Here is a 72089-nt window from a genome sequence, read left to right as displayed (position 1 = left end):
GTCTCATTGATCGATCTCGGGTGCTTTCTATTCAAACCGAGAAACAAGCATTATTTCTTAAGATACTAGCATACCTGCTTGATTCCCAAAGGTGTTCGTATGTATGTGATTGTAGAGGGGAGTTGCGATTAGTAGTCCCTTTTAATTTCGAGGAAACAAGGGTATGTTCAGAATCGTCATCAAAACAAAGGTAAAAAATTTAATTATCTATTTGTTTAGTTTTTAATATTAGTTCTCGTATGCGTTAGGGTTTTATTATGTTTACTTGCCATTATAAACATTTTGTTATCCACTGTGTTCCAACATATATATTTCTCGCATGATAATTCCCTTCTTTGTTGATAAGATCCCAACAACAACATATCCCAAGTGAATAGGAAAACACTACACCATGGAGTAGAGGCAGACAAGATCCAATTTGCTCACGACACCAATGATGTCATCTCACCCATTCACTAACCTACTCAGAATGGCATGAGTATACCTATGAGATGGGCAGGTGAGCAATATAGCCTTTGAAGAACCTGGCTCATACTGACGGCCTCTGCACAGTGCTCGGCAAACACGACTTGAGGTCACTCCACCTAGAAAATCGAATGGAAGCTAAGCGTACTCCTCAGTGTGAATATAATCCCTATCATACAGTCAAAATTTAATCGAGAATTCCATCAGACTCATGTTGTGGTACTGCTCAAGTGCGCCGAATTGGATCAAGTCTCATTTGCTAAAGTCAACATGAGAGCGATCAAAGAAACAAAATCATCATAGGGTTTACAAGTCCAAGAACCCACTAGGGGTTTAGCTCTCCATGGAGCAAGATACAATCAACAATGAAATCGAGTGTAAAAGCATGCAATCCATAAGAAAAACCCCCTTGTAGTCCGTATCGATGGTCTTATGGAGTTGCCTTGTCTTCTCCAAGGGTTCCCTTGTCAAGCCTAGGGCACACCTCGCCGAATCGATGTCGACGAAAGCTCCCCTAATAACTATCTTCCGAAGGAACGCGGTGTCGAAGGCTATAGAATCACTCCAAAGACCTAGACAAAGCCTCTCCAAATCCTAGCCGCAAGCGCCTCCAAAAATGGGGAAAAATTGTGAAAAAAATTCTAAAGGATTCTCAAATCGTGGCTTTTATAGGGTTGGAATAGGGCATCCACATGGGCTTGTGGAATTTTCACACGCCCGTATGAATCTCCAAAAGTTGATTTCCTGTGAGATGTGAACATTAACTACTATAGTGATTTGCTATAGTACTTAGCCAAAATACTCCCGAATCCACACTTTCCATTGAGGCCACATAAACGGGCACACATCCATCCGGTAGATCGCATTACGTCTTCAACTAAAAGCCACATTGATGAAGATCTTGCTAGTATTGTACAAGTCAGAACACATAAGTGTGACTGCCTTTATGCCCCTCCAATTTGTATGTGAGCTCGAGCACAATGGAGGTTGGCACTCACTCACATGTCTTTGAGCACAACTTGTGTCTTTACATTTGTTCAATCCAAGACTTCAACAAAATTTTGCATTCACGATCTACTTTTGGTTCCTTTCTTCCACACTTGTCTCCACAATCCTAAATGCACAAAAGAATACAAATACACATGCATAAGCTATAAAATCTAAGAAAAGTAATGCTCAGTGTAAGAAAAGAATACTTCATATTAGTAATACACAAGCACTTATCAGGCATTCATGTCTCACTTGATGTTTGGGTATCATGAACTGCAACGACACGGTGGAGACCTCACAGTCATCACCTGTATGTTTGGAAGCCAATTTCTTTATTCGGGGAGGCATTCCTCCAAAATAAAGGCCGCAGCCAGTCCACTTTGGCCCTCCAAAACTTATACAAACATCTCCAAATCATTTCTAAAGCATGGATCTATAATTTCTCGTGAAAATAGCATGCTAAAATGGAAGAAACAACACCAAACATGAAGGGATAGATTCACAACAAAGCAAGAAAGGGAGGAGGTTTACTGGAGAAGATGACACTCAAACATGGGATAAAACACCAGAAGAAACCTCACAAACTCTTTAAATAATAGAGAAAATGGTTGGGAAGAGGATGAGATGCGTTCCTTGGTGTAGAGATGTTTGAAGATGAAAGGGCGCGAAGTAGTGTTAAAAGAACATAACTTCTCATCCATATATTTTCCACACGGGAATGTGGAAATTTCACATGGCCATGTGGATTCTTTGGTTTCACACATGGATTGATTTTTGGCTCAAAAATGTATCAAAAACTGCATAAAAGCTTGAGAATTGAATGAAAAGCTGTAGAAACCGAATTTCACAATTAAATCATCAAAAACTCGACTATACATATGGAAATCATCCTAAACTTTTCCAAAAACATCAATACACATACACATGATAACATCAAAAGATTATGAAAATTTCACAACACCGACAAAAATAAACAAGACGCCTACTCAATGGAAATTATTTCAGCAGAATTAAAAATACAAACTACAATTAAGAAAACACTTGGGTTGCCTCCCAAGAAGCTCTTATTTTATGTCACGAGCTTGATGTACCTGGTACTTACCTCAAGGAGGCTCATGAAGCAAGAAGACTTCCTCATCGTCACTACTCACCTCACCACCAAAGTATGTTTAAGAAGATGCTTGTTCACCTTGAATGTACCTCTATCCGGATGGGAAATTTTAATGGCTCCATGGAGTGATACTTGAGTTACTATGTACAACCCAAACCATCTCGATTTATGCTTTCTAGGGAATAACCTTAGGTGATAATTGAAGAGCAAAACCTGATCCCCCAACTTTGAATTCCTTCGACACCTTGATTTGCTTATCATACCATTTGCGTATCCTTTCTTTGTAAATCCTGACATTCTCATAGGCTCTCAATCTCCATTCATCTAGCTCATTAAGATGGAGCTTCCTTTGTTCCCCATGTTGACCAAGATCGAAATTAATTGCCTTAATTGTCCAATATGCCTTATGCTCAAGTTCCACTGATAGATGATAGGATTTTCTGTAGACCAAGTTGTACGATGTAATCCCTATTGGAGTTTTATGTACTATTCGATGAGTCCACAATGTGTCATCCAACTGTTCCAACCATTCCCTCTTCCTTATTCTATTGATTTTGTCAAAATCCTCTTCAACTCCCTGTTAGTGACTTCTACCTAGCCACTCATCTGAGGATGGCATAGAGTAGTGAGGCGATGATGCACTCCATAATGTTTCGATACCTTTTGCAAAGTGGGTCCCTCTATCACTGATGATGATTCGAGGAGTTCCAAAATGGGTGAAAAGTCTCTTCATGAATTTGATCATAGTTCTAGCATCGTTAGTAGGTAATGATTGGGGTTCTACCCAAATAGATTCATAGTCCATGGTGACCAGAATGTATTTGTTACCATTAGAGCTTGGAAATGGCCCCATGAAATCAATACCCCAAACATCAAACACCTCGCAGAAATGCATTGGATTTTGAGGCATTTTAATTCGTTGGGAGAGGTTTCCTGCTCTTTGACAATTATCACAACAAAGAACAAACTAATGGGCATCATAAATAATGATGGCCAATAAAACCCTGTAGCCAGTGCCTTTTCAGCTATTCTACTTGAAGCATATAAACTCCCAACCGGTCCTGAATGATAGTGTGCAAGGATATTCCATCCTTCTCCTCATGAAACACATCTCCAAGCCACATGATCATCACAAATTCGAAAAAGAAAAGGATCCTCCCAAAAATAATTCTTTAGATCACTGAAGAACTTTTTCTTTCGCTGAAATGTAAGCCTTTTTTTAGGCACTTTTCCTCACAAATAGTTTGCAAAATTTGTGAACCATGGGGTTCCACTTGATGCGACATCCTAGATCTTATACAAATGCTCCTCGGGGAAACGTCATTAATTTCTTGATTTGATGACTCATGTCCTTTAAAACCCTCCAGTCGAGACAAATGATCTATAGCTACATTTTCAACACCTCTCTTGTCTTTAATTTCCATATCAATTCCTTGCAGAAGCAAAACCCATCGAATTAACCTCAGTTTCACATCTAGCTTGATTATAAGATAATGTAATACTAAATGATCTGTAAACACAATAACTCTAGACAAGATAAGATATGGCCTGAATTTGTCAAAAGAAAACACTACTGCTAGTAACTTTTCTATGTGGTAGTATAATTCTCTTAAGCACTTGTGAGAGTTTTGCTAGCATAGTATATAGGTTGAAAATGCTTATCTTTCCTTTTCCCTAGGACTGCCCTAATTGCATAATCACTAGCATTACACATGAGTTCGAATGGTGCATTCAAATCTGGTGTGATCAAAATTAGTTCCTGTATCAATTTCTCCTTCAGCAAATGAAAAGCTTCTAAGCAGTCCTTCCCCAAATTAAAAGATGCATCCTTATCGAGGAGTTTTATCAAAGGCTGAGTTATTTTTTAGAAGTCTCTAATAAAATGCCAGTAAAATTTAGCGTGCCCCCAAAAAACTACGAATTCCCTTCACATTGGTTGGAGGAGGAAGCTTCTCTATGACTTTAATTATTGCTTTATCCATCTCCATTCCCTTCTGAGAGATCTTATGCGCAAGAACTATGCCTTCTTGGACCATGAAGTGGCATTTCTCCCAATTTAAAACCAGATTTGTTTCTTCACACCTCACTAGAACCCGTTCCAAGTTTCTCGAGAAAATATCAAAAGAATCACCAAATACTGATAAGTCATCCATGAATACCTCCATGACATCCTCCAAAAGATCATCAAAAATAGTGGTCATGCATCGATGAAATGTTGCCAGTGCATTACATAATCCGAAAGGCATTCTTTGTTAAGCAAAGGTCCTGTAGGGACAAGTAAATGTTGTCTTCTCTTGGTCTACAGGAGTAATAGGAATTTGAAAATAACTTGACATAGCATCGAGAAAACAATAGAAATCATGCCCGGCTAATCGCTCCAACATTTAATCAATAAATGGTAACGGGAAATGATCCTTTTGAGTTGCATTATTCAACCTCCTGTAATCAATGCACACATGCCACCAGGTAATGGTTGTGGTTAGAATTAGCTCATTGCCCTCATTCTTTACCACAGTCATAGCTCCTTTCTTAGGAACCACTTGAGTCAGACTCTCCCATGTACTGTCTGAGATTGGATAAATGATTTCTACATCCAATAATTTCATAACTTCTGCCTTCACCGCCTCCTTCATTTTTGGATTCAGTCGACGTTGAGGTTGACTTAAAGATTTGTAATTATCCTCCATTAAGATTTTGTGAGTGCAGAATTATTGATTGATACCCTTTATATCGGAGGTTTTCAAAGAAATGGCCGTTTTATGCTTCTTCAACATATTTACCAGCTTACTTTTCTGTGATGCAAAGAGATTTGATGCAACAATCATCATAAGTTTGAACCCTTAGCTAGGAATGCATACTCTAAATGTTCATGTAACATTTTGAACTTAATATCAGGTGGTTCTTTAATAGAGTGTTGCAGCCTACTCTCCTTAAGCCAGTCAATCTCCTCAAACTGGTTCAAATCTTATTCGGAACTTCATCTAAGCTTCATTCTTGATCTTGTAGAATTGATTGAACCTTAATAATTTTTTAATTTTTTACTTCACAAGCTTCAAGGTTATGCTCAAAAACCCCAAAGAAAAGATTTCATACTTCTGTCCTTCACAAAATGCATTAAAATGAGCAAGGGCCTTGGCTAGATTTCCTTCCAACTGATGGCTCGAGTACACCAATGTTGATTCTTCAAACTAATTTACCACTCTAATTAACCCACCATTTTGAACCTGAGTATCTTCAGCACTACCAAAGGATGCTCCCTCTAGGGAATAATTCATCAACCCATGATCCTCTTTTTGATTTTTCAAGAAACAACACAAAGTTAACCGTACCGTGAACAAATACATCTTCTGCTCTATGTCATTCACCATTCCAGCTATTGTGTTGAATAACTCTATTTTATTGATCATTTTCTCTATGAAGATTATTAAGAGATATATAAATTAGAAGGATGGAAGAATAAAAGAAATGGAATAGAATAGATGGTGAATAGCTAGGCTAGCAAAGTGTAAATGTTTCTAAAATGCCTATTCCCCTGCAATGGTGCCAAAAACTTGAGACGCCCTTGTGTGTGTACCGCAAGTGCACGGGTGTTGAAGTAATAAAGTGACAAATCAATTGGTAAATGTACAAGTTGTTATCAAAATATAAAGACAAGTAAATAAGCAAACGGTAAGAAGAGGAGCCAATCAATGAGAGAGTGGGGTACCCAAACAATGCTACCCCTAGGTTTCTTGTTTCAAGTGCAAGACTAAAACGACGCTTCCATAATTGAGATTTAATGAGTTATGAAAATCCAAAAACACAAGGTCCCAAAACTAATGTCAACCATGACTAGTCCCCTACGAGATCCCAGCGAAAAGAAGACTCTTGACGCCTCACACCACGTATGATTGTTTTAAGCTTTAGGATTCCAAGTGTCAAACCCTATTCCCAAATCTAGATCAAACCCTTTTGGTCCAGGCGAAGGATCCCTAATCACAACTAAGCCCCAGCATAGAGGAAACTCTTGATGCTTCACTCTGCTGTGATTACAAAGAACTCTTGGAATGTGGAGGTAGGATAAATCACATTGGAGAGCAAAGGGGATGTTCCGCTACCTTTCAACTCACCCTCTTAATGCTCTTTAACCTTGGTAAATCTAATCCTAATGGTGATGGTCACTCATCAAAAGGATAATAAGAATATATTCTCAACACTAGTGTCACTCAAAGGGAAAACCAAGCACCAAACACACAAGATTGAAACTCAAATAAATTCTGAATTAAAATAAACACAATGAAAGTCAAATAAACAAATTCATCCTAGGGTTTACATGTCCAAGTACCCACTAGAGGTTTAGCTCTCCATGGAGCAATACAAAATCAAAGATGAGTTCAAATGAAAGTGCAAACAATCCATAAAGATAACGCCCTTTTTTTCCATGATGATGGTCTCCAAGAGCTGCTTCTCTTTCTCCAAAGAGTACTCCGTCAAGCTAGGGCACACCTCAGCAAATCAATGTCGTCATAAGCTTCCCCCAATAACTCTCCTTCAAACAAAATTGATGTTGAATGGCTTAGGAACGCTCCAAAACCTTGCAAAAACCTCCTCAAAACCCTAGCCGCGCTCTCCCTCAAAGATAGGAAATAAGTCCATAAATAACTATTTAAAGTAGCCTTTTAAGCCTAGAAATAAAGGCTCTACACGGTCGTGTGAATTCTCTATTTTAGCACCATAAATAGTAACTACTACAGTACCCGTAAACGGTACCACCCCAATTATTTTAAATTCCTTTGATGCCACACAGTTGAGCCCACACCCGTGTGGTAGGTCATGTCGCTTCTTGTCTTTCGACCGTGTTAAGACAGCTCTTGAAATCTCTGCACAAGCTGGAACATGAGTGTGTAACTGCCTTTGTGCCCTTTCAACTTGTAAATTAACTTGAACATTCTTGGAAGTTGGCATGCACCCTCATGCATATGATCACGGCTTGTGTGTTGATCCTTGTTGCACACAAGAGACTTCCCAAAAACTGTGTTCATGACCTATTTTTGCATTCTTTCTTCTCAACAAGCCTTCACAACCCTAAATGCACAAAATGACACAAAAACACAAGAATGAGCCATAAAAGCTGATAAAAGTAATGCTCCATATAAGTAAATCATACTAATTAATTTGTAAACACAAGCACCTATCAGCTTAGAGGAGGAGATCCGTCGTCTTTTAGGAGATGGATCTTGGCACCAGCTTTTTCATATCAACAATACGGATTCCAGGAAGCTAGCCCTGCAAGTCCTAGACACGTTTGAGTTGCAATATAAGGAGCTTCCATAAAATCGACAGCAAGCAACAAATACAGAAATTAAGAAGCTTGAACTATCTGAACTAACATGCAGACAAGGTGTGATTGAAGTTGCAAAAATTATATATGGAGTACATGATGTGGAAAAGGGCAAAGCGTTTGAGTTAGATGCCATTTCTGACATCGACATCGAGAGACCTTTTTGACTCTCAGCTATTGTTTTTAGTTCTTCATTTTGTTAGTCTTGTATTTGGTTCACTTAGTAAGAAGAGTCCCTTGCTAAACTGACATTTTGGTTTGTTTCATTTTAGTCTTTGCTTTTGTATTTTCATTATGTTATTTGGTTATTTTCTTTGAGTTGAGCTTCACTTGTGTGCCTTAATGTTTATCGCAGGAATTATGCGGTTGAATGGAATGTGGTGCACACGTTGAGAGCGGAAACATCACTCTCTGTGTTTAGAGAAGCTCCAATAAACTCCTCCATCTTTTTATTAGTCATCGATTTTATTCTATCATTCATGCTTATTTGTACATTGAGGATGATATACAGTTTAAGTGTGGGGAAGGGTTTTATCTTTGCTTATTATGATGATTGCATGACTTAGAACGATATATGATTGGTTTTAAAAGAAATTCCTAAGTCTAGGAGGACATGTGTGTGTTAGTATCCTTACTTTGAACCTAATTGTATGCTCCCTCTTACTTTGAAAACTTAAATTCACGTTACCCTATCTGTCGAGCCACTTATGCTTGGGAATATAACCTAGTTTAGAGAGCTAGGTTTAAGTTCTTATAAGTTAAAAAAAAATGGAATGGTGGATTCCTTTAGAGATGCCCTATCAGTTCTTTGTAAATATTGTGTAAAAAGACGGTAGAAAGAACTATCACCGTAGAAGAGTAAAAGCCGCTCTTGAGTAGTCAAATTTTGGGCATTACAAGTGTACATTTGATGACCTACTGGGAGAAATGGCTACCTCTAGGGTGTATGAAGCTACTACCCACTTAGTAAGTTAGAAATAAGGTCTCCTTGGACTGGATCAATCTAAAAACACATAAGGCACACAAATTAGTGTTTTATACACACACACACACAAGGATTTTGAAGTAAGAGTGAAGTCTTTTATTTGAGCATTCTTGATTTTTACACTAACCACCAAGAGTCCCTTTTAACATAGTTTTTTTGCTGTCCGATACATCAAAGATTCAAGTATCATTTTGTTGTCCGATAGTCTTGCTTTTTCAAATCCTAACCCCCATTTCTTATCTTTTTCTTCTTGGTTTTCTACCTCTTTCTTGCTTTCTCTCTAACCCTCTCTCAGACATACTATAGTGTGCGACGTCTTTTAACATTTCTCTTTCTTCACATCACATGAGTGAATTTCACATTTTGCCCTTAAAAACTCCTTTGTTGACATAGTTTTTTTTTCCTTTTCATTTAGGTGTTGGGCCAAAGCCCAACTTATTTTCTAGCCCATAAATGAGCTAAAACCCAACAACAATTCACACAATCAATAAATCGGATGTGAAAATATCAAAGAAGGCAGTGCTTGGATTGCAAATCCTTTTAAGTTTTCAATATATAAGATTTCTAATGAGGATTCTCAAGTTTAATCATTTCAAACATCGGATTATGGAGGTTCCTTGTTTTTGCTAACCCTTATCCCTTAATAGCTAGCTCATAATCCAATAAAGGGCATGTATTTCACACATTGCCCTATGATTGCATCATGTTTTGTGTACCACTCTATTATGTCCCTTTAATCCGAAGAGATCTTATCACCCAATTTTTAAGGTATAAGTTTAATATATTTCAATTGGGGTAGATCTTACAACAATTCAGTTTCTCACTAACTAAATACATGATCTAACATGAAATCAGGTTCTCATTAATTAATAAGTTTGGTTGAGGTGGGCTTAGCTCAAGCTCGAAATGTTTATTCCTACACGGCTTTATTTTAATTTAAGCTTTAATCTAGCTTACTTTATCTTAAAATTAAATCAAACTAATTTATTTTTGAAAACTTAAATCTGATTTAAAAAAACTGAAAATAAAAATTCATTTGTAGTTTGATTTTTATTTCATAAAATAAAAACAGTGATTTATATAATACTTTTAATAAATAAATAGAAGAGTTACATTCCATATGATACTATCCTGATATTACATAGTACTAATATAATATATGTATTCAAACTATTGTGCGGAGAGATATCAAGCCTGCCTCAGCGAAATTATTTCTTAATTTGAAAATCAAGCTCAGGCTCAGCTTAAAGGTTCAAAATCTGTGATGGAGAATCAATTGTTTGACTAATTTACATTTCTGATAGGACGTGATCAAGAGAAAAATGTACTTTTAAATAACGTAATGTAATATTTAGGTCAACAAAAGAAAATTAAAAGATGAAGGTTTTTTGTTTGTTTTTTTTAAAATAAAATTTAGCCAACAAACTTCATTGAAATTAGTGTAATACACCTTAAGGTTGTTGCCTCTTCAAGTCAGAGTACACATCAATGATCTTTAACGCCTATTTAAAGTACAACTCATCTGCTTATTTGCGTGCATGCACCTGCCAAAACACTGGTAGATGTCCAACTACTTATTTGCATCAATTGCCCAAGATTAAGCACAGGCTTATACTCAACTTCTCTTGATCACCATGAATCCCTCAAGGCTAACACTTCTCATCTTTGCCTGGATTTCATGTCATTCTGTTGCCTTATCCAAGATTCATATTAACTACACATCTTTCTTTAGCTTTGGTGACTCACTATCCGATACCGGAAACTTCAAACTCTCAACCAATCAAACTCTGGCTATTGATCGCCTCCCTTATGGCATGACTTATTTTCACCGTCCAACTGGTCGATCTTGTGATGGACGTTTGGTTGTTGATTTCGTGTGTATGAGTCATGAGTATATATTTATAACATAAACAGTTTGGTGTTTGAAAAAAAAAAAGATTAATTGAATGCTTATTTCTTTTCAATTTGTTAATAGTGAGGTATTTTACTTGCATTTTTCTTTCTATATTTGTAGCTGAGGCTTTGGAGCTTCCATTACTTGCCAAAGCCTTGCCAAAGCTCTCTAAACCCTAACCAAAGCCACTCCAAAAACCTTGCCAAAGCCTCTCTAAACCCTAGCCGCAAGCCTCTCCAAAGTTGGGAAAGAGATGGAGAAAAGATAGAAAAGAGGATTCTCAAATCGGGCTGAATCGCGGCTTTATATAGGCTGGAATTGGGAATCCACACAGGAGTATAGAATTTCCACAAGCCCGTGTGAATCTGTAGGAAATCTGTTTTCGGCGGTCTGTGGACAGTAATTGCTACAGTGATTTGCTAAAGTAACCTGCTACAATACTCCTGAATCCACACTTTTTATCGAGTCAACAAAACAGACACACGTCTATGCTGTAGATCTCGTTGCATCTTCAAGTAAAATCACATTTGACGGGAATCTTGCTAGGCTTGCACATGTTAGAACACATGAGTGTGACTGCCTTTATACCCCACCAATTAACATATTCCATCAAGCATAATGGAGGTTGGCACACACTCATGTGTCTTCGAGCACAATTTGCGTTTTCCCATGTGTCCATTTCAAGATTTCATCAACATAATGCATTCGCAATCTACTTTGGCTCCTTTCTTCTCTACTTGGCTCCACAACCCTATATGCGCAAAAGAACACAAAAACACACGTATTAGCGATAAAACCTGATAAAACTAATGCTCATCATAAGAAAAGAATACTTCGTATTCTTAGTACACAAGCACTTATCAAACTCCCACATACTTTAAGCTTTTGCTTGTCCTCAAGCAAAAATAAAACATTGAAGCATAGAAGAAGGAAACATTGAAAGTGCTTGGCCTTAAGTTCACCAAAGCATGCAAGGGAAGCATTCTACAAGTAAGGGAAATTTCAACACTAAATACGAAAAATAATTGCTCTAGCTAAAAACTCGAATAAAAAAGGACAACAAACCCAAAATCGTATAAGTGTGTGTAAACTCACTCAAGTCAATCCAACTTATACTCCTCAAAGTTCTAGGTATAAGAGACTTTTATCTACAAAACAACAAAAAATAAAGAGATGGTAGTAGCTTCACACATCCTCTAATGTAGCCCTTTCCAAAGCGGCCGCTAAGGTGGCTTTCACACTTTCGAGGTGGTAGCTCTTTCTACCGGGATAGTAGCTTTCACTCATCCCATGAGATAGCTTTTTCTCTCATTAGGCCATAACTAGTATCCGACTTATGAGAGTAGCTTCATACTTCATAGGTGGCAGCTCTTTCCACCCCAAATGCACAACTAAAACAAGTATTTTTTTTTCTTTTCATTTTTTCATTTTTTTCATTCATTTTTTCATTTTTTTGCAACAAAATTAACACAAGAAAACAAAACTAACTAGTCGTTAAACATCGAACTTGAGTTTCCAAAAGGGTTTAATGAGCAAATAGTGCAACAATTGTCAATCGGGCAAAAATTCCTAGAAATTCAAGTAAAAATAGAGCATGAGAACATTCAATGTTAAAAATTCCCCTAAACTTAAGAATACAATCATTGCAACTAAGGTGAACCGCCATTGGCTACGTGAGCATGTATTTCAATCAAAACTTATGTAATGAACATGTGTAATGTGAACTCCCCCCTACACTTAAGATGTACATTGCCCTGAATGTAAGCAAGCAAGCACAATAGGATATAACTCAATCAAAAGCATATGTGGAAGTGGACAATTGAAACAATACTCCCCTGAACTCCGAATGGTATGTTTGATACAGCTATATTCATTGAGAGTTGAGCCTCAATGGGTTGTGGAGCACACACGGCCATAAGACCGTGTCCATGACTTGTTCTCAAATTTCATACTTAGAAGACCATATGAACGTATACACAAGGGGGTTCAGTGAAGCTCAACAAAAATAAAAATAACTCGAGTATATAAAGATAAGGCAATGAAATACAACTCGGAACAAAAATAAAAGATAAACTCAGAAGGAAGATTCTTTCTGAGTGATACAAGTCCAAAATAAAATACGGAAATGAAATAAAAAAAATATAAAAATAAAGAAAAGTAAAGACGCATCAAGAGTCAGTGTCAGTCTCGGTCACCTCTGCTACTGCTGGTGGTAGTGCTGGTGAAATAGGTGGATCGACTGGCGCTGGAACAAGTAATGGTGGTGTTGTGGATGCCTGAGGGGTCCTAGGTCTCATAATGAACGGTGCGGTGGTGTCTCGCTCGAGGATCTGCTATAGGATATCGAGATGCGACATAACTTCTGTGTGGTTTGCGGCCTGCGTCGCGCGAACCTCGGCAATCTCAGTCCGGAGTACTCCTACAGCACTCGCGAGCCTCTTAAAATGATTATAGGCTCGAGATGGGGAGAACATGTGTATTGCTTGAGGCTCCTATGCTGTAGGAGGTGCCTCGGTCTCCATTTGCTCAGGCTGAGGCTCAGGAACAGGCTGAGACTCCTCTGCTGCATCACCATCTCCTTCGGCTATCTATGGTGCACGTGTAATCATCACATGAACTCCCGGTTGATATCTGTATATCATCCCCATCTGTCTCATCGTCTCTATGCCCAGGGGCGCAGGTATGATCGCCTTCTCAGCCCCTCTAATTGCATCCAGGAGACCCATACCCATGATGAGTCTCGTAATGTAGGACCGGAGAAGATGACGCCGATCCTGGCATACTGTCCTTGGTATCTCAAATACTCGGACATAATGTGTCCCAATGTAACAGCTCATTATGTACAATGGAATATAAGTATAGAAGCTCCTGTCTGCTCAAAACTCCGGTACTGTTGTCATGACCATTCACGGACCTACTTAAGACGGCGTGAATATATCTGTAGCTCGGTCGAGATAAACAAGTAGCCTTCAACACCCCGGGATCGTAATACCCCTGTCCATACAGTGATCTATACGCGCGCTGCGGTGTGAAGCTACCTAGGTAGTCTGTGGGCAAACGATCGTACTCCTCAGTATCTGTGAATGCCTCATCATACAACCCGAGTTTGACTAAAAACTGCATAACGCTCATACTATGATGATGTCCAAATGCGCAGTACTGTATGTTCTCGACGCTATCGAAGCTGGAATAGGAGCGGTCAAACTCAAATGAACCGAGCACCTCTAATGTAAGCATCCGGATAGCCGGCTCTCTAATAAATAGTAAATACCACCAACTACCCACTGAAAGGAGCTCGTCAACCTCATCGGCCATGTTACCAGCCAACCGCACCTCCCTAATCGCACTCAAGTCCAAGAATCGAGTATGACCGAACTTGAGTTTGGATAATCTAGCAAATCGGCCCGGTGCTATGGAATAGCAAACTCTAAATGCTCTTGCTCGGAAGATGCCTCTCGGGATGCTTGTTGGCCGTTTTCTTAGTCCTAGAAGCCATATTTGCAAGTATTGAAAAGAAAATCGATCAATTAAACTCACAAAACAATACTACAGGAATCCACACGGCAGTGTGGAAATTCTACACCCCGGTGTGGATCCACGGGGCGTGAAAGCCGCACGGCCTCTATGAAATATATTCAAAAATACACCATAAATTCATTCTAAATGCTTCTAAAACATGAATCTATTATTTAGACAACAAAACGAAGCACATTCTAAATATTCAATCGAATAAAAGCAAGTATGGCGAAGAAAAGAGAGAAAAAGTGTTTACCGACAAGATGAAGACATAAAACTTAAAATCGGCCCGAAAACTCGAATAAAATCCCTCTAAAACGACGGTGTGAAGTCAGGAGAGTACGAGAGAGCGTTCTTTCGGTGTGGAGAAGTGTAAAAATGAAAAGGCAAAACAAGATTTATAAAGAAAACTCGCGGCCTTTGGCATTCTACACATCCACACGGGCGTGTGGAAATTACCCACGCCCGTGTGACTCCACAAGGGAGCTTCACAGGCACACTCACATGCCCCTGTGAGCTCTGGGATAGCACACTTTGTCTCTGAACGCTTCCACACGAGCGTGTGGAAATTCCCCACGCCCATGTGCCCGACCCACAGGGGCATCTACACGTGCCTGTGGCTTCTCTGTCCAACCGAGAAAAATTCTAAGTGTTCCACACGCCCCTGTGGAAATTCCAAACAGGCGTGTGGATCTTCACAGGGGTACTCACAGGGGCATCCACAAGCCCCTGTGTCTTCTCAGGATGGTGAGGTCTTCTCTGCAGGAAATCACATGGCCGTGTGGAAATTACCCACGCCCGTGTGTAATGCACAAGGTCAGACACAGGAGCAAACACACGCCCCTGTGTCTCTCGGGATAGAGTTCTGAACGTTTGCAGAGAAACACAGGCCCGTGTGGAAATTCCACACAGGTGTGTGACCGTCACAAGGTTGATCACTGGGGCAGACACACACCCATGTGTCCTCTTGGGATGAGCTCTGAACAAAAACACACGCCCATGTGGAGTTTCCACACAGCCGTGTGTTTTCTCTATATGACTAAGAAAAATCTGCTGGCTCGTCAATGCAAAATTCCTGAACATGTATACATACTCAGAGCCTGCCTCTACAATGTAAAATTAACCTGAGAATCATGAAAAACATGCTCAAACGACCAAGAAACTTCACCACACACAATGAAGCACATGATAACATCAATGATCCACAAGAAAAACACAGCAATTTGCATGTAAAAATCAAGACACCAACACTCAATGCCTTATTCATGCAAGTTCTAAACTAAAAACAAGAAAAATAGTTAAGACTTGGGTTGCCTCCCAAGAAGCGCTTGTTTAACATCACTAAGCTGGATGTACCTCTCCTTACCTCACGGGAGCTCATAGATGATGGTTTCACTCTTACCCATAACCTGAAAACATGATGAACATAATCTTTTGAGGGTAGAGAAGGAGTTATCGAACATGTTACCACATGAGGTATGTCAACTTGTTGTCGCCAACCCTCAGTGTCAACTCCCCACCGTCCATGTCAATAAGTGCCTTGGAAGTGCACAAGAATGGCCTCCCAAGTATTAATGGAACATCTACATCCTCGTTGACATCCAACACTAAAAAGTCCACAGGAAATATGTACTTGTCAACCTTGACAAGCACATCTTCAATGATACCCCTCGGATGCCTAACCGTTCGGTCCGCCAATTGAAGTGTCATCCAAGTGGGCCTAGGCTCTCCCAAGCCTAGCTTCTGAAGAACGAGTATGGCATGACGTTGATACTAGCCCCTGAATCCACCAATGCCATCTCTTCACCCATATTATCAATGTTGCACGGGATGATAAAGCTTTCGGGGTCTTTCTTCTTGTTTGGCATATTCTTTTGCAACACCACTGAACAAGCAGCATCTAAAATCACCGATGCACTCTCCTCCAACTTCCTCTTATTGGTCAAAAGATCCTTAAAAAATTTTGTATACCGAGACATTTAAGACAACGCCTCCACAAAAGGAATGTTGATGTGCAATTGCTTGAATAGACCCAAAAACTTCTTGTATTGTTCATCATTTTGGTCGTTCTTCAATCTCGAAGGATAATGGATCCTTGGCTTGTAAGGTGGGGTTGCCACCTCTTTCTCCTTGGTTGCTCAATCCTCAACCTCCATGACCTCGGTTGCTTCAACATTGGTCTTCTCATTTGGAAGCCTACCCTCAACCTCACGACACTTCTCAAAGTGATCGCCTTCACATGTTCTCTTGGATTGGTTTAGGTGTTGCTAGGTAAACTCCCTTGAGGTCTCTCAGATAGAGACTTCACAATTTGCCCCACTTGATTCTCCAAGTTATGCAATGAAGCGGTGTGGTTGCGAAGTGTGGCTTCAACTGACTAAAACCTTGGATCCGATGATTGAACAAATCTAGTCAAAGCATTCTCTAGATCGGTCATCCGAGTCTCCAAGCCTGAAACTCGATTCTCCATGTTCGGGGCTTGTTGTTGTTGTTGGAAACCCAGTGGTGCCATGGCCTTTTGTTGCCCTTGGTTATTCCAAGAAAAGTTGGGATGGCTTCTCCACCCTTGGTTGTAGGTGTTACTATAAGGATTTCCTTGTCCTCCTCCCGAATTGCCCACAAAGTCTACTTGTTCAGTTGGGGTTGAAGTAGCAATTGAAATAGGACAATCGGATGGCATATGCGAACCACCACAACCAGCACAACTTGTGATTGCTACTACCCTTAGTGAAGTCAATGTATCCAATTTCTTGCTTAATACCTCTACTTGGGCTGCCAAGGATGTAACCGCATCAATTTCATGGAGTCCGGCCACTTTTTTCCTTTCTCTTGCATTCCATTGGTAGCTATTCAAACCCATTTCTTCAATCAATTGTCGGGCTTCTTTGGAGGTCTTGTTCCCCATTGTACCTCCTGTGGCGGCATCTAGAAGTTGTTTGTTGCTTGAGCTCAACCCGTTATAAAATGTATTAATGGTCATCCACTCTGGGAACCCATGTTGTGGACACTTCTGCAAAAGGTCCTTGAATCATTCCCAAGTCTCAAACAAGTTTCAAGCTCTATCTGAAGAAATGAAGATATCTCATTATGAAGCTTTACCGATTTTCCAGCAGGGAAATACCTTGCAAGGAAAGCTTCGACCATTTCATTCCATGTTGTAATGGAAGCTCTTGGCAATGAATGGAGCCACTGTTTGGACCTTCCTTTCAAAGAGAATGAGAAAGCCCTCAAGTAAATTGCATCATCAGAAACCCCATCGATCTTCAACATGTCACACACTTCGAGGAAGTTCTCAATATGATTGTTCGGGTCTTCATCGGCTAACCCATTAAATTGTATGGACTGTTGAACCATCTGAATAAAGGCCGGCTTCAAATCAAAATTCTGGACTGCTACTAGTCACCTTACAATGCTTGATTATGTCCCATGAATAGTAGGTCTAACAAAATCTGAAGGAGTTCATAGTTGGCCCCCTTGTTCAGCCATGTTTTCACATCCTTCATCCTCTATTTCAGCTGAATGATTCTGTTCTTGCGCAGGTTCTTTACCCTTCTATGAAGTGTTCGTTCAAGTTCAGGGTCTCCTTCAACCAATGTCGAAGGGTTCTCTTGAGTCATAACCTGGAGCTGCAACCAAAGAAAAAAAAACAAATCAGAACGATGGAAGAATAAGAAAATGTGAAATAGAATGAATGATGGATAGCTAAAATAGTAAAGTGCAAAGTGTTTCTAAAACGCCTATTCCCCGGCAACGACGCCAAAAAATTGACACACCCCTTGCGTGTGATCCACAAGTGCACGGGTTTGTTGAAGTAATAATACCCCAGTGAGTGAGTAGTCGAATCTACATGTAATAGTGATCAGAAACACGAACATTGCTATTTAACTAAGGTGAAAATGAATTAATAGGTGTGGGAACAAAATCAAAATGATAATAACTAAAGAAAATAACAAAGAGATGCACAATAAAATGAGAGGAAAGGCAATCGATAGAAAGTTGGGCACTCGGACATTGCACCCCCTAGGACTATTGTTCTAACTGCAAGACCAATCATTATACCTCCTAACTAATGTCTAATGAGTCGTGGAGACTTTAAACATACGGTCCAAAAACTTAAGATCAACTGTGACTGACCCTACATTATGCCCAGGCGGAGAAATCTCTCAGTCTCGACACCTCACACTGTGCTAGGTTGGTTTAGGCTCTAGGGATTCCAAGTGATAAACCCTATTCCCTAATATAGATCTAACATTTTGGTAAAGGCGAAAGACCCCTAATCACAATTAAGCCCTAGATACTAAGGATTACTTCAACGCTTCACTCTGTTGCTCGCGCAACTAAGACCCAACGGAGTTTGTCTCTTAGCACTTCACTCTATTGTGACCACAAAGAACTCTTGGAACATGGAGGTAGGGTAGATCACACCAAAGGAGAAAGGGGACGCTTCGCTACCTCTCGACTCACCCTCTCAACCCTCTCCAATCTAGCATTGTCTAACCCTCATGGTGTGTCACTCATCCACAAGGAATACCAAGATGGATTCTCAACCCTAGTATCACTCTAAGCGAAAATCAACACAACAAGCATTCAAGATTGGAACTCAATTAAAAACATCAATTAAGGAAAGCATAATAAAAGGTCAAAGAAACAATATCATCATAGGGTTTAAAAGTCCAAGCACCCACTAAGAGTTTAGCTCTCCATGGAGCAATATACAATCAACAATGAAGTCAAAAGTAAAGAGATGCAATCTATGAATAAAAACCCCTTGGTATTCATGTCGATAGTCTTGTAGAGCAGCCGCGGCCTCTTCAAAGATTCCCTCGTCAAGCCTAGGGAACACCTCGCCGAATCGATGCCGACGAAAACTCCCCCAATAACTATCTTCCGACGGAATGCGGTGTCGAAGATCGTAGAACCACTCCAAATACCTTACCAAAGCCTCTCTAAACCCTAGCCGCAAGCCTCTCCAAAGTTGGGGAAGAGATGTTAAAAAGATGAAAAAGAGGATTCTCAAATCGGGCTGAATCGTGGCTTTATATAGGTTGGAATCAAAAATCCACACGGCCATGTGAAATTTCCACACGCCCGTGTGAATCTGCAGGAAATCTGTTTTCAGATGCTTATGAACATTAACTGCTACAGTAAATTGCTATGTTGATTTGCTGCAATAACGTTCTACAGTACTCCACCAAAATACTCCCGGATCCACACTTTTCATGGAGACAACAAAAATAGGCACACGTATATGTTGTAGATCGCGTTGTATTTTCAAGTAAAAGCACATTTGACGGGAATCTTGCTAGCCTTGCACAAATCGGAACACATGAGTGTGACTACTTTTGTGCCCCACTAATTAACATATTCCATCAAGCATAATGGATGTTGGCACACACTCATATGTCTTCGAGCACAACTTGCATTATCTCGTGTGTTCACTTTAAGATTCCATCAACATAATGCATTCGCAATCTAGTTTGGCTTTTTTCTTCTCTATTTGGCTCCATAACACTATATGCACAAAAGAACACAAAAACATAGGTATTAGCGATAAAACCTGATAAAAGTAATGCTCATTGTAAGAAAAGAATACTTCATATTCTTAGTACACAAGCACTTATCATTTGTCAAATTTTCAGAGATTGATCAACCAAGGTATCATTCAATTGGTGGTACCTGGGAACCTACCAATGGGTTGCTTACCGATCTTTCTAACGATGTTTTACACCACAAATAAGGCCGCATACGATCCACAAAATGGATGCCTCAACCAACTCAATAGTTTAGCTGAGTACCATAACTCTTTTCTTCAAAACTCACTAAAGATGCTACAGCTCATATATCCACAAGCAAGGATCATATATGCTGATTACTATAGCCTTGTGATCTCTTTTGTCGATTCTCCACAACAATTCGGTGAGGTTATTTTAAAATAAAGTTCTATTTATACATTCAAACTAGCATTTGTTCAATTAGAGGATACATGCATGTCAAGCTATTAAAACCATTATTTTTAATATAATTTGGTTGGCTGATGTTTCAGGATTTAATAGTGGGACTTTACGGGCTTGTTGTGGTGGTGGTGGATTGTACAACTTCAATTCATCAGTGTTTTGTGGGTTACCAGAAGCAAGTGTTTGCACTGATCCATCTACATATATGAATTGGAATGGTATTCACTTAACTGAAACTGCATATCATCATATTGCTATTGGTATACTCAATGGTCCTTACAGTAGGCCACCTATGTTTACTAATTTCAGAAGTTAAATTTATTGTACTTTGTAAGATGGTTATGTATCCACTATCCACCCATATTTAAGAATTTTAGCACCCAAACTTACTTCTAAAGCCGTGCAAAAAATTTAATGAATGGATGGGTATGTATCCATCCATATATATTAAGAAATTTTAGCAACTAAGCTTACTGTACTCTATAATTCTTGTTTAAATTGTGCTGAAGGGATGCATGCATGGTTACATCACTTTTCTTTATAGTTGGATTTCCTTTTTTTTATTAATTGTTATAGTTTTCTTTTTGTTTTTTGTATTAATCGTTATAAAACATTCATACATTAGATCAACTAAAGAATTTATTCTTGAGGTGAAAGCTTTTTCAATGTGAAGAGAATATATATATACACATATCGATGTACAATAGCTTAAAACAAAGAGATACCACGTGATAAGTGTACATTTATGCATGATTTAATATTATTTTGTACACTTATTCGGTGTATATCAGAGTATTTATGTGGAAGATGATGCTAAACATGGTAGAAATTATATTCTCAGATACCGGGCAGTGCTTAAGGATGAGAGAAAGCCAAAAGAAGTAATTAAGAACCAAAATAAAGAAGATGGAGCTCTCTCAACATCAATAATTGAAGAACAGGCCAGACAGAACCACTTACGGCCATACTTACGGCCGTAAGCCTTAGGCAGAGAATCTTGCAAGCACACTTGTGCCTGTAAAGGGGAGTATAAGGATTAAACTAAGGGATTTACGAGTAGGACTTAAGCCAGTAAGCTGGATAGTAATGGTTGCCTAGAGGAGTTTACAGGGAGCATTTAGTCCCATAAGGGCTGTCACAAGAGCCATCGAAAGAAAATTATGATCCAGCGCTTCTTGCCATAAATTGGGCATGGAGGATGATCCACTACATTCATTGCAACACCACTAACAATGGGGCGTCTGCCTAACCACTAACTTTGTCCTACTTTATTAAGCTTACGTGCACCATGGTTGTGATTGGAAACTATACCAATAGTAGCTAATAGAAAAGAATATCTTGAATTTGAAAATTCCAACCAAGAAAAAGAGAAGACCTTACAAGCAGGAATTACGGCCGTAAGTCAGCCCCTAAGGCACGTGACCCATCATCTCAAGTTCCTTACAGCCTAGTTCTTATAGACATAAGCTGCCCATAAATGGCTAGGTATAAAAGATTCTGATGAGGTTTTAGAACAATCTTTTGACAGCCAAGCTTTGGAAATGAGGGTAGAGATTTCTCCAAGTTTCTAATGATGATTCATCAAGGAGAGGAGACTTACCCACCTTTAAGGAGGAGGATAAAAGCCATCAAGGAGCACCTTGGCGGCATTTATGGATTGAAAGGGGGAAGTTCTTTAGCAATCTCAAGAGGCACAATAGAAAATAGGATTTTAATGCTTTCAATAATTCTTATTGTCTATACTGGATTGTATGATTGTTATCCTATAATGGAGAACTAATTTTAGCGGTGTTTGGGAATAGATGAACTCTAGGCTTAGATTTGATTGACATTGGTTGTAAATCTTTTATGCTTATATTAATTTCTAAATGCAATCATTCACTTTTGAATTCAATCTAGTGTTTTTATTATCTTGAATGCTATTGAGGTAAAAGCCCTATTTTCTTGTTTGATGTGCTTGTTGACAAGTCGAGAGACACACCTAGCATAGGAAAACCGCGATTGCAGGGGATTTGTTAGTAAGATTAGAGATGGGTTAATTTGAAGTCGAGAATTCTCCTCCCACAATCCTTCTGAGTGAATTGTTAGGTAATTCCGTATTCTTTGCAAACCATAAGAGTAGATCTAGAGAGAGATCTCACTTCAACAAAAGGGTTATCTACTTTATGAATTTTTGTTAATTCTTGTTAAGCTTTCATAGAGTGCATTGCGATCCGGGGTGTATGTATCAGCACCAAACCGGATTAGTTACTATTCACCTTAAGAAAGGGGATAGTATACTTTAAGATTTCTCTTGGTTCAATTAGGATTGCTAAACTTACCACCTTTGTCTGGGACTTACAAAACCCTAGAGCGAGTCTATGCCCTAGCACCTCATTTCCCTTACTTGTTTGACCATATTTGATTTAGTGAATTTGAATTCTGTTTTCTCTTCTTTATTTGCCTTTACATCACACAATTTTAAATAGGCTAGTTCTTGGATTAAGGATTAGTACTAGTAGACTTTATTTTCCCTAAGGATTTATACCTTGCTTTTCAGCACACTTTATTATGAGATCGACACGTATACTTACGTCCCAATCATCAAACATGCACAAGATTGCAAATAAAACGACAAGTAATTTCACTATTGATAAAGTCCGAAAGCGTGTGTGCGTGAAAAACTCAACTAATGTCAACACTATGTCTACTACAAAGTTCTTATTGAGAAGGGACTTATTTATAAACAAAAGAATAGGTAGTACTTTCACACAACCTCTAAGGTAGCCCTTTCCCGAGTGGCCCCCGAGTGGCTTTCACACTTTCGAGTGGTAGTTATTTCTACCTATGGTAGTAACTTTCACTCATCCCATGAGATAGCTCTTTCTCTCATTAGGACAAAACAAGTATCCGACTTATGAGAGTAGCTACATACATCATAGGTGGTAGCTCTTTCCACCTATGTACAATCAAAAAAAATTCTGAAATTTTTTTCACATTTTCTGATTTTATGATTTTTTTTTTCGAATAAAACTAGTAACACTAAAGTCCCAAAAATAATGAACTAGAGTTTTCATAGGTCTAATGAGTGAGAAGAGTACATAAGTAGCAATCAGACAAAAATATTAAAGAAAATTTGATGAAAACTAGATCATGATAAAACCTAGTGTTTATAACCTCCAAAACTAAGAATTAAACTCTCAACACTAAGATGAACCTTCATTGGCAACAAGAGCATGCTCATGAAGAAAAAACAAATATGAGACATGTATAAGGTAAACCCTCCCTCACAATTAAGATGTACACTGTCCTCAATGTACGCATGTAAACAGAATAAAAATAGCATCAATAAAAGCATAATGTGTGTGGGAAAGCAATCAAAACAATACTCCATTGAACTCCTCATTAATATTTTGGTGAAGTCTAACTCATGGGTGTGCTGTGTTGTACTGGTTGTGATGCTCACAAGCTCATGCGACAAAGTCACACAGTCATGTCCATGATGAAAACATCATCAATGTCACTCTCAAGGCCATCTACACGAATTACAAGGGGTTCAGTGAACCTCAACAAAATAGAAAAGATGCACGAGTTCATATATATAGAACAATAAAGCATATATTCACAAAACAAAACAAAACATGAAGATAACTCTCAGAATGTGAAGCCTTTCTGAGTACACAAATCCACAAAATACTAACAAAACAAATAAAAGCATAAGGAAATAAAAGAAAGTCTCATGAGTGGGATGCCTCAAGCGTCGGCGTCTGGTGTGAATCAGAGGCAATATCCTCATCTAATGTCTGTTGTATACTCTCAAGGTGCTCCGGAGTCCGTGCCTGATTCTCGAGAATGGTGGCTACTGAAGCCTCAAGTCGAGCCAGTCGCTCGTGTACTGGAGTGGAAGGTGGGCCAGGATCATATCATGCTCCTGGTGCTGCTGCGACTAGTGCTACATCCATGGGTTCTCCTATAGGTGGTACATCAGTAGCCTCAGCAAGCTCATCATCGTCCTCAGAAGATGGCTCCACTAGTGCATACCCACCTAAACATGTGCGATGCACTATGGCCATCAAATCAGAGAGTGACCAATCCCGAAGGTGCAGGGGTACTGATCTTCTCCTCCCATCACATTGAACGAAGGAGACCCATCTTGAATAGGAGCTGAGAAATGTATGGACCAATGAACAATGCTCCTTTACACAGATACTCACTCTGATGTCAGAGGTAGTCGGCTACAACATACCCAAATGAAGGGGCTCTCTCTGAGTCAGATAATAGAGGTACAAAAGATCAGTTCGGCGAAGTGTGTCAGTCCCATCACTATGACCTATCACTAACCTACTGAGGACAGCATGTATATACCTGTGTGCTAGTCGTGCAAGTAGAGAGCTCTTCTACTAGCTAGGGATGACTCTGTAACCGCCGCATAAGTCATGAAATACCTAACTCGAAGTGAGGCCAGGAGGATAATCATTGAATAGCTGTGTGTACTCCACGGTATAAACATAGTCCTCGTCAGATAGGTCAAACAAGACTGCAAATTAGGTCAACGACATCCCATGAGGCCAACCAAAATCTCGAAAATGAATAGTATTCTCCTTGTCAAAATCGGTGTTGGCCATGGAACGATCAAAGTAGAAGAAGGAAAGAACCTACAAGGTAATGTCTCACCGGACGGGATCGTGAATGGAAAGAAGTCGGTCTCAACTTCCCACTCTAACAAGCTCTCTAACCTCATCAACAAGTCCAATCTCCTTAAGTGCATCACAGTCAATGAAGCGTGACTATCCAAATGTAAGCTTCTAGAGACGTTCGAACCTTTGCTGATGTGTAGGGTCAGAAATTCGATCTCTGGTAGTGGGGTTGGCTCCCTATCTTGGTGAGGACGTTTTTGAGCCCCTTTCTTGGTCCTAGGTGCCATACCTATGAATAAAGAATCAAAAGAAGTTAGTTCATCATGAATTCAGTGAAAACAGGGCTCCACGTAGGTGTGTTGGTGAGCCACGTGACTTCTTGGCTATGTTTGCCACTTTTCCAACCCATGGGGGCGCATGGGCACGTTCTTGCCTAGGCCGAGCGGCCACGCTATCGAGTAGGCCAGCCACACGGTTATGTGGTGTGCTGCCGCGCGGCAGCCAATCCACATGGGTGCAAGGCTTGGCTCGCAGAAGGGACACAAGGTCGTGTGGCTGCGCGGCCACGTGGCATCCAGCCCATGCAGGCTCCAAAGCCTCCAAAAATTTGTTTTGCATGCACTGTAGAGTGTTTTGACAATATATTCCGTGAAAAATAGCATCTAAAAACCAAGAAATCACCATGGATTTGAAAATGAAGGCATGGAGAGGGTGAGGAGAAGTGAGGGCTTACTGGTGTGAATCAGAGAAGATATTTTGATGAAAATGCCAGCAAAAAACTTCTAAATCTCCAAGGAGATAAAGAAAATTAGTTTTGGATTCCAAAAGTTGGGATTATTGAAGATAGAGAAGTGGGGGATGAAGGGCTTTTTGGGGATGAAGACAATTAATAGTGACCCTTCATGTTCTTGTAAGCCACATGGGGGTGTGGAAATTCCACACCCCCACGTGGGTATTGTACACGGCCGCGCGGAAATTCCACGTGATCGTGTGAACTGCAAAATTTCTGCAGACAGTCCACGCGAAACTCCAAACTTCAAATTAACACTAATTCTTCAACTATAAATATGAATTACACCCTAAACCATGCCACATACATGAAAATCAATTTAAATCACCAAAACTTTTCCATGAAAAGTCCGACACCAACAAGAATTCATCAAGGCACGAACTCATGAATTTATTACTACCGAAATAAAATTCTAGCCTAGAAATTAACTAAAACCTTGGGTTGCCTCCCAAAAAGCGCTTGTTTAACATCACTTAGCTTGACATATCTGTCCTTACCTCATGGTGGCTCATAGAGATGGAAAATTTCCTTATTTAAAACCTGCACACATGAATGACAGAAATTCTACATACTCAAGGAGAATTTATTAAACATGTTACCGAATGAGAGAATATCGCGCTCTTCTTTTGTGTGCTTTTCTCCAAGTGCATTGGAATGCTTTTGGTGGTGACGTCTCAACCTCTTGATGCGGTGAAAAATTTGTTTTAGAAATCCTCCTTTTGGTTGCTCTTAGAGGACTTGTTCTACATGATTACTCATTTTCTCCTCCTCAATGTCCGACCACTCCTCATATGTGTCCAAATGCAAAAATTCCTGCAAATACTCATTAGCAATCTCATCATTGACTTCTAAAAAATAACATGAGTCATCAAAGTCAAGAGAGTGCTTCATTGCTTTGGCGGGGCGGTATGTGATCTTCTCTTCTCCTATGCGTAGTGTCATCTCACCTCAATCCATGTCGATGAGAGCCTTGGAAGTTCATAGGAATGGTCTCCCTAGAAATAGTAGAACCTCCACATCTTCATCAACATCAAGCACCACAAAATCTACAAGAAAAAACATACTTGTCAACCTTCACTAAAACATCTTCAATTATACCTCTAGGATGACGAACTGAGCAATCGACCAGCTGTAACATCATGCGGGTTAGCCTTTGCTCTCCTAACCCCAATTTTTGAAACAGTGTGTATGGCATGACATTAATACTAGCCCTGTATTCGGCCAATACCTTTTCCTCTCCCAACGTCATGGCATGATGAAGCTTCTCGGATATTTCATCTTGTTCGGCAAATTTTTCTAAAGCATTGCTGAGCAATTAACTTCCAAAACCACAGCTACACTCTCCTCCATCTTTGTCTTGTTGGTCAAGAAGTCATTCAAGAACTTTGCATACCGACGCATTTGTGACAACACCTCCACAAACGGGATGTTGATGTGCAACTATTTGAATAAATCCATAAATTTCCTGTTTTGCTCATCAGTTTGGTCCTTCTTCAAATGCACCAGATAAGGAATTCTTGGAGTATACGAAGTGGGTGACACAGCTGTCCCCTTCTCCTTGTCTTGAACCTTATCCCTTGTCTTTCATGAGAAATTTTAGTAGTATTCTCAATGAGGGTTTTTGCTTGAATAATTTTATAATTTTTCTTAGCAGTGAGCTTTTCTTGGAGCTCTTGACCACTCCTCAAACTGATCGGCTTCACTTGCTCTCTCGGGTTAGTCTCGGTGTTACTTGGAAAGCTTCCTAGAGGTCTTTCGACCTATGACTTCGTTATTTGTCCCACTTGATTCATGAAATTGTGTAAGGAAGTGGTGTGATTGTGGAGTGTTGCCTCTCTGTTTTGGAACCTTGTGTCGGTTAACTGAATGAACTTTGACAAAACCCTTTATAACTTTGAAACTCTCTCCAAAATCAAAGATGTTTGCTAAAATCCTGGTGGGGCAGCGGTCTTTTGCTACCCTTGATTACCCAATGAGAGATTTGGGTGGTTCCTCCACCCTTGGTTGTAGGTATTGCTTTAAGGATTGCCTTATCCTCTTCTTGAATTGCTTACAAAATCTACTTGTTCAATTGGGGTTGAAGTAACAATTGAGATAGGACAATCGGATGGCATATGTGAACCCCCACAACCATCGCAACTCATGATCACGGCCATTCTTGGTGAAATTAAAGTGTCCAATTTCTTGCTTAATGCCTCTACTTGGGCTGCCTAGGATATAACCGTATCGATCTTATGAATTCTGGCCATTTTCTTCTTCTCCCTTGTATTCCATTGGTAGTTATTTAAGCCCATATCTTCAATCAACTAGCGGGCCTCTTCTGGGGTCTTGTTTCCCAATGTTCCTCCCACGGTGGCATCAAGAAGTTGTTTAGTGCTTGGGTTCAACCCATTGTAGAATGTGTAAATGATCATCCACTCGGGGAACCCATGTTGTGAACACTTCTACAAGAGATCCTTGAATCATTCCCATGTCTTAAATAATGATTCTAGCTCTATCTGAACAAACGAAGAGATCTTATTTTGAAGATTCACTGATTTTCTTGGAGGAAAATACCTTGCCAGGAAAGTTTCTACCACTTCGTTCCATGTTGTGATGGAAGTTCTTGCCAATGAATGGAGCCACTGTTTGGCTCTTCCTTTCAATGAGAATGGGAATGCCCTCAAGTGAATTACATCATTTGAAACCCCATTGATCTTCAACATGTCACACACTTCAAATAAATTCTCAATATGGTAATTCAGGTCTTCATCGGCTAACCTATTAAATTATGCAAACTGTTGAACCATCTGAATGAAACCTAGCTTCAACTCAAAATTTTGGCCTACAACTGGTGACCTAACAATGCTCAACTGTGTCCCACGAACTGTAGGTCAGGCAAAATCTGAAAGTCTTCTTTGTTGCATTTCTTGTTCTGCCATATTGTCAGATTCTTCAACCTTTATTTTAGCTGGAAAATTCTATTCTTGTGCAGGTTCCTTGCCCCTTTTATGCATTCTATGCTCAATTTCAGGATCTTCTTTAACAAATGCCAAAGGATTTCCTCGAGTCATCTTCGTTTTGGTGACAAAAGTCACAAGTGCCGTCAAAGGGATAGGCTGATACAGAGGTGCATGCACTAGTTACATTGCTTTAACGATATTGGATATGGGATAATTCAAAGGAGAATCCAGCTACAAGAGAACAGGAACGGAGAGCTCTCCCCCTTTTTTTGCCCGACCTTTCAATTCATAGATGTGGATCTCGGACCCATCTCATAAACCCAAACCTAATCATGTGATCTCCTTAATTTATTCTCTACTTTTATTTTGGCAACAATCTTTGATAATCATGGAATCAATCATCTTATTTAATTTTCCTTAAATTGACAATTCTAATTAATTCTGTCCTTTTCATTGTTGATCCTGATTTATTTCTTCCATGCTATTTTTTGCTTCCTTGGATTGTTGATCATGATTTATTCTTTCCTTAGATTTTTTTTTCATTAATTTATTCTTTCCTTGGGTAGTTGATTCTCTGAAATGGCTCCTTTTATTGTCATTAGATGATCTCCCATTATAAAAGGGCCGAGAAACCCTAACCCTAGTCATGGTGACTTCTTCTCTTCCTTTGTTTTCACATCTCATGAGATCTTTGCTACTTGAGAGACCTGAACCTTGGTGACACTTGGACAAAATCTCCTCACCAAATGTGCTACATCAAGAGCAAATATTCATGGTGGGTTAGTGACAAGGTCCCCTTGCGTATATCCCGCAAGTGCACGGGTTTGTCGAAGTAATAATCCCGGGTGAGCGGGTATCGAATCCACAGGGTGTAGGGAATAAAAACACTTAATCCGCTTCTTAGCTATGTGAAAGATCAATAGTGATAAGTGTGACAATGATTCAATTCTCAAAATTAAAATCAACAAGTAAGAGAGCACGAGTAAAGGAGAAGGTAAGGCAATCGATAAAGATGGGGTACTCGGATAATGCTCCGCCTAGGATGATCGCTTCAAGTGCAAGAACCCTCTATTATGCTTCCTAATCAATGCAATAGTGAGTCGTGGAAATCCTTCATTACATAGTCCCAAATCTAAGGTCAACTATGGCTAACTCTATACATGTCCCGGAGGAGAGATTAGATAACCTCTCAACCTCGCACTCGCATAGAGTTGCAATGAGCTCTAGGGATTCCAAGTGATAAATCTTTTCCTAATTATAGACCTAACCCTTTGGTCCAAATGGAATGTCCCTAACCACGATTAAGCCCTAGATACTAAGATCACCTCAACGCTTCACTCCGTTACACGTGCAACTAAGCCCCAACGAAAGTTCATCCCTTAGACCATTCACTCTATTGTGACCGCAAAGAACTCGAGGAACGGAGGTAGAATCTATCACGTCGGAGGGGAAAGGGGACGCTCTTGTACCTCTCGACTCACCCTCTCAACCCTCTCCAACCTAGCTTTGTCTAACGCTCGTGGTGTGTCACTCACTCACAAGGTTACCAACCAGAACTCTCAACCCTAGTGTCACTCTAGGGGAAATGTTCATACAATCAAGCATTCAAGGTTGGAACTCACAATAAACATCAATTAATTGAAAGCATAATAAAGAGATTCAATGAAACAAATACATCCTAGGGTTCACAAATACCCAAGTACCCACTAGGGGTTTAGCTCTCCATGGAGCTAAGTACAATCAAAGAAATAGAATGTAAAAGCAATGAATCCATATAAAAACCCCCTCGATGGTCGTGTCGATGGTCTTGTGAAGAGTCCTCTACTCGTCGCAAGGGATCCTTTGTCCGGCCTAGGATACACCTCGTCGGATCGATGCCGACGAAAGCTCTCCCAATAACCTTCTTCCAAACGAAACGCGATGTCAGAGCCATAGAACCTCTCCAAAACCCTAGCCAATACCCCTCAAAACCCTAGCCGAAGCCCTCTCTCAAGTTGGGGAAAAGATGGAGAAAAGAATACTAAAATCGGGGCTGAATCGGCTTTAAATAGGGCTGGAATCGGGCGACTACACGGGCGTAGATGCTTCACACGCCCATGTGGAATTTCCACACGGGCGTGGATAATTTTCACACGCCCGTGTGGATTCTCTAAACACCTATTTTCTCGGCCGACTGTGAACAGTACTGCTACAGTACTTTGCTACGCTATTGCTGCATTTTTCTGCTACAGTGCCCTGCCTAAATAGCTTCCCGAATCTATATTTTCATCGGGGTAACGCAAACGGGCACACGTTCACGTCGTGGATCACTTGCTTCTTCAATGATAGGCAAGTTGGTGGAGCTCTTGTTCTATGTGCATAAGTCGGAATGCTCGAGTGTGACTGCCTTTGTGCCCCTCCAAATGGATGTGCCAACTAGAATACGAGGAGGTTGGCACACACTCTAGCATCTCACACCCGACCTATGTCTTCGCTTTTGAACCTTAGCTAAATTTCCTCCAAAATCGGTGCATTGTGATCCACATTGGCTTCTTTCCTTCATAATCGGCCTCACAACCCTACCTGCACGAAAGTAACATAAAAACACACATATTAAAGTAAAAACCCGAGAAAAGTAATGCTCAACATAAGGAATGAACGCTTTGCATTCATATCGTACAAGCACTTATCAGTTAGCATATCTTGGCATTGGAGTGAGGGCATTCTATGCTGCACGAAGGGAGCCAATTCAATGATAGGACAATGTTTTTGCACGCTTAATCCCAGGCTAGATCATTCCACTCTTTTTTTAATTTAATCAGATTTTGTGCTAGTTAATTGCATCCTAATAAAAATATTATTTTTCCTACAAACAACCCTAAAAATTTATCATAGAGTGCATCTAACAAATGGGGCAATGACAGCCTATCATATGCTCCTAAAATGATGTATCATCTAAGCTTTGCTGATAAGTTTGATGCAATCTAGAGCTCATATTTAGACAAACTTCTCAAAAAATTCTATGTGGCCCGCATTTGTCTTAATCCTTTTGTTAAAGAAAAGGACAGTTCCATTTGACCCTTTTTTCTCATTCCAAGTTTTTCCCTTGAGCCGAATACCCTCTAACTCTGTCACTGCTCTTTGATTAAATTCCTCACATCTCTCCCGAGTCACTGTAGCCTTGAAGAGGAGAACTTCTAGTCACAGTGCCTTGGCATCGTCAATGACGAGGGAGGGCGGACTATTATCTAGTTCATTGGCAATTGTTTAAGGTTAGAATCTTCGACATTTGGATGGTCGTAGAAGCTGTGACCTTAGTATTAGGTCTTCTAAGCTTGGTTGTTATTGTAGAAATTTGTGGCGATTGTTAATGTGTGCTTTAGTTTCAATATTTTGTTTAATCCATGGTTATTTTAGTACAGTTTGTTCTTCTAGAGTGATGTTAAGTGTAGAGATGAGTTTCAACCATGTTAAAGGTTGTATTTATAACTTGCATGTTTGTAGTCATGTCTCCTACAATTGTGATTTTTGGGTTTGGTGATTATGTGCTAAGCTGAAACATTTTGTTTATACTTAAGTGAATGTTTGTACACCTTGGTTTATTCTTGAACTCTCTTTATAGTTAGTGACACCTAAACCCATGCCTAAACTCTTGCGAGGTATGTCTTAATGTATATATTTATATAGTTGGATGATAACCTGCATCTATTAGCATTAGCTTGTATATATAGTACAGATATGCATAATTTTTGTTATGTTTTACATGTACCAATGTGCTTATTTATATAATACCTATATGGTGTTAAGGACCTGCAGTCTTTGGTTATAAGTGTATATAAATACTGCGTTATTTGAATGCTTTCCCACACATCTTGACAGCCCAATGTATGAAGTCTAAAAACCTTTTATTCTGTATTTTGGATTCTTAGACCCCTTTATTGTGTTGTATTTTTGTATTAGATAAATTTGTACTCAATAGTTGGTTTATATTTCTACTTTGAGACAGGTTTTGAGGCCTTGTAGACCCGTCGGGTCTAGGCCCTATGGGATTGTTGCCATTTGTCCACATGTTAGTTCGGGTTAGCTGGGTCTAGGGCGTGACATTCATCCATTGGTGAAGCTAACCAAAAATATGAAAAGGAGAATGAGAATGAAGTATAAATACATAATTAAAAAAAACAAATAGTATTTTAGATTTAAAATAATTCTTTCTTTAAATTCAAAGATACATTGTGTATTTGCAACATGGGGATGTTTTGCTATATTAAAATTTGAGAAACACAAAATTTTATTAACTAAATACCCTAAAAGATCAAGCTTGAAATGAAATAAGTATAATAATTCATAACCAAACAAATGTTAGGCAATGGTTGATAAAAAAATTATTTAACATAAAATATGTTCGAAACTAAAAAATTATGTTAAATAAGTATCTATATAACTAATATGTAAATACTTAAATATACAAATCAATCTTTTTATTCTATAATTGAGCAACACAACAACTAAAATCAAACATACTCAATAGAAAACAATCAACAACCAAAATAGATGTTCAAACAAACAAGACTTTAAAAGCCAAACCCAAAGATAGTGTGGATGTTCATCAACCATTGTGGCCTCTCTCTCCCTTGATGGAAAAAGGGATAATTGTGGGTAATTCCTTCCTTCAGCAGCAACTTTATTAGGAATGGTGTTCCATTTCCTAGGGATCAACTTAATTTGCATGTCCTCCTCTTGATTGGGCAGTCCTTTAATGTTGTTCATAATAGTTGAAACTCACTAGTTACTCTGAGGTGTGTCGCCCCCTTTTTGTGTGTAAAGACTCGAACAATTGTTCGGGCCTGTTTATTTAACTTGGTAATTGAGACCGGGACTGTCTAAGCGCATTCAAGCCATTTTTGAGCTTATACTGTGGTACTTGCGCATGGGTGCCCACCATCATGACTTAGACCGAAGGCTGAGTCTTGTGCCCGAGCTCATTGTGCAGCCGCCAAGCCGACTGCATCGGTGAGGTGGGTGCAGGGTGTGCCTAAGCACGATCCCACAAGGCACCTGCTCCCTTCAGGTGGGCGTAGGATGCTCCAGACTGGTGACTTGTGCTCGCAGGGTGCCAACGAGCGTACCTAGGTGGGTGCCTATGAACACTTTTCGCCGCATGGTGCTTGCGAGGCGCTTCCTGCCCAGTTTTTAAGGCTTTTGTTTTGGCTACCTCTTTAATTTTTCTCTCTTCTCCTTTCTTCCACCTCTTCTTTGTGCTTTCCTTTGGAGTTAGAATAGAGGTTAGTTAGCATTCTTCTTTCAACCTTAAAGTCAAGATTCATACATTTTGATACTTGAATCCTTGAGGTAAGTTTCCTTCTTTTTGCTTTTTCTTATTGATGGAAAATGGATGATCTATAGTTGGTTAATGGTTTGATCTTGGTTCTTCTTGTTGATTATTGCTTTGAGAGATAGAATGAGTGAATTTCCTTGCCATGTTTCCTTGAATTGTTGAATCCATGAACCATTGCTTGCTAGGGTTCTTGGATACTATACCACTGGTTAAACTTAGTTGTTTCTTTGAATTTTTTGGTTTAGACTAAAGCTCAAACCCTTAGGAGTTCTTTGGGAACCTTGGAAGCTAGTCTTGAGTCAACCCTAGGATCCAGTTAGGGGTTCATGGCATTTATAACCTAGTGTTTCAGTTATTGGTTTGCTTTGTTTAATTGTTGTTGTTGTTGTTGTTGTTGTTGTTGTTGTTGTTGTTGTTGTGTGTTGTTGTTGTTGTTGTTGTTGTTGTTGTTGTGTGTGTGTGCTGGATGGTTAGGTGGTGAAAGCTCGCCTCAAGGCAATGAGCCAGTGGAGGATTAGCATGCCTGAGGTTTTCTCGCCTAAGTTATGAGTAGGGTTTAGATTACACAAATCTCTTGGAATATATATATATATATATATGTATTGATTTATCGAGTTTGAATTGAAGTATGACTCTTACACGCACACTATTCTTGTGATATTCATTTATGAGGAATGAAGCTCATTCCCGGCATATGAACATTGTCCTAGTTATGTACCAATTGTTATATTGTTGTTATACCTTCGTGTGGTTTGATGGTGATGGGGTTGTAACCCGCTTGCTGCAATAGGGGATCCCCACGGGCCAGCCTTTAGAGGTGGCATAGAGGACTTGGTTTTTCTTATCCATATCAAGTGGCACTTAGAGCATAATTAGATGATACATTAGGTTTCCAGAGTCGCCATACAGAACTGGTGTATCAACATCAAGGTCATGAGGGCTTTGACAGCTCTGACCTTAGCCATGGACACAGCTACACTTTAGAGGGTTTTCTAGACCTTTTACAAACTTGCTTTCATGCAGTGTATTATTTGACACTTCTTGATTATTATGCTAAACATTTTTGCAATAGTCCTTGTGTTTGAAATGAATGAGTTTTATGATGAGTTTCATAGCCTAAGGTTTTATAACTCATATTATTCTTGAAAATGATTGTTTTGAAAGAGAAACCCTTATTTGAGGCAATTGTATCATTTTTTTATGATTATGGATATAATCTATATTTATAAGTACAAGTTTGCAAATTGTTGTATAATTCAAAGTTTATGCATTTTGCACAAGCTTGGTTGTTGATGTTTATTCCACTCAGTTTGGTATTTTTCAGAATTGTGCTAACCCACTCACTGACTGACCTAGGTTACTCACCACCTCTTTCTTCTTCCTCGGCTCTAGCAGCTAGTAGCGTGGCGGTGAAGCAGTATGCTGGGTCTTTGCTAGCTTTCTTCCTCTGCTCACTGATAAGTGCTTGTGTATTAGTAATATGAAGTATTCTTTTCTTACGGTGAGCATTACTTTTATCAAATTTTAGCACTAATATATGTGTATTTGTGTTACTTGTGTGCATTTAGGGTTGTGGAGCCAAATGTAGAGAAAGAAAGCCAAAGTAGATTGCGATTACACTTTGTTGATGGAATCTTGGAGTAAACAAATGTGAAGACACAAGTTGTGCTTGAAGATACGTGAATCTGTGCCAACCTCCATGCGCTCAAGAAATTACATGGTTTGGAGGGGCACAAAGGCAGTCACATTTGTGTATTCCAACTTGTGCAATGTTAGCAAGATCTTTGTCAATGTTATCCCTTATTGAAAAGGTGACGCGATCTACGGCATAGACGTGTGCCCATTTATGTTGCCTCGATGAAGAGTGTGGATTCGGGAGTGTTTTTGGCGGAGTACTGTAGCAGGTACTGTGCAAACCACAGTGGTTGTTACTGTTCACATGCCGTAAAAAACAAGTTCTGCAGATTCACATGGGCGTCTGGGAATTTTACACACCAGTGTGGATTCCCGATTCCAGCCCTATATAAAGCCGCGATTCAGCCCGATTTTAGAATCCTCTTTTCTATCTATTCTCCATCTTTTCCCCAACTTTAGAGAGCCTTCCGGCTAGGGGTTAGAGGGGCTTTGGCAAGATTTTTGGAGTGGTTCTACGGCCTCCAATAGCGCGTTCCTTTCGAAGAGAGTTATTGGGGGAGCTTTCGTCGATACCGATCCGGCGTGGTGTGCCCTAGGCTTGACAAGGGAACCTTTGAAGAGGACGAGGCTACTCCACAAGACCATCGACACGAATACCAACGGGGTTTTACTTATAGATTGCATGTTTTTACTTTCCATTTTATTATTGATTGTATCTTGCTCCATGGAGAGCTAAACCCTTAGAGGGTACTTGGACTTGTAAACCCTAGGATGTTATTGTTTCATTGACCTTTTATTATATTTCTTTGATTGGTGTCTTTAATTGAGTTTCAATCTTGAATGCTTGTTGATTGATTTCTCCCTTAGAGTGACACTAGGGTTGAGAGTCTACATTGATAACCCTTGTGAGTGAGTGACACACCATGAGGGTTAGACAAAGAAAGATTAGAGAGGGTCGAGAGGGTGAATCGAGAGGTACCGGAATATCCCTTTTCCCTTTCGGTGTGATTTATCCTTCCTCCATGTTCCAGAGGTTTTTAGCGGTCACAATAGAGTGAAGTGCTAAGAGAGGAACTCCGTTGGGGCTTAGTTGCGTGAGCAACAAAGTAAAGCGTTGAAGTAATCCTTAGTGATGGGGCTTAATTGTGACTAGGGGTATTTTACCTGGACCAAAGGGTTAGACCTATGTTAGGGAATAGGGTTTATCACTTGGAATCCCTAGAGCTTCTTGCAACTGTACACAATGTGAGGTGTTGAGACTGAGTGATTTCTCCGTCGGGGCATAGTATAGAGTTAGTTATGGTTGAACTTAGGTTTAGGACCATATATTTTAGGATTTCCAAGACTCATTAAGCATCAGTCAGGAGCTTAATAGTTGGTCTTGCACTTGAAGCAATAGTCTTAGGGGGAGCAATGTCCGGGTGCTCCACTTTCTATCGATTGCCTTCCTCTCATTTTATTGCGCCTCTTACTTTCTTTAGTTCTTTGCATATTGATTTTTTCACACTACTATCGATTCATCTTCACTTTAGTTAAGTAGCAATCTTTGTGTTTCTGATCACTATTCCCTGTGGATTTGACTATCCACTCATCGGGGTATTATTACTTCGACAAACCCATGCACTTGCAGGTCACACGCAAGGGGTGTGTCACTCACCTCCTATATCTTATATGTTTATTTTATAACATAAGTACGCTGTATAAGGATATGGATCCAATAGTGTATTCACACTCTGTTTTCATGGTTGTTTGTTTGGATATTTCTTGAACCCTTATATCATATATTATTGTTGCTGATGCTTCCTCTACTTATCTTTCAATTTCCTTTTGTTACCAAAGATTTTGTTAACCCTGCAATGACTCAAAGGTATCGTGGTGTGGTATCCCTCCTCGGGTTGCCATGGTTGTTGTCACGTTCCGGGGCCCTTGAGTCTTGGCGTGACATACTTTGCCCCTCTTGATATTCAATGGCATGTAAAATTTCAGCAGAATCTGTGAAAATTCAACAAATGTTGACATCTCCTTGAGCAAATAGTTGAAGTGCCCAATACATTATCTTCACCTCTGTCTCTAGGCTTAATTGAGCTTATACCTATTGGCATCTTGCCATAAAAATTCTCTTGTCATTTGAGATAATAATGAAACCTATTCCACCTATTGTGTCCTCACTGGACCAAGAAGCATCAATAAACAATAAAAATCCATACCAAAAGTGGAAATCTAAGTTTAAAAGAAACTTCCCTATTTTGAGCTTCATCCCACTAATGTATTCTTTAAAGTTATTGATGGGCTTATAAGAAATTCTCCCAAAATCTAGTTGAATGCGTTTGAATAATACATCACATCAGGCTTTCCAAATCAGCCAAAAAGTAGCAGCATTATAGATACAGCTTGATTTGGATGCCTGCAATCCTGGAAATTCAACCATCCACCATCAGCAAGGTTCCCAAATTATGCTTTATAAATAAACATTGATGCTAATCCAAATATCCCTGACTTTAAAGCAATTGAGAAATAAGTGATTCATATTTTCAAACTCAGTCCCACAGAGGACACAAAGAGTGGAAGGAGTCATGTTCAAAAAGCCAAGTGAAGAATTTGATTCTAGAAGCAACATTAAGCTTCCAAACTTTTAACCAAATATTCCAAGAAAGTATATTGTAGTTGGCAGGAGGGTACCAAACCCAAGTATTGACAGCATTAGGAACAATGCTGCTCCTAGTTAAAGTGGAAGAATCCAACCTGGGACCAAGTGAATTATGAAGCATGCTATGATCCCATTTTTCCTCCTCAATTAAGTCCCGAACCTGAATATTCTCAAAATCCATGTCCATATTGAAAAAAGTTGGCTTGTAGGCCAAAGGAATTTCAAAACAACATGGGTCATTAAATAAGGAAATAGATTGTAGATTAACGGATTGAATCCAGATACTTGGCTTAATCAGATCAGTAGTTTTATAGGATAACCTAAAAACCCAAGAATAATTAGTTGGGGGATCGAAAAGCCAATTATGAGTTGAAATATATTTCAGTTTTAAAATTTCCACCTAATCAACCTCCTTGCAATTCAAAAACCTCATAATATGCTTAGCAAACAAAGCAAATCTGGTCAATTTGAGATTTTTAATGCCCATACCCACCTTAGATTAATCAAGAGTAGCAATGTTCCAACTCACATGATAGATGGCACTATGATTGCCACTATTAACCCAAACGAAATCCCTAGCCAGTTTGGCAATTGAGTCCAAAATACCATCTAGAAGAGGATAGGAAGAGAGATGGTAAAGAGGTACTAAGAGAATGGAACTATTGATTAAAACAACTCTACCAGCTTTAGAGATGGAGTTGTGATTCCAAATGGTAATAGTTTTGGAAATTCGCCAAACCATAGGCCAAAAGAGATTCAAACTGAGCCTTATGGGTGAGATTGATTTACAAGTAAGTAAAAGTAAAATTGCCAATCTTAAAGTTCAAAATTGAACTTATACTTTTGCACACTTTTTTATTAAGCCAACTAGGAAAATAAACTGCTGATTTAGGAAAGTTAGGCTTCCGCCCAGTCAACCGAGAGTATATGGAAAGGAATAACTTACAGTTTTGGGCAACTTTCCTATTGGATTTAGTCACCAAAAGAAGGTCATCAGCATACATAAGATGATTGAAATTAAGACTAAATCTAGGCTCAAATCCTGGAATTATATTCATATCTAAGGCTTTATTTAGAATATCAGACAGATTATGAGAAGTAAGAATGAAAAAATAACGAGATAACAAATATCTTTGGTGAACTCCTCTTGAAGAAGAAATCCAGCTAGAAGGTTGACCATTGATGAGGAAAGAGTACCTAGCTGAAGCTAGACAGGACTTGACCCAAGAGACTCAAATAGGAGGGAAATCCATTTTAATTAAATTGGCAAAAACAGCATTCCAACTCAAGATGGCATATGATTTCTTAACATTATTTTTAACTATCATCCTACAAGAGTCCTTAAAATCATGTTCAATAGAGTGTGCTACCTCCTGGACAGCCAAAATGTTGTTCATTGGGCAATTCCCCATGATGAAACCACATTGATCTCTACCAATCAGATAGGGCGAGACATTTTTAAGTCTATTGGCCAAAATCTTAGTAATAATTTTATAATAGCAAGTCTGATAAGAGAAACCTTTTCAAACTCTGAAATGCACTCAAGATTCTCAGGGAGAGCAAGCAAAATATCATAAATAGAGTGCTTACTATGCTTAGACCAAAATTGGAATAATGAGTCAAGTAACAATGTTCAATGTGAGATCTATCAGTAAAGACATTACTATGACCATCTATAATATGAGCAATGTGATTTTTATGTCTATGAATGTGGGCATTATTGTGAAAGTAACTAGAGTTAAAATTAAAATTTTGAACACACATCAAACGAGAGTGTTGGGCCTTTTACAAGGAGTTCTGACAAAGTAAAGCCTTATGCCTATTATAGAGGACTCTGAAGTCACAAGAATCAGGAGAGAGATCATCAACGATAGAATCAGAACCCTCTATCTCCTTAATTCTTAACTCAATGTCTTTAATATCTCTATCTAAATAATTTAAACCTATGCATATCCAATAAATAAGCTTGGTCTTAGTCCAATTAACATAGTGTGTGAAGGCATGAAGAGGACTAGAATTAGCATTAGACTTCCAAACACTATTAATGATACGATCACATTCAAGGTAGTCAAGCCAATAACTATTAAAATGAAAAATCCAATTTTTTTCAGAAAAGCGATAATAAGCGACAAGAAAAAGATGAGCATGATCAAAAGAAAAATGCAACAAATAAAAATTCAAGTAAGAACCAAAATTTGAGGTCCATAAGGGGGTTAGCCAAACACTAGTCCAATCTGGCCCACCAACGGGAAAGCTCCAGTTGTCCATTACACCAGGTAAGGTCCTCCCCCACATACCCCAAATCAAGCAAAAAATTACCAACTATAAAATCTGAAAAACAGTTAGCCTTTCCCTCATAGTAAGAAAAAGAATTACCCCTATGCTCAGATGGGGAACAAGTAGCATTGAAATCGCCCATGATGAGCCAGGGGAGATTTAAGTTAGTGATACCTCAGAATTCTCTCCAGAACATCCTCTGAGTGTCCATCCTCTGATAACTATACAAGATAGAAAGCATCCAATCTTCAGGAAGCGCCAACAAGATTACCTGGTGAAGCGCGACTCTGGATATCGATAGGGGAATGATGGCACCAAAAGTTCGCTTTCACAAAATGATAATACCACCAAAATAGTCAGTAGTCAGAATAGCAACCGAAGACTAGTTCTGAAACTTTTTGCAAAACCTCTTAATTCCATCAACATTTTCTCGAGTCCTAAGGACAGTAAATTGGGTTGATGTTTCTTAAGCAGGTCAAAAATTATGTTGATCATGTTTACAACTGAACCACACTTGCAATTCCAACACAAAACCATAAGCTCTTTCATTTCAAAATCATAAGTAGGAAAAAGAAAAAGACAAAGAAAAATCATCAAAAAAGACAAGCAAACAAAAACTATGCAGATTTGCTAAGAGAAAACAAGAGAAAAGGTAGCAGAGATGATCAATTCCCAGAAGGAGCAAACTCCATTCTTATTTTCTTCTTCGACAGGCCTCCTCAGGTACAATCTCTGTAAGCCAGAGATTCTTTTTGAGCTTCCACTTGATATTCAACAAGCATCTGCATAAGATTGGATAGAGTGATTGTGACGAATGGAAGGTGATGGAGGTAAGGCATCAAGATCTGTAAAGATTGATGGGATATGCCAAGCATTGGAAAATCATGAGCTTCCCCTGCCTCTTCCACATGTCCATCATCCACACCATCCTTAGTTTGGACAAACTAAATAAGCTCCACATGTGTCTTCCTCCACATAGAGCACACCAAAATGTCACCCTGCCCCCATCCCTAATTGAGTCGTCGCACCACCATTAATCAAGGGAAAACCCATTACCCTCCTCCATTTGTTGTAATTCTTGCGGGGTTAGACAATCAAATCCCGATTGCATGGCAGCCTGGGCACTTGAGATTCTAAGGGGTTCCTGAGAACTCCCAATGTTTGGTACACAGCAATAGATCGTCTATCAGAAATATCTTCTCCCAATGGAATATCGGTTTGGTGACAACATGCGCTCAAGATGTGTCCAACCAAACCGCAAGTGTAATAATATATAGGGAAACACCCATAAAAGATTCCATAAAAACCTTCTAATCATCCTCTCCCACTCAAAAACCCCTTTCTAAAGGTTGAGAAAGGTTAATTCCCAGCCAAACTAGAGCATAGCATGCTTTGCTCAAGAAGAGAGTTTGTTCATCGACTTTTAGTAAGGGTCCAATATGCTTTGTGAGAACTTCCAGCATATTACCCTCCCAGTATTCTAGAGGCAAGTGGTGCACCTCACCCACACCACAGATGTGGACAGACGTGTATAAATTGACTAGAAGTGATCTTGCCAAAATGAAAGTTGAAACACCATTCCATTGGCCATCCATGGTCCTTCCAACATTATAGCTTTCATCATTTCAATGGATTCACATTGAACAAAGAAATATCCATTCAGCATATCAGCAATATGGCAGGATCCCCAAACCAGCCATTTCTCTGTCAAGGTAGATTGAATAAGTTCCAAAGGTGGTGTCTTCCCTAGGAATTTTCCATATAAAGCATTTTGGAAACATTCACTTGCTCTTGTACGGACATTGATCGAATTCTTCAGTTTTTCGATAATTTTACCTTGGACCATAGGAGAGTCTTCTCTTTTGTAAGGGGAAGCCCCATCAACACTTACCCAATAGAGGCAATTCAAGTCAGGGGGTTCTGAAGTGATAGGAAGGGGAGGGGTATTATGCAGCCGACCCCACTTGCCATGGCAAAAGAGGGCAATTGGGGTGTTCTCTAGAGAAGCTCAGACAACGAGGACAAGGAAAGCTCTAGAGGGTATATTAGGAGAACAGTGTCATTATGAGTTAAAGGAAATATTAAGTTGAAGGAAATTTATGTTGGTACACATTTGTATGAGAGGTGGTATTGAGTTTGATATTCTAATTATTTTATGATTGTACGCTTTTGTTGTTAATTTTAATCAACAATTAATTCATGTGACATTTATAAAAACTGGATATAAATAAAACAACAGCACAGTCACTACTTGGTGTAGTGGAATTTTATGATAATGGTGAATGGAAGACCTGGGATCAAATTCCCCGGTCGACAGCTGTTGTAGTACTAAGCATATATATACTATAAAATACTATATAAATAATATAGCAACAGTGTTAATTTACTGTTCACAGACACCCTATGGGAGGATCTACTACAAGAGTTATAATTTTTAGTAACAACTTTTTTGTGACACCTTATTATTTTACCACAAATATTAGGTATTTTATGATAAAAAAAAGAGTTTATTGTCACTATAGTTTGGATTAGTTATGATGTCTAATTATTTTGTTCAATTTTGACAATTTAGTATCTATCACAATTATGAATCTTATCTTTTGTGTCGCCAACTTTAGATACAAAAAATGTAAACATGTATTGTCTACAGTCTTTTATAAATAAGTATATGTGGTTGTAAAAAGTATATTCTTAATAAAATATTAAAAAAGTCTAATTTTCCCTACCCAATCTCAAGATCTATGTACATATTTTTTTTTTTAAATTCAATAGATGTTTTAAGTAATTATAGATAAAATTTAAAAGATTTTTAAAATTATAATTTATCCAATACTCAAAATTTATATTATAAGGCTTATAAAGTAGACCTTTAATTTAGATCATATCTAGGATATATAGTATTAGAGAAAATTTTAAAAATTAAAATCAAGATTAAATATATTTTTACTAAATCTCACAAAACAAAATCTAGATAATGTAATTTAAAAAAAAAATTAAATTTTAAAAAGATAAATATCCTCAATGAACTTAACATATAAAAGGAATAAACGAAGATGGTGAAACCTTGAGTACTTTAGTGCCTAAGGAGATCGGTGGCAATGATTTGGCTATATTTGATTCAAAGAACCAAAGTGACTCAACTAGCTCAAGATGTAGAGATGCATATCATTGATGATCACAAGATTTGCTCTTTTTCTTTTCTCAAATTCGTTTTCTTCGTTTATACATTGGAGAAGATATAATTGATGTTTTGCTTAATCTTTTTCATCTTCAAAGTTAGGTTTATTGGATTTTTCCAATGATCATTATTTGTTAGAATTTCATTTTTAACACTTTGAATCTTTGGTTCATAATAGGAATATGTTGTTTAAATTTTGATTGTGGGTTTTCTATTAATGATTTTTTTATCTATTTAAAACAAGAAAAATCTAAATGCAAAATGGAATTTGTCGCTTGTCAATTGAGAAGAAATAATGGTAGAAAGTTATAATTAAATTAGAATTTTTTGAAAATTGAAAATTACTTTATTAGATTCTTTTTTTTTCTAAATATGCAGAATGAGTATCATGAAGAGAGAATAACATTAAAGTCACAAAAAAAAAGAGTTAAATTCTAGAAGAAGCTAAAAAAATGCAAAAAGATTAAAATGCATGGTTGAGTATTTCATGTCCAAATTTACATTAGAGCATAGTTTACGATAATTTTATAATTTTATTATTGGATATTTAAATTTCCAATTTTATATTTGAAATAAAAATTTTGTACGTTTTAGTGATATTTATCTATTAATATATAATATTAAATATTTTTATTTAGTAGCAACATTATTATTAAATTAATAATTTTATTTGTGACACTAATAAACACTTCACACTATCTCTAAACAACATTAGTAATAAAGTATTGGTCACCAATAAAAATATTACTTTTGACAAAATATTTTGTTACCGTTTAAAATCATTTTATTATCAACAATGGTTTCACAATAAAATGACCAATTATGACTATTTTATTCATCACTATTTTTTATTTTTTGTGTTTAACAAAATTATCACAAATAGTAAGGTTTTTGTGACAGTATAGTTTTATCATAAATACCAATGTTTTTAGTGACAACAATTTAGCCACAAAATTTTGAGTATTTGTGGCCACATAGTTTTATCACAAATATTGAAGTTTTTAGTGACAATAATTGGGGCACAAATTTTTTATGTAATTGTGGCCAAATTTCTAAAGTGGTCGCTATTGTATTTACTTCAGAGGTACTTGTGATGAGAGGTGACGACCACATAAATTGGCCACTATTACTAATAGTGACAAAAATTACTACTTTTAGTAACGACTTTGGTTATCACTAAAAATATAATTTCTTGTATTGATGTCATTTTTCTTCCCTCCAGGGTTGCATGGTAAAGTGATTTATTAACTCGGTTTGTTCCAGATATATCTTCTACGCGTGCACATGTAGAACTATAACTGCCTCATGTGATGTCTGGTTGAGTTAATAAATCTATAAGGGGTTGTTAAACCACCGTAACTGATGCACCACCCTTCCCTGTCCTTTGACATCCCCTTGTGGTGTGGTTCTTGTTGCATTTATTAAAAAAAAAAAGGGAGTGAGAAACAACCGTTCACGCTAAAAATTCTACCAATAAAGGAATTATTGAATTGTTTTTGCATTTTTCCAATTCCTTTTTAATTTTTTCATAATTCAACAAAAAGATTTCTCTGCCAATAAAATTTAAATTCTACACTATCCATGTTTCATGTACAATCTAAAGTTAGTTCTTTCTTTGCTTTATTAGTTGACGGTTTTATGACTAGTTGCGTAAAAAAATATTATTAGGCTTTATTCCCAACCTCTTCATTTTTTTTTGTTGGGGCTACGACATGTTTAGTTAATGTTATTCATGGAAGTCATGGAAGTACGGAAATGCAACATGTATAGAACCCCAAGTTCCAAATGAGAGCCACAACTATTGTATGTTTAGTTGAATGTGGAAGTCATGCACTTCAATTTATTCAGTATTTGGTTTATAGAAGTGAACATCTCAAAGTAAGAATTTGCCAAAGTGAGGTTCCGCTTTGGTTTGTTTGGATGGGACGATTTTTTGATTGTCGGCTTGCTTTTTTTTAGAAAAAAAAAATAATGCAATAAGCCTAGTATAGTCAAGGGTATGCGTGCAACTAAGAAATTTGATTGTCCAGTCCTTGCACCCTTACTCGGTGATATTGTGTTCATGCTGCAAGTTTATAATCACAACCGAAGACCCATTATCATTATCATGCTAAGCTAGACTTGAATTCTTGCCTTTTAAATCTCCACACTAACACTTTTCATAGTTGGTCCAATATCATTAGCCTATGTTAAAAAAGAATATGTTGAAAAAATCATATAAAAAAAGTTTAAAATTCACAAACACCTGTAAAATACAAATACTTTATTTATAGAAAAAATAATACATTATTCAAAAAACTGCACTTGATACAAAGTTTAAAAAAAATTAACAGTCCTAGATTTTCAATATGAGGACGAACTAGAAGCTGGGCTTCTAATTATATATAACAAATATTTTGAATTATATGACATAAATAATAGAAATGAATATTTTAAAACTAATATGCTTCTATAACATATATCATGTAGAATATAAAATATGTGAATAAACAGTAATGCTACAGTATTTATACAATATCCTACATAATATTTACAGTACCACAACAATGATGTCGACCCAGGGATTCGACCTTAGGTCTGTCCATTCACCATTCTCATAATATTTCATTTTATGTATCAATTTTTTGTTTTCCTTTTGCCCATTAAACTTCAATGAGAATACCCATGGATTTCATTTTTTATTTTTCTTTTTAACAAAAAAGCTAAAACAACTAAATAATACTAAGACAAAAGAAAGGATCAACAACACATATAAACATAGAAACAAGCTAAAAATAGCACACTGACTCAAAAATCTTAGACTCAATAACTGCATTAGCAATGCATCTCAGCAGCTCTATTTTTTTTAGGATAAATGATAGGTCTCGGATATGACAAACATGCCTAGCCAAAATATCATAAAACTCATTTAGGTCCTTAGAAATATAATTCAAGTTAACCACAGGTACATTGTTCAACAATTTCTTAATATCTTCAATGGTGTTCTACAACCTCTATATCACCCAAAGGATCCAACTTAATATTGTTGATGTGTGATGAGTGTACGATTATTCATTATTTAATATCATTTTGTACACTCATTAGGAGTGCATTAGAGTAATATTATATAATTCGATGATAAACATGGTGTATTTCGCATTCTCAAGCTTCGGGCAGTGCTTAAAGATGAGAGAAAGAGAGAGAGAGAGAGAGAGAGAGAGAGAGAGAGAGAGAGAGAGTGTGTGTGTGTGTGTGTGTGTATTTTGCATTCTCAAGCTTCGGGCAGTGCTTAAAGATGAGAGAGAGAGAGAGAGAGAGAGAGAGAGAGAGAGAGAGAAAGAGCTGATAAAAGCAATCTATAGCCAAAATTATGAAGATGGAAGTCTCTCGGCATCAATCAGTGAAGAATAGGCTAGACAGACTTATTTACGGCATCTTACATCCATGTTTACAGTTGTAAGCCTCTTCCAAAGAACATTGTTGGTATGCTTATTTATACCTATAAAGAAGAGCATAAAGAAGAGCATAAGGACAATCAGAGGGACTTACGAACAGGACTTAGACCTGTAAGTCAGGCCGTAAAGACTATTTTAGAGGAGCTTACAAGCATAACATATTCCCGTAAAGGTGGTCGCAAGAACTATCTAGAGAAGTTTACTGACCAGTACTTAAGGCTATAAGCTGGATAGCAACACTAAACTAAAGACCTTACAGACGAGACTTACGGCAGTAAGTGATCCTGAACAGCCCAAGACCCATCATCTCCAGCTCCTTACGGCCACATTCTTACATCTGTAAGTAGCCCATAAGTATTTAGGTATAAATATTTATAACAAGGGTTTTAAGGATATCTCTTGTTCTATTTGGCGGTGAGGCTTGGGGAAAGAAAGGGGATAGATCTCTAGAGCTTTAGAGGTGAATCAAAAGGGAGAACTAGCCTACCTAACTTGGATTAGAGAGATTGGAGCCATCATGTGATCCAAAGGTGTGTTTTGCATTAGGAAGGATGGGAGATTTTAAGGCAATGTCATATGGGACCCGTAGGGGCCACTATAGTGCAAACAAGATGGTCTGACCCTCTTTTTTCCATGATGCACAAAGATACATTCAACTTTGTGGCAATTGCCAATGTTTAGGTAACATTTCTCAACGCTTCCAAATGCCTCAAAATCCCATTGTTAATTGTGAAATTTTTTTATGTTTGGGACCGACATTGACTTCATGGGCCTTTTTTCTAGCTTTTACAGCAATAAGTACATTTTGTTTGCAATCGACTATGTATCTAGATGGGTTGAGGCTCAAGCTCTCCAAACTAATGATTCTAGGGTCATCTGTAGGTTTTTGAAGAAGTTGTTTTCCCATTTTGGTAGACCTACAAAAGAGCGGCCAAGGATCTCTCCTTTATATATTCGGTGCCTTCAATCCTCAAGAAAATTCACTGAAAATTCCATCCAAAATCTTGCCAAGAAGTTTTGTCAAGGTACTCTTCAAAAGACCCCCTTACAACAATTGTATTTGCCCATTTATAATCCAAGAATCAGTATGGGACATGTACCAAGCTTTAAATCAATCCCTATAAAAATCCAAGGCAAAATGCAGCCTTGACTCTCAATTATAGTGTCTTGTGTAAATTTGCATGGGGCAAGCACCGAGTCGTGTCACTATTCTAAAGCATGGTTCTAAACTTTTTTTGAAAAACACACATCCTTAACACAGTGGTATGTAGACGCCATGTAATCCTCTCGGTTTTTTTTTAAAAAATTCAAGGCAGAATTCTGTAGTCTTCATTGCTTGCTTACATTAGGCCATGTCAATCTTGTGTTCTTCTCTAAAACTTTTTTTTTTGGGACTCATTTGGACCTTGTATTTTTCTCTTTTTACTCTTTTTGCTTTAAGTTTGTGATCCACAATCCATACATCAAAAAGAGATGAACTAAGTATTAATTATAGCAAAATTTTCAAAAAACAAAAATTCAAATGCGTTAATTTATAATAGAGAAACATGTACACTCAAGCAATGATCATTTTTCATTTCCATTTGATGAAGAAAATTTATTAGCAACAAGCATTAAGTGGTTCATATATATATATATATTAAATATTAATTTAGCTCTTTTTATCTAACTTATCGTCATAACTTTCATATCAAATTTTTAATTTTTAATGTCAGCATAAACTAAATTTAATTTCTATGCATGCACACTAAAAACGTTTAATTACAAGAATATGTCTTGCTATGGTGGGAAATAATTGTCATAGAATGGTTCTCACCAACTTATTTTAAACTCTTTCTTCCTACATACTTAGATGACATTTGCTTGTACGAAACCAGAGTAGACTCAAACATAATTCTACCAAAGTCAGCTCTAGAGCAACCTTAGTGCCAAAGCAAAGCGAAGAAAAAGATAATAACAAATTGCCAATTCCAAACCACCCACTGGCCGTTACCTAAACAGTATACATTGAAATGAAAATTTAAAAAAAAACGTAAGTATTTATAACCCAGTCAACCAAATCAGTGAATTGACTCTAGTGGGTGTGTCTTTGTCCAAGTGGGAGCCAATACCAAGCATCCATGTAACTCACGGGAAGTTAAGTGGGAGTCAAAAGACGAAAAAAAGGAAGAACCCACTAATGGCGTGTTGTTGGTAAATATAAGTGGGATTCTTATGTGGGGTTAGTTGTAATCATGAACACCGGAGTCTAAACCCTCTATAAACCTCCACAAAACCAACCACCCTTTGTAACCCAAAAGAGTAACTAGTTCAGTAATTATGGAGATGATCAGCAAGACGATGCCAACTCATGGCAGGTCTACCAGTTGCCAAGGAGTTTCATTTGATTCTCCCCATCCTCTATTGGACTCCAATAGAGGAGAGTACAATGGAAGGTGGGTTTGGATTCCATGGAACCCTAGTAACTCCATCAAGGCCTTTCCTTCCCCCAAAGTTCTCAGCAGGACGGTTAGCCGACCAAGCAGCCATTACTGTGACCTCAACTTCGACCCCAAAGACATTGACGATGAAGATGTATATGAACTTGAACCTCAACATGGAGATCATGAAGAGAAGAAGATCACACTAAGAGCAGCACTAGACGTTGAGAAACAAGAATCTATAAGGAAAGGCCAACAAGCATCTAACAAGTCTCGGCTCTCCATTATACTTCTTGATCAAGGCCTCTTCACTGTCTACAAGCGCCTTTTCGCTACTTGTTTCACTTCAAATATTATTGCTCTTGTTCTCGCCATCTCCGGCCACTTCCCATTCGGAAAACATCGACCTACACTCATTTCCATGGCTAACATCCTTACTCTCATTCTTTGCCGGAGCGAGGCATTTCTCCGAATAGTTTTTTGGTCTGTTGTCAAGGTTTTAGGTCACCCGTGTGTGCCTTTGTTTATCAAGACAACAACCACATCATTCCTTCAATCTCTAGGTGGCATTCACAGCAGTTGTGGCGTCTCCTCCGTTGCATGGCTTATATACTCTTTAGTCCTCACATTAAAAGCTCCTGAAAACACTAGTACAGAGATAGTCTTTGTAGCTACAACCATTGCAGCTTTACTAATCCTCTCTTGCTTATCTGCTTTCCCTCTCATTCGCCATCTTCACCACAATGTTTTCGAGCGCACACATAGGTTTGCTGGATGGATAGCACTAGCTCTTCTTTGGGCTTTTGTTGTCCTAACCGTATGTTATAACCCTAAGACCAAGTCCTACAATCAGATTAGTATCCCTACCCTTGCAGGAAAACAGGAATTCTGGTTCACATTTGCTATCACTTTATTCATCATGCTACCATGGCTTAGCATCAAAAGAGTTCCAGTCTCAGTCACAGCACCATCTGGTCATGCCTCACTGATCAAGTTTGAGGGAGGGATTCCTGCAGGCTTATTAGGAAGGATAAGTAGGTCACCATTGTCTGAATGGCATGCATTTGGGATCATATCTAATGGAAAGGACAACCACATGATGCTTGCTGGTGCAGTGGGAGACTTCACCAAAGGTTTGGTCTCTCATCCACCCAACCATCTTTGGGTACGTGGACTTCACTTTGCTGGACTTCCTTATTTGGTGAACATGTACAATAGAGCAGTGTTGGTAGCTACAGGGTCTGGCATTTGTGTGTTCTTGTCTTTTCTTTTACAGCCATGCAATGCTGATGTGTGCATGGTTTGGGTGACCAAGGGAGTTGAAGAGAACTTTGGGAAAGAGATAATGGAGATGATAAGTGGGTATCCAAAGGAGAAGATTATCATACATGATACTATGATCTCTGGTCGCCCTAACATTGCAAAGATCAGTATTGAGGCTGCTAAGAACTGGAAGGCTGAAGTGGTGGTGGTGACTAGTAATCCTCAAGGGAGCAAAGATGTTGTGAGTGCTTGTAAAACTGCTGGTTTTGCTGCATTTGGCCCCATTTGGGATTCTTAGATGATACTTGCACTTTCATAGATATATATATATATATAACCCAGTACCCAATAAATATTTCGATATATTAAAAGAAATGTATTCAATATATATAAAGTACATCTTAAAAATATTATTATGTACACTATTTTGTACAATGAGTAAAATTATTATTAAAATAATATTTTATGTCTAGTAAAAGCAATACGGTTCAAATATTACATGATGTGTCTACCAACAACCAATTAGTTATGGAATCAATCTGTTAGGCAGTATTCATGCATCGATCAACACAGCCTGATTATATCCTATGATCGGCCAGAACAACATGCTATGCTTACCGCAAAAGAGTGACACAACATCGACAATAGCACAGATGTATGTGCCTTATTCTTCAACCAAGCAAGTTCTTTGCTTTTCACTGTTCATAAAGTGTAAAGACCGTCTTTTATAGAGTTTAAAGGTTTGAGGTGTTGGTGTTTATTTATATATGTATGTATATAATGCTGTACAGCACACAAAATCAGAAACTTCCTTGGCTCTGGAATCAGGAAAACGACTTTGTATTATGCTGGGCTAATTAAGATGCATGCTATCCTAATTTATTTTTTAAAAAATAATTATTATAAAAGATAAAAAAAAACACGTCAATCACATGAGTATGATTGTGAAGGTCATTAATTATATTTCACTATTTGTTAACGGTCTTTTAATTTATTGGTATCAAGTTCTTTGAGTAAGTGTTTGTGTTTTTGTCAAGACGAATTCAAATCTCAATTCACACAGGGTAAAAACATAAATTGGTGACAATATTAATTTTTTTTCTGTAAATATTATTAACGTGATTTATCCGTTTTCACATGAATGTGAAGGATACTTATAACTATTTGAATTTTTTCCCCAATATCATCTGAATTCCTCTATCCATGTTTCCCATTCCCACGGATTAAAAAAAGCATGAATGTGAAGGGTATTTTTAATTATTTGATTTTTCCCCACTTTCTCATCCAAGTTCCTCTATCCATGTTTCCCATTCTCAGTTGAACTCATATAAAGTCAAAGCTAGAGAATACATTTCAAACTATTATAATACTCCATTGAACATAATGCTCTAAATAAACTATCCTTCTCCCACTGTCTCACTTGTCGGCATGCTTTTAAAGCAGGCTTTAATTTATCAACGTAATAACAATCACTTCATTCCTTCATAATCAAAAGATGGCATCTACTCCATTACGTGGCCTACGTAATCCGAATATTATTACGATTAAACCCCTGAAAAGAATTGTTTTGCCTATAAAACTTATCGATTCTTTCTTTCTTTCTTTGCACTTGTGCCGTTTCCGGAACCCCACATAATAGTATGATACATGAGAGAAAGATTCCCTTTCAACCAAACTTAGAAATAGTCATGGCCTCCCATGTTAAAAGCCAAAACTAACCCCCTTTATTTCTTAGCTTTCCTTTTCATTCTTCATCTTTTCGCTCTTCATTTCCACCCATTCATATGAATCTATCTTTTGTTGTTTCTCCGTTTCTTATATGGAATTTTATGAATTTTTTTATTTTGTTGAAGCATTGGATTGCTTATATGCTTTGATTGATGTTTGAGGTTGGAGGGAGATGATGAAGACAAAGAAGGAATAACTTGTGGTCAAAGTTTAATTACACATTAGGCAAATCCCCTCACTCCCCATTGGAGTATTTACAAATTTGAGAATTTATGGCAATATTATATATTAATATAAAATAGAAATTTTAATGCTATCATCAATAAATAACACCCAACAATTAAAAATGGAAATTATTGACATTGTTTGGTTTTGAAAAGTCTTATTGATATTTGTTGTATAAATAACTAAGGGTAATTGATTTTTTTTAATTATTAATGTTATATTTAATATAAACAAAAATTTATGTATAATAAAAAAATTAATTTATTCTCTGAAACACTCAGAAAATAGATGATGTATCTACTTTTAGTACTGAGAAAATATACCGAGAAAACATAGAATATATGATTTGTTTTAGATCTCAATGACGAGAATAATTTAGATCTCAATGGCCCATTTTAGAGATCACCAGAATAATTTTGATCTCAATGACCCATTGGGCTATATAGTAATTTTCACTCAAATAGTTAATTATATTTTTTTATGAAAATGAAAAGAAAATCACAAGTTTATTTGAAAATAGCGACAACTCGTTTTATTCCAATATTCCTTTTAAGTATTTATCTATGTATCTTCATGCTTCAATTGATGAATAACTCTTCTTTAAGTGATCATTAATGAAGAAACAAAAGTGTTAAGATTTGAAAGCTGGAGTGCATGTAAATAATGGCTTCATTTTCCAATTTAAGATTTGGAAAGATATATGGAGGATAACCTGTAAAGTAAATTAACAAGAACATGACAATTAAAACGTTATAAATTAATTTTGATAAAGAAATCTTCAATAAAATTATACCATTAGTTCCCAAGAAAAAGTAAAAATAAATATATAGGTAAATATCCATATTTCCCTAAATCAAAAGACATAGTAATATGCATTAATAAAATTAATTAAAAATGTTTTTTTTACAGTTTTTTAATGAAAAAATAAAAAACATATAAATAGATTAAATGCAAACTTCAATATTTTTTTAAAAATAATTACATGACGGGAATTCTATGGTAATGAACTTTCCATGAATATATTATATAGATAATATTATTTCTTAAGTTTTGTTTTAAATATTTCAGCAAATTATTTTTAATTCCTAATCAATAATCTTAAATATTTGTTCAAGTATAATTGAAATTTGCCATCCTAAGTCCAAATCTATGTAAATTATAAATTTTGATTCCATTGACTGCATGAGAAAATATTTTAATCTTTCCTCACTTTCATTAAAGTAATTAAGCAACAAAAAAAGTCTATGCATATAATTACAATAAACTAAACTATATAATTTGGTTAAATTTTCATAATTCTTAAATTTTAGCAGATCACTCAACACATGTAATGATAGAGTGTGTAAAGCAGTGTCGGTCCATAGGGAAGAAGGTAAATATTATTAATGACTCTAAACAGGAAAAATAGCCTAAACGATCGAGTGATGTATGTGTGAGTAAAAGCAAAGGAACATAAGAAAATACGGGAGGTAATAGGAGAGAAATCAAGGAAGAAAGCAATGTCCGGGCATAGCATTCCTCTAGGGTTATGAAGCACAAGATAATGGTTGTCTAAACATGCAATCTTATTTGAACCGAAAGGTTTCCAGAAATATACAAAACCTTGATTTGTCAAGCGAAGTGTAACTGAATAGGTGCAGAGCTGATACAAACTTCCACACAATTGCATTAGCACTCTATGAAAGTTTATTGTGGACTAATGATAATCTCTTGAGTAGATAATCTCTCCCTTAAGAGAGAGATTACCCCTAATCCAAATACAGAGCAGAAATGCGATTTCTCCTAAAATACGCTCCACATGATTGAAAATAGCACGAAAATTATCATCAATCCATTCGAAAGGATTGTGGGAGATAAAGTCTCCTAGATACCCTAACCAGAGGTGTACCCACTATCCTCTTGAATTGTGGTAAGTATATGCTGTGGGAATTTTTTCTCGTCATGCAGTAATACCAAGTATGGGTGCGAGGGCTTTTGCCTCGTTAGCAATCAAGCATTCAATCACACAATTAGACTCAAATAGATATGATTGCGAATAAAAAAATCAATTAACCATCAAAGATCCAACAACTAAAGTCAAGAAAATAAACTTTAGAGTTCAACTATGCCCAAAAATTTACAAATTAGCCCTCCATTAATGGAGGGAAAGCATTCAAGATACAAATAATGGAGGAAAACATGAAAGCCATGAAAACCCCCTTTTCAATCCCTATGATGAAGATTCGCCGGAGAAGCTTCCATGCACACCGCAAAGATGAACTTGACGGCTACGATCTTCAATCCTCTTGAATGTAGATCGGAATCCCTCTCCAAATCGCTCCTTAAGCGCTAGAGATTCGTCTCATTTATTCCTCAACCTCGCCTCCAAGAATCGCCCTCAAAGTATAGAAGATGCCCTAAAAATTCTTATAAGTTCTACTTATACCCGACTACCTACGGACTGCTTACGGGGTAAGGGCTAAGCCGTAAGGGAACTAGAGAAAATGGTCACGAGCCTTACAGGACGACTTATGGCCATAATGTCTTCTGTTTGTGTTGCGGTCCAGCTTACTGTCATAAGCTTCACTATTCTGTGCATTGACACTGTCCTTACGGGCATATGCTATGATTGTAAGCTTCTCTAGATAGTCCTTACGGACATTCTTATGGGTGTAAGCCTTCCCTGTACGTAAGATCCTCTAAATTGGCTTTGAATTGCCCTTACGAGTATAAGCATGCACACAAGGTCTTTTAGAATTGACTAACGGCTGTAAGGATGACCGTAAGCTGCCCGTAAGCCACCTAATTTTCCTTGTTTTTATTCTAATGATGTCGAGAGAGCTCCAACTTCATCTTTTAAGGTCTTAAATGCTTCTTTCAGCTCTTTCTTGTCTTTAAGCACTAGCTTAAGCCTATTAATGCACAACACACTATATTTAGTATCGAATTCCACAATATGGTTTCAATACATGCCGATTGAGTGTACAAATTCATATGAAATTCATGAACTTTGTACACTCATCAAAATTATACTGTTAATTAATTATATTTCTTCTATAAATTAATTGTCTAAATTGATTGAGTTTCTAATGTGGGCAGACCTTTTTATTTTATTAATGGTCCCTTTTATTTTGGGATCCTTTTGACTGTGTTCAATGCAAGTAATTGGTTTAAGATTTCGAAAAGTTGCCATACAAGTTAAATAAAGTTAAATTTCAAACCTTTTATATTAAAGTTGACTGAAGCTAAATAAAGTTTTCATCATCTATATAAATTTGGCAACCTCACAATCAAGTTAATGATTAGTTTCAATAATGTTTGAATATGCTTGAGTTAACATGAAAAATTATATTGTCTTCATCCAAAACTTATTTTAGATGTCTTTGCTGTGATTTCAAAAAGATCATTATTTTTGATGTCTTTGCTGTGATTTTAAAAGATCTTTAATTTGATGAGTACATAAAATGCATACATTTTATATTATAAATTCACACATTTTTTTTATTGGCTTCTAGTATGATTTTATTTATTTTAGTGCTATGCCGGGTATCCTGTACATTATGTGCAGATAAGCATGTTATGGGACAAAAGAAGGGAAATTAGTGCTATTCCAAGCGAAACAAGCACAAAAAGACAATTCCAGAGAAAAGCACATCCTCAATACATATGTGTTTTAGAGCATGAAAAACATTAGAAAGGAGAATATTAGAGAGCACAACCCAAGCATGGTTCTGTTTGCCAAAGTATGATCATACTTAATAAGCACGGGGGTGCTCTTTGGTTGTGCAAATCTCTAGATGCCAATTTTCGCGAAGAATCGAATCCCGGGTGCCACCAGCAATAAGCATGGGTCAAACACACCCAAAGCACGGCCGTGCATTTGCTTTATGCCCATTATTTTCCACACACAAAAAGGGCATTTGGCAAAATCACAAGGGGTTGCTAAGGTTTCAAGCTAATATCGAAGGAGGCCTTTCAAGGATGAGATTACATTACTCCTTCGGGCCTTTGGGTACTAGATTAGACAATAAAGTTGACACCAATCCAAAGATCCCATCATCCTTTAGAGAGAAACATTGTGGAGGTATTTCTTATGTAACTATTCATGTCTCTAATTTTGGATTGTTCCATTCTTTCTTGTGTTATAAAAGCCTAAACCTTTGATGGTGCCTTGGATCTATGAACCTCTAGATAAACATGTAATCTAATTTCATTATTTTATATATTAATTTATTATTTGTTCTTTTGAATCATCTGTGTTTTTCATGCTTGTAATTGCTTGCTTAAGATCCCCAATTACATACTTGAGTTGCATGATTAGTATTGAGAAATCAATCATGCTAGGTCGTGGCATAGATGATAGGGGTTGAGTCCATGCCTAGAGGTTTTGTTTATAGTGTTCAATTCTCCAGATTAGAGTTAAACCTAATAGCTGGATTCACGAAGCACTAATGCAATCACAGGGTGAGTGGTTTCATCGTATGGGATTAGGGTTTGGTCGCCTTGAGAAAAGGCTACACTACTTTAGGAGTCTCCACAGTTAAAAAACACTCAACATAGATTCGATATACAAAGTCAATTACAAGGTAATTTTGAGGGGCTTAGTATCTGAGGTACCATATTCTTATTCTGATTACAGTCCAAATTCGCCATATTGATCACTTGTTCGATTGATTCTTCTTAGTTAGGTTTTAGAAATTTTCACTAGGAATCATTAGCAAGATAAGGCAGGATAAGTTAGTACTAGGAGCACCACTCCTTATTGGATCGACTACCCTATCCTAAAATACACTTTATTACTTCATATGACCCGTGTACTTTTGATTTTATGCGCAAAGGTTATATCAACTTTTTGGCGTTGTGCTTAGCTTGTGCTCTATTGTGACCATTCAAACCTCTAAAGTTTATTCTCACCCAACGTGCATCGCTGGCCTCTTTCGCAAGTCTTATCACTTCCAATGCCCTTTCTCTTTGTTTTTTTTTTTCAAATTTTTGTTGAAATTTTTGGCATTTCTTGCTGGATATCCTAAGAATTTTGTGCATTTTCCCACTAATCTACTTGTGGTTCATCATTTTTTCATCCTTGAACATCTCGTATGTCATTCTAAAATTTTTTTATTATTATCCCAAAACACAAGCCCAAGCATGCTTTCATGTTTAGAACACGTTTGGGAGGGGGGGTCCAAAATGACAAGATTAAGGCTAGAAAACTCAGTTTGCATGAGTAGAATGAAGAAAAAGGCGAACCGCAAGGAAGCACGGCCATTCTTCGATTGAAGCAAGACCGTGTTTAACTAGAAAAAATATTTGAATTTTGAAATTTAGAATTATTGTTGCACTCACGTGCTCTCTGAGAATGCAGCCATGCTTGATAAGCCTTTTACGTATACTCCACAAGTGCCCAAGTCGTAAGAAGTATTAGAATGTACGCGAAGGTCGGATAATCGAATTCATAGGAACCAGCTTTCCTAGCACTAGTTCACTCTCTATTATCTAACCGATGAAATCAATTAATATTGTTAACCCTGATTAAGAAAATCTAAAAGTAAGGCAGAAAGATCACAAACTTAGAATAAAATGAAGGGATAAAGTAGTGTCCTAGGCTCACTCCTCTCAAGACAATTGCAAAGATTTCCTATATTGGCTAGTGGTAAAGCACTATTAGACCATGGTGATTCCTAGAGAAGTTGATCCCTTTTGTCCTAGAAATCAACCCTAATCTCATACAATAATAGAACATTACCCTATGATTTCATAACACTTTAGTAATCCCTCTATTAGGCTCAACCCTAATCTGAAGAGTTTGATACCATACACCCTATCGCTAGGTGTGCATTTAACCCCTATCTTCTATGCGTGACCTAACATAATTGATTTCCCAATATAATCATGCCAATCAAATATGTAATTAAGGCTCTCACACAATGTAATTGCAAGCATGAAGCAACATAGAAGATTCACAAGATTACGCATATCCAGTCTAGAATGCAGAAATCAAATACACTTAGTCTTGAGATTCATGGCCTGAGGCACCTAATGACAGTTTAACCTTTCATGTTCAGAAACAAAAAGATACAATCCAATATTAACCTCTCTAGTGGTAAAGCACTATTAGACTATGGAGATTCCTAGAGAAGTTGATCCTTGTTGTCCTAGAAATCAACCCTAATCTCATACAACAATAGAACATTACCCTATGATTGCATGACACTCAGGAATCCCTCTATTAGGTTCAACTCTAATTGAAGAGTTTGACACCATACACCCTATCGCTAGGTGTGCATTTAACCCTATATTCTATGTGTGACCTAACATGATTGATTTCTCAATATAATCAAGCCAATCAAATATGTAACTAAGGCTCTCCCACAATGTAATTGCAAGCATGAAGCAACATAGAAGATTCACAAGATTACTCATATCTAGTCTAAAGAATATGGAAATCAAATACATTTAATCTTGAGATTCATGGTCTGAGGCATCGAATAACAGTTTAACCTCTCATAGTCAAAAACAACAAGATTCAATCTAAGTTTAAAGATAAGAAGGAAATCATAATGAAAACTCGCTCAAGCTCCTCTCAATTATTGCAATGGAATTCGAGGATGGAGAACGCTGAATCATTAATCCCTTGCCTCTGGACTACAAGGGCATCTTCAATCCACCCCTTATTGATGACCTTTAGCTTTCCCTTCAAACCCCTAGCCATTCTCCCTATTATGAACTAAATAAGCCCCCTACAAAACCTAACTTTCAAGCTTTCAAAAACAGGTATGACTAGCGCACAACTGTGTCGAGGGTATGTTTGAGGTCGTGCACTTTATTAGCTATGTTTGGGACTCAAATTTGGTGAAAATAGCATTTCCAATAATCTGCACAGATGGTGCATGCTTTACGTGTGTAAGTACCTCAAGTGCATGGGTCATCAAGTAATACCTCGTGGGTGAGGACGAGGTTCGTATTTCTCAGGGAATGGTGAGAGGCTTTTATTACTTTTTTTCTATCTTAATCAATAGCATAATGTTTATGTTGGTTCTTAAATCTATTTCTGCAAACTAGTTATTAAAATAAAATTGAGGATTTGTGAAGTGCAATTGGAAGAAGTTGGGTAATCGTATGACTATTTTTCTCAACAATTACGTGTGAGATAACGTTAAGAGGTGACAATTTGATATAGTATTGGACTCGGGGAATTCAAGGGCCTACTGGTCCCAATCTCTTGGCAACCAGGTCTAAAACACTAGGAACTTAAGATAGAATCTCTTCTACCCCAGCCTCCTATGTCTGTGTTAAGTTTAAGAACTCCACTAGAATGGCCAATCAAACCCTCATCCAGAAATCTAGCTATGCCTAATATCTTAGCGCATGGATAAATCTAACAAGGCATAGGTGTTATAATACGTGGGAATCTCTTCCTCACAATATCAACAAAATAATATCAAACAACAATGCAATGAATCCATGATAACTAAAAAGAATATATTATTGCCAATAGAGTTTCACAAGTAAAGATCAAGCTATATTGACATGCAATTCTCCTCAAATTGGGGTCCTCTAATGGATATACAATGTATAAATCAATGAATAATAATAATAATCCAAATGAAAAATAGTAAAAAAATTACTAAACTAACTCCCTCCAATAGGTCATCGATGGTTGAAGTTGAGAAGATCGAAAGATGGTCTAAAAAACACCGAATCTCTTCGCTCACTCTCCGCTATCAATGCTCGTTGAATCCTCCTTTAGAAAATCTCCAAAATCCGCTGAATTGATGATGAAATTCTTCTCTAGCGACACAGCTCTCCAGAAATCCTGCATCTTCTCCCTAATTCAGCAAAAGAATCCCCCCTTCATTGTGAAACCTAAGGTTGTTTATAACTAGTGGTGTCAACCAGGTCGTGCTGGCCGAGCACGGCATGGCTTGACACGAGTTGGGTCATGCCCATAGCTACAATACCGTGCCCGGGCTAGGAAAGACCCAGAACCCCAGTAGTACCAGGTTGGGGTTCAACAGCCCGCAGGCAGTACCGGCATACGTCTCTGCCCGGGCCTTGCAACCTAGGCACGCGGGCCGTGCTAGCATGTTATGGGTCGTGCCAACCACGGCCCATAATGGTAACTAGCCTATTGTGAACCCATTTTTTTTAAATTTATTCTTTTCTTTAACTATGTGAAAAAAGTCAATTGTAACATATTCAACAATTATAAAACGGCTAGTTTTAAGGGTATTTTAGTCTTTTAAGCTAAAATGACATTTTTGACCTTCTCAACAACTATAAACGGATAGTATATGAGGGCATTTTAGGAATTAAAAAAACCTATAAATATCCCTAAATTCTGACAATTTTTCTTACACCAAACTACATTTTCTCTCATTCTAATTCTCAAGCATTCAAGATCTTGGCTTCTCAATTTTCAAGTTCAAGAGTGAAAGTTGCAAATCAAAACTTCAAACTCTTCATCCAAAATTTCTCAACCACACTCGAAAGATAATCGGTAGTTAATCAATTCTTTAAATCATCGTTAAAGTAATCTTGCCAAGGTAACCCTAAACATTGATTTTAATTTTGCATAATGGCCTATTCTCCTCCTATCTTTCCCTCCAATAATTCTCCATTTGGTTTTTATGAAAATACCCCATTGAGTTCTCCTAAGCATGTTGTTGAGCAAGTTACTGAGTCCCCGAATATGGGGCCCTCAAGTAATAAGCCACCAACAAGTTCTAGAAAATGAACTCCGGGGTTTGGCAATTTTATGATATTGTTGAATTTCCAAACAAAGGAAATAAGATGGTTTGAAAAAAATGTAAAAAGATTTTTCTTGCCAAACTTCAGGGGGGACGAGTATTCAAAAAGGCATGCCAACAAGCATGCCGCAAAGCAACACGATCTCACTCAAACACAAATTAGTTTTATCGATTCAACTATGGGAACTTTTGTTTTTAATAATGAAAATTCAAGAAAATAAATTGCAAAATTTATTATTCAAAATGAGAAACCCTTTTATCTTGCCAAAAATCCCGCTTTTATAAAAATGCTTCTTCGTGGTTTTAAAATTTCAAGAAATACCATGAGAAAATACTATCTTATTATTTATGATGATTAATAGTTCTTTAAAATTTCTCTTATTACCAATATTTAAATTTCTCATTTTGAAACCAATTAACTTTGCGTTAATGCTCATTTTATAGATAATAATTGGGCTTTGCAAAAATGTATTTTATGTTTTTTTTAATTAGATAACCGACATACCGCAAGCATTATTGCTAGCTATGTTACTCATACTCTTAATGAATATAGTATTTTAAATTCTATATTTTAAATTACTTTGGATAATCCATCAGCAAATAATAACACAGTTGATATTTTAAAAATGAATTTAATGCCTATTTTTTCGGGAGTTTTCTTTCATTTGTGTTGTGCATGCCATGTTTTGAATTTATGTGTTAAAGATGGTTTAAAAATAATTGAGCCCCATATTGAAAAGTTAGAAATTGCATTTTATATGTTAGAAATGGTTCACACTGAAGACATGCATTTTAAACTTATTGTTTTGAAAGGGGAAGAAAATGTAAAAAATATCTCATTGATGTTGATCATAGGTGGAATTCAACTTATGAAATGTTGGAGTGTGCCTATGATGATAGAGATATCATTTCCATGTTTTGTAATGACAAATTTCCTGAAGATCAAGTTACTATTTATGATTGGGAAGTTAGTAATTTGATTAAGAAGTTTTTGGAAATTTTTTATACTTCAACAAATATGTTTTCTAGTGTTTACTATCCCACTACATCCATTATTGTTAATCAAATATTTTTTTTATTAGTGAGGTTTTTGCAAGATATAGGCATGATCCTAATTTTGCCCCTATTGTTGCTCCCATGGAAGTAAAATTCAAAAAAATATTTTGGAAAAATTGAACCAGTTCCAGTTTTATCTATGATTCTCGACCCACATTTTAAAATCGATGGCACTTTTTGCATGATTGATTCTTATGATGAAAATATGCGGCTTGATCATTCTTTACTTAAAGAAAATTATCGTTCTTTGTTTTATGATATGTATATTAAATATCATAGAAAACATGGTGATAGACGGGCTTTCAATTTACCTACAACTATTGAAGTTCCTCTTCAAGCACCAAAAATAGACCCACAACTCATGTGGTTAATTTAATTAACCAAAACATTTTCATGGGTGCTTCTTCATCAAACACTAGCACTAGTTCTACTAGTTCTTATGAAATAAATCAATATTTAAATAATAATTTTTGTTTTCTTACTTAGGAAGAAATTGATAATTTTGATATTATGTCATGGTGGAAAAAGCAAGAGCACAGTTATTTTGTACTAGCTGCCATAGCACATGATCTACTAACTCCACCGATGCCTACAGTAGTGTCAGAGTCTTGTTTTAGTGCGGGGAAAAGAGTACTAGATGATAGGAGGAGCCGAATGAACCAACAAACGGTACAAATGTGCATATTCCTAAAGAATTGGTTATATGTTGAAGATAGATTACAAGATCAAACAAAAAAATACACCGGTGATGATGGTGGAGAAAGCATATATACAGATATAAAAGAAGTACATTGATGTTTCAAAATGCAAAGTTCAAGCTTGGAAAATATACAACTTTGATGATTCAAGAATCACATATATATAAAGAATAGGTTGTAATTATTTTGAGAAATTTATGAGTTACTTAGATATGTATTTTTTGTCATTTTCATATAAATAACAATAATTTTGAGTTTGTTCCAATAATATATTTTTATTTTTTCTTAACTATTTAGTGATGTAATGTTTTATTTAAATTTTAATAAAAATTTCAAAGTTCTGATTTTTTTTTCCATTCATGTAGTTTTGCTTTACATTTCAAATATTTATATTTATTTTTTTAAACTATGCAACGCCAATAGTCCAAAATTATTATATATAAAATATATCATATTTATATATTTTGCCAAATGGCCCAAATCACTTCATCTTTTGAAGTTTTACAAAGTTACATACCCTAGCAGAGAGAATCCAACGCCTTCCCCAGTGCCTTAGACGACTCCGTCCCCGCCAAATCCAACGCCTTCTCCAACATCGCAACCCAAGCCGGCGTCGCGAGTGCCTCCAAGCTCAATAAGAAGTACATATAGTAAGCAAGGCAATCGCAAGGGCTATCCATGGAGAAGCAAGTCCAGCCATCATTGCCGGTGCGACTGGGGAAATCCTTGACTGTGCGGGTAAGTTCTTGGGCGGACTTAGCATCAAAGCAGTTGAGTGCATTAAGGCGGGCGGTGGCAGAGCACTGGGTGGTGTTGAGGAAGCGGAGCTCATATAGGAGCACAGCTCCACCAAGAGAATCAAAGAACGGGAGGAGATAGTGGGGGAAATCCATTTTTCACCGGTTACTTATCCAGGTTATCTTTCTTCTCCTTCGACTTTACTTCATTTTTTCTCATCAACCACCAAATCTGATCAGGCAATCATCATGGTTCCAAAATCTTCACTAATGGCCCAGATCATGATCTCACCGTGAAAAGAGTGACTGTGGATGCATATCCGGCTTGCCTTGTGGGGATCTAGGAAGACAGCCATTCGAAGCCAGTGGTGGACCGTGGAGCGACCGAATTAGTGGTTTTTTAGGGTTTTTTTTTTGTTTTTTTATGTTTGGAATTTTTAGGGGTTTTGTTTTGAATTTGTTGATGAATTGTTTAAAGTTTGAATGATAAGTAGTCAAGAACAAAGGAGTGATTGCTTTGATTTTTGAAATTTTAATTATTTATAATGTTTGGAAGATAATTTGAAAAATAGCAATGATAATTCCAAATATGTAGATTATTTCATGCATTGTTAATTGGATGATGCCTTAAATAGCAAGGATGAAGGACAATCCTTTTTATTGTTTGTAATTTTTTATTTTGGGTGATAAGTTGCTAAATATTTTGAATTTTTTTTTAACATTTAAATTGTGTAGACATTACTTTGTTAGTAGATAATACTAGAGATAAGATATAGGTTGTTAATTTATGTAATTTTTCCTTTATAATAATTTGATTGAATAAATAAGAATGTAAAATTCAGATTTTATGGTTTTTTTTTTACTAATATTTTTTCATTAATTTGAGAATTTGAGAATTTTTGAAATTTTTTTAATTTTTTTAATTTTTTAATTATATTCTCTTCTTTAGCTCTAAAATGAAATAAAACCCCATGGTGAAAAAAAGAATGAAATTATGTACTAGTTTGATGCTAAACATGTAAAATCTCATGCTAAATGTAGTATAAATGATATATAAAATACACATTTTCAAGCACTTATCAAACATCCACACACTTAAGTGTTCGCTTGTCCTCAAGCAAATAAAAAGAAAGGAATGGACATGATGAGTGCTTGACCTCAGGTTATGAATGAAGGAGTTTCACTAGCACATGGAAACAATCAAATGCTAGCTAACATAAAGATGTTCTACAAAGAGTAGTCTACTCTACGGAGAAAAATACTCGCTCAAGTGCTTGTCTCTTACTCACTATCTTATAGTCCAGCTTGTGTTGTAAAAAATTCCAGGACTTTATTCAACTTATCTCTATATTAACTAAGTCTTTATACAAGTATGCACACAAATTTTTTTCCTAGTCCCGAGATAGCCCTTTCCTAGAAGATTCAAGTGGTTTTAATACTACGGGTGTACAGCTAGTAGCTTTCACACTTCCCAAGAGGTAGCTCTCACTCCTTATAGGGCATACAATGTATCTGACTTGTCGGGAGTGATGACTAAGCACTACAAGGGAGAAAGCTCTTTCTACTGTAAATACAATTTAACCCGAACAATAAATAAAACTAGTGATACCCCTACTATAAAACATCACTTTCTAGACATAAGGTGCAAAGTGCTCACGAGGACACAAGAAAGAACAAAAACATGCAAAGTAGACTAACTCTTGATAAACTTGGAAAAAATGTCAAACTATCATATATCATGTTACTAGACTAGAGAAACTCCAACAAATGAGTGCAATACCTACATAGGTCTACACTAGCATATATCAAGCACAAGCACGGACATTTTTGAAAAAATGTTCAAAATGTACAATAAAAGAACTCACACACTCCCTCTCCACACTTAAAGATGTACATTGTCCTCAATGTACGCATACATGCACAATTGTAAGTGTTAATAATAACAAAATATAAAAAATGAAAGAGTGTGTGAACACTAGTAGTCCCCTGGTTTGTTAGTTAGGCCGACAAGAGCAATGAAGTTACCCTTGTCTAGGCTCCTGGTTGTACAGGCCAAACAGCACCCGATCATCTCAAACTCTAACGGAGAAATAAATGAAAGGAATTAAACATAACCAGAGAAATAAAAATAGAATATAGTAAAATAAAATACACTACAAAGAAGTCTGTATACAAAAGCAGCAGGGTAGATGTCCCTTGCTAAATATAAAATAAAATGTAGAAATACTGAAAATAAAAAATACACAGTGATGAATTTAAAATCAAAACCGAGGAAGATGGCAGGGGAACTTTGGAGTAGTGTAGGAGTGGTAGAATACTGATGATATCGGTGTAGAGGAAGAAGACTCCAGTGTTACTGGAGCTGGTATAGTTGGTGAAGTAGGTGTCGGAGTGGATGAATGGTCCTAGTGCTACAGATTTACCAGTATATGTCGTTGGAGGCCCTCGATCCTCGGCTGGCCCTTCTCGAGATGGGTCAAGCGTGCCTCAATCGTTGGTGGAATGTGTCACACCCACCCCTTCTACCGAGGTAAATGTGGCACCCATCAGTTAAAAATCCCTTTTAACTAGAAAATTGATGCCCCTCAAAAAAACAAATCAGACTTACAGATCCCAATTTACAATTTTACACCAACTATAGGTTCAAATGCATAAAAACAACAAACATAATTACTCCAATTTGTGGGTATGACCGCTACAAGATCACAACACCAACAAAAAGAAAGAAAGGGGACCCACTAAAATCTTTGACTCAACCCTGACAGGCTCTATACTTGAACAGGTAGTCTAGTAGGGTCTTGCAACTACAACTACATCACATTCATTTGGTCAATAGTGGCTCAATAATTTCAATTAATTAAATGTAGCGTACATAAGGTATATAACAATCAATTTTCACAGATAACTTCCAAACTTTCACCAAGACCAGAATTTTAGCAAAATACAATTTTAAAGAACTTTTGAAACGTCACAAATCAACATCAAATCAATTTTTACAGAAAATCCAAATTTTTGTGAGAGACTGCCCTCCTAAGAGCGATAACTGGGCTTTGCCCTCTCATCACAATTCAAAATAATAGGTAATATAAAAACCGTTCTTAAATCTGCAGCCTGAAAACTCTCCCCGACTTAGCCGCCATCACGACTAGGTTGGGAGCCGCCAAGGTCTTCATAACCTTGACGCTGGCCATTGAGATTCCCGTGTGGTGACCCCGGGTTTCTCACATAAAAGATCCCCTTGTCAATGGATCCGCGCACCTCTTGACCAGGGTAAACTCAGGGTTAACCACACCGTCTCCCATCAGGCCGGACCGTCGAACCCCATACTACAGTGTCGGACTAAAGTCCGTAGTCACCATCAACATCCGTAAAAGATCCACAGTATAATACATGCATAATATCAATAAAGTCCAGATCCATGATACCATTCATATGCCAAGAATGAAAACCAATTCTACAAACATTGCCGGTAAAATATTTTAATATGCGCACATGGTTTCATAATTCATTCCAAATCAAAACATATGTAACTAATAAAATAAATACTTGAAATGAATAATTAAATCAGGTATATATGTATTTCCACTGTTTGAAAATAAAAAAAAAAATTATAAAAAACAGATGTATCAATATGATTATCATGGCACATCAGCGGCAAATAAATATAAGTATCTTTTAACATTATGCATAATTAAGCATAATAAAATGAAATAATTAAACCATTATTTCCAAAATACTAGTTATTAAATAATTATTTCAAAATAATAATAATTATCCAATTATTTAAAATAATAGCCACTACCAACTCACCTAGTCTCTATTGGGTTTCTTGCTAGACTTGGAACTCCATCCCAAGCCTGAACAACACCTAATAGGATAACAGAATAAAATAACTACAACAGACTAATGACCAAAATTGAACCAAAAAAAATACAAAAGAAACAAGTAATTGACTCTCTAATTGGGCCCACTCACTCCAATCGATTAAAACCCGACCTTGCATACTTAAACTGGTCTCCAATTGCACTTAAACCAACTCAATTTGGGCTAAACCATTCTGAACCAACCTGAACCAAACTCAATTTCATTGAATCAAGTCCAATTTAGCCAACCAGCCTTGAACCAACTCTAATTCTTATATAAAATCTGTTGAACCAGCTTGGTTCAACTGAATCCAATTCTCCATGAATTGGTTCTGCCCAAACCCCTTAGCCCCACATCCAAACCAGGCCCAACTCAACCAAATCAATTAAACTCAACCAACTTACTCCAACTTGGTTTGATTCAACCAAATCAATTGGACTAACTCAAACAACTCCAATTCTCATACATCATCATTACCATCTTAATCAACCAAACCAAACCCTAATCTAGGTTCTAAAGTAATACTACAGTAAAACCGAGAAGTTCTCCATTTCAAGCAATGATCCACTCAAATACAAAGGCTTTCCAAAGGAATTTGAAGCAACAATCATTACCAACAACAATCTCATCATTTCGATCATAAACCCTTCTTCTTTCTCAAGAAATATGAAAATTTTCAATCCAAAATACACCCACACATACATACATACATCTAAATATGAAAATGCAATACCAAGAAATTCTTACCAAGCCAAGCCACCACTCCGGCGATCTCCAAGCCCCAAACTCCTTTAAGCCTCCCATTTTCCTTTTTCTTCTTTTTTTCCCCTTCGAGGTATTGTAGCACTTATGAAGAAGGAGAAGAAAACCATCCATCTCTAGAATTTTCTCTCAACTTAAGGTTTCTGCCGAAATTCACTGTTAGTCCCTGAAAATATAATTTCTTATGAAAAGGTCCCTGAAAAGTCACCAATAGTTCCCGAATCATGAAATAGTATTTTCAAAAGGTCCTTGCAAACTCTCCTTTCAGTCTTTAGTCTCCGGAAATATTTCAAATCAAATCCTTTTAATTTACTTGTGAACCCAAAATCTTTTATAACCCTCACACTTAGGTCCATGAGTTTTCTACTTGGGGTTTCTCAATAGAACTGCTTTACAGGATAATATTACTGTAGCTGTGATAATACCCCGAATATATTTTTCAACAGGTATCCAAAGGCTTAGAGTATTACAGAATGGATAGAGTCAGTGTCATTGTTGGTGAGCTTGAAGCAATAGTAACAAAAACTGGAGCTGAGGTCGGGGAAGGAACAATAGCATTAGTGGTCTCCAGGAAAGCCTCCTCAAAATCTGAAGACTCAGTCTGACCCATGGACCACCCAGTACTTCATCCCGTGGGGTGTATCCCACCGCACAATCATAAACATCGCCTGAACCATGGTGACTCCGAGCGGCTACATGCCTCCAACACGCCACATGCCAGTGCATCGGTCGATCAGCCCCAGTCCCTGTGCAAGATGGGTGATATAAGGATCAAGGAATATGGTCGCCAATTTGGGGTCCTATGACTGATGATGTAGCTGGCAAGCTAAGGCATGGCTGATATGGATGGGCTTCCGAGCCACCATACTCCAGAGTAAGTAATGGTCTCGAAGGTTGACAACCCCCGTGTTGTCTCTTCTACCAGCTAGCGTCCTGGATAAGATTGCTTGGAGGTATCTGAACGCTACTCGTCTCAATGCAGAAGCCTTAGAGGTACCATATACATACGTCTCGTGTTCCCGAAGTGTCTGGGTCCATACTTGATCTGGCTTAGATGGACCGGCAGGTCAATGAAGAGCAGGGAGTATGACTCTATGCGAGTGTACTCCACGTCGACTAGCCCCATCGCATGGAGAAATTCATGTACGACATCAGGTCCTCCACCCCGAACATCTGGAAACTGATGGTCTCATAGTAGTTGGGGTTGATGATCATTTGGTCCAACTCAAATGCGCTCATCACCTCCAATGTCAGCTCCCACTATGTCAGCTTGTGGATCTCAAAAAAATCCTCCCAGTCCTATAAAGAAATAATATCTCATACCTCATCGGCGAGCCTATCCTCTCCAGTGTCAGGTAGTCTATGACTTGCCCCTTAACAATGTTGGTTCATAAGCCACCGATAGCGCACTCTGTGCTCTAAATGTCTGAAATGGGGTACCGCTGGCTGAGAAGACTCACCGGTCTTCTTTTTCTTCTTGGCCTCTACCTGCGAAGAGTAGATGACCTCGTTTGACCCATATCCTCAATAGGACATTCATCTTTATGTTCTACCTTCCTCCATAACTTCCTAGTTGTTGTGGTTCTCGAATCACTCCTCCTGTTCACTTATTTAGGAGGTGGACTTAATGGTTGTGTTGATTCTTCAACCAACTTTTCCTCAAAGTACTCTCGAAGAAGGTTTACCATGAATATATCTTACCCAAAATTAGAAATAGACAACTCAGGTTCATGTGAAAAGTAATATTCATCATCTTGATCTATGGAATGCTTCATGGTGGTTGGGAGTTTGTATACCACTTCTTCCTCCGTAACCTTCAGGGTTATATTTTAATTTCTAAAATTGATGAGAGCCCCGAATGTGTTTAGAAAGGGTCTTCCAAGAATGAGTGGGGTACCTACATCCTCATCTATGTCTAAGATCACAAAATCTATGGGGAACACAAGCTTTTCAACTGTCACAAGAACATCTTCCACAATCCCCCGTGGTTGTCTCACTGATCTATCAGCCAAGTGCAAAGTCATTCTTGTTGGCCTCAATTCTCCTAATCCAAGTTTCATATAGATGGTGTATGGCATCACGTTAATACTAGCATCATAATCGGCTAGTGCATGTTGCTCCACACCTTTACCTTACAAACACGGAATCACAAAACTGCTAGGATCTCTCAGTTTCATCGATGGCTTTCTGCCCAGAATGGCGGAGCAATTTCAATTAAGAACCACCGTATCCACCTTTTTTTTGTTTCATTTTCTTAGGAAGCAAGTCCTTCAAAAACTTTGTATATTTCAGCATTTGGGATAAGGCTTCAACAATTGGAATATTGATGTGGTGTTGTTTAAAGATACTCATGAACTTCTTAAACTAAGCATCCTCCTTGTCAATCTTTAACCTGGAAGGGTACAGAACTTAGGCTTGATACTCCTGGACTGTGGGTCGAACTGGAGATGGGATGCCAAGCTCTCTTTCATCCCTTTGATCCCTGTCCTCAATTGGTTCCTTTATAGCACTAGGGTTTTCCTGTACAGTTGCCCTCTTCATCTCGGCACTTGGACTATGATCGGTTCTTGCCTCAATGGTATAACCACTACGGGGTGATATTGCGTTCAAGTGCTCCCTCGAATTTAGCTTTAGTGTTGCTCGGGAGACTACCTTGAGGCATTTTGGTATTGCCTCTTGCCAACTATCCAACTTGGTTTCCAAGTTCTTAATCGATACTAGGACATTCCATAATATAGCACCAAACTCATCCATCTTGGCATCATTGCTTGTCATGTACTTAGCCAACACGTTTTCTATTGAGAATTTTCTATCTAACTACAGCTGTTGTGGCTGATGCTAATAATTCTACTGTTAGGAAGGCCTCTAGTACTGACCCTGGCTTCAGGAAAAGTTAGGATGACTCCTCCATCCTGGGTTGCACGTGTTGTTGTATGGATTATTCTGATTTCTCTGACCTCCTAATGTATAATCCACCTGTTCCACTAGAGTAGTAGCTAGACTCACAATAAGGTACTAAGCTGGCCCATGTCCTCCTCCACATGTTTTACAAAACAAAACTGCCCTGAAATTTATGTTGTAACCCTGACCATTACTCATGAGTAGATCCAACTTAATTGTGAGGGCATCCACTTTTGCTACCAAAGCGGAATCTGTATCAACCTCATACAGTTTGGCTACGCTTCACTGTCTACCTATAAAAGTCCAGTGTTACTCATTATTAGTCATGTCCTCAAATAATTATTTTGCCTCGTCATGATACTTGTTGCTTAACAACCTCAAGCTCGATGATTTGTCTTGTCTGGTAGTTCAATCCATTATACATAATTTGCAATCTCATCCACGAACTAATAACCCATGATGATCCTTGAACCATCTGAGAAGATCCTTGAACCTCTCATGTGCCTCCAACAATGTCTCTGACTCTTCCTGCTTGAATGTTGAGATCTCCTATCTGATCTTTGCTTCTTTACTTTATGGAAAGTATCGTCAAAGAAATTTCTCCACCAAGTCATTCCATGTCTTCATTAACCCAGTGTTAG

The 72089-nt window shown here is 37.6% G+C and overlaps 2 protein-coding genes and 2 non-coding genes across 4 annotated transcripts; 3 read left to right on the top strand and 1 right to left on the bottom strand.

Annotated features, from left to right (window-relative positions):
- The first annotated feature begins 17271 nt into the window (after positions 1 to 17271).
- On the top strand, positions 17272 to 17376 carry LOC120281438. Its single transcript, XR_005542577.1, has one exon. It is a non-coding gene; the product is annotated as a small nucleolar RNA R71 (small nucleolar RNA).
- Positions 17377 to 28065: 10689 nt separating this feature from the next.
- On the top strand, positions 28066 to 28171 carry LOC120281490. The gene has a single exon (XR_005542630.1). It is a non-coding gene; the product is annotated as a small nucleolar RNA R71 (small nucleolar RNA).
- A 21212-nt stretch (positions 28172 to 49383) lies between these two features.
- LOC120280855 (adenylate-forming reductase 06235) lies at positions 49384 to 51087 on the top strand. Its single transcript, XM_039287810.1, has one exon. The coding sequence runs from the start codon at positions 49388 to 49390 to the stop codon at positions 51047 to 51049; it is 1662 nt and encodes a 553-aa protein (XP_039143744.1). The 5' UTR covers positions 49384 to 49387; the 3' UTR covers positions 51050 to 51087.
- A 12615-nt stretch (positions 51088 to 63702) lies between these two features.
- LOC120281103 (rubisco accumulation factor 1, chloroplastic-like) lies at positions 63703 to 64077 on the bottom strand. Its single transcript, XM_039288028.1, has one exon. It carries the CDS (start codon positions 64075 to 64077, stop codon positions 63703 to 63705), a length of 375 nt encoding a protein of 124 aa, XP_039143962.1.
- Positions 64078 to 72089: the final 8012 nt, after the last annotated feature.

The sequence above is a fragment of the Dioscorea cayenensis genome, chromosome 17, assembly GCF_009730915.1.
Source record: "Dioscorea cayenensis subsp. rotundata cultivar TDr96_F1 chromosome 17, TDr96_F1_v2_PseudoChromosome.rev07_lg8_w22 25.fasta, whole genome shotgun sequence".
NCBI lineage: Eukaryota > Viridiplantae > Streptophyta > Magnoliopsida > Dioscoreales > Dioscoreaceae > Dioscorea > Dioscorea cayenensis.
The sequence above is the reverse complement of the archived record's forward strand: the minus strand, read 5'-3'. Positions and strand labels throughout refer to the sequence as shown.

Excerpts from the sequence above, each read along its gene's own strand:
- LOC120280855 (XM_039287810.1), top strand. The coding sequence starts at position 49,388 with ATGGAGATGATCAGCAAGACGATGCCAACTCATGGCAGGTCTACCAGT.
- LOC120281103 (XM_039288028.1), bottom strand. The coding sequence starts at position 64,077 with ATGGATTTCCCCCACTATCTCCTCCCGTTCTTTGATTCTCTTGGTGGA.